At 49.0% G+C, this 71,939-nt stretch overlaps 1 long non-coding RNA gene across 3 annotated transcripts; it reads right to left on the reverse strand.

Moving 5' to 3' along the window:
* Positions 1-10,621: 10,621 nt before the first annotated feature.
* Positions 10,622-52,858, reverse strand: LOC147340167 (uncharacterized). 3 transcript variants are annotated; one of them, XR_015159555.1, is made up of 5 exons: positions 50,519-52,858; positions 31,198-31,345; positions 30,871-30,938; positions 11,915-12,096; positions 10,622-10,871 (listed from the first exon to the last, which is right to left on the reverse strand). It is a non-coding gene; the product is annotated as an uncharacterized LOC147340167 (long non-coding RNA). The 3 variants fall into 3 exon arrangements; XR_015159554.1 differs by having other exon boundaries at positions 11,911-12,096; XR_015159556.1 differs by lacking the exons at positions 30,871-30,938; positions 31,198-31,345 and having other exon boundaries at positions 11,911-12,096.
* Between the last annotated feature and the right edge of the window lie 19,081 nt (positions 52,859-71,939).

The raw sequence follows: 71,939 nt of genomic DNA on the forward strand, positions 1-71,939 counted from the left end.
TTGCCATAGTACCCAGACTTCTAAATCCTATTGTATGACTTCAATTTAGTTTTCTGTTGCTGTGAAACAAGCCACCCCATTAGCATAAAACTGCAACAATCAGTTGGGGATTGCCTGGACTTTGGCAGGTGATTCGTTGTAGTTTCTGTCACATGGTGGCCAATGCTGGAGTCATCTCAAAAGCGTGCTCATTGCTTGTCTAGCTATTGATGCTGGCTGTTAGCTGGGGGCTGTTGTCAGGATCCTTTCCATGTGGCCTCTCCATGGAGCGTGCCCTTTCTTACAACATGGCGGCTAGGTTTTGAGAGTTGTGTCCCAAGAGAGAAGCAAGCTGAAACTGTACTGCCTTTTCTGACCCAGCCTCGGAAGTCACATAACCTGACTTCCGCCCTACTATATTCTTAAAGGCCACCATAAGGCCTTGCCCAAGTTCTAGGGGAAGGGACATAGATTCCTCCTTTGCATGTGAGTGAGAGAACATTTCCGGAGAGTGTGTAGGGCAGAAACTATTGTTTTAGCCATTTGTGCAAAATACAATCTGCCACAGGAAATAAATTCTCAGTGGTCAACCCCATTATGACCTTGCTCACTCTGGCAGGTAAGCTCCAGCCCACCTCTAATTACCCATGACCAGGCTGATTTGTCATTCCAGTGACCTTCCTTCAGAGGAGGGGTGTGAACAGTTAGAAGACAAATCCTCAGAAGGTCTCCATGGCCAGAAATACTGCCTGCCCTGGGTCCAGGCTGGAGGCTCTGGAAAACCCCCACAGAGAGTCCCTTCCTCCTTTAGGAGTTAAGCACAGGGAGGGTGTGGTTGCCCGAGGGACAAAAGGAATTGATCAACAGCTGGAATTACATCACCCCCTCTCTTTGTTCATTTTTCTTTACTGTTGTTCTTTTTTCCTGTGTTTAATTTCTCTCCTTCCTCACTCTCCCCTAGGACCTCCCCCTGAGAGATGGGGTTGGGGGGTTTGATTGATTGGTGCTGAAAGCAGGGAGGTTGGAAGTAGAGAGAGATCACCTTACCCCAGATAGTTTCCATGGCAACAGGGACAGGTTGGTGGGAGGGGTGGGCAGATAAGGGCCCCACTTTGGGGTTCAGTGTGCAGTGGAGGTGAAGGCTGGAGTGTTTACAGTGGAGAGAGAAAAAAACAGCCTGTTCAGCTGTGTCAGGGAGTGGAAACCTAATTCGAGACAGCTTGGAGGCTGGCCTTTGCTGGCCTCACGCTCTTCCCTCTCCCCTCGTTCATTACCCACCAACCTTAGCAGTGGCATCTGCATGGCCGCCACCCCGTATCCGGACTTGTAGCCCTTCCAGTCATTATTGCCTCCAGGAGAGGCTCTCTCTTTCTCTTCTTTTCCTCCTTCCTCTCTCTGCTCTCACTTCTCTTGTTCTGTCTTGGCTGCTTAACTGGGGAAAGCAACAAAGCCCAATTCACATGCCGCCAGGGTCTTGGGTGAGTGAAACAGTCCAGCTTGCTCCGTGCTGCAGCCTGGGGTAGGAGGTTTCTCCTGGTCCACCCTCCCACCTCCCACAACACCCTTCACCTGCCATTGTGGGAGTGAGGCAGGGTGGAGGTCACAGGGAAAGAATCTGGAAAATCACCAAAGGCTGTTAATTAGCTCAGAATACATAGGAAGCCCCTGAATGCTGACCACCTAGGCACTGAGTACCCTCCCATGCCTAGCAGTTCAGTTCTGCCACCAGACCTGGCCTCCTTGGCTCAGGTGCAGCCCAGCAGCTCCACTTGAGGGCAAACAGGGATTTTACCCTTTTACTTCGAGGTTACTCCTCCTTTCCCAAGGATGGGTCCAGAAATTGACTCTCCCTCCCTCCCCTCACCCCATGTCTTCCTCTCTCCATCTCTTGACTCTCTGTCTCTGGCGCCAGCTCTCCACTCAGTTTCTTTAGCCCTTGTAGGCTCCTTCGGTACAACTGAGCAACACAAATCTCTGGAATTGGCTCATCCTACAGTAAATATGCCCCTAGTTCCCCCAAAGGAGACTAGAGAGCAGGAGAATGCAAAATGATGCTATCCAGCCTGGGCCAGCAACCAAAGGGACTGAGGGGCACTTGGGCAGGCAATGACTCACTATGGAAGGATGCTGGCAAGGGCAGAGTCCAGGTGATGTTCATCTCTGGATCCAAAGGGTCTTCTCAGTGCCCATCACACAGGGGGACTTAATGTGTGTTGTTTTCTCAGCAAGTTAAACACAGAACTCCCACATGAGCCAGCAATTCTGCTCCTGGGCACAGACCCTGAAGAACTAAATGCAGGGACTTGAACAGATACTTGTACAGCAATGTTCATAGCAGTATTATTCACAATAGCCAAAGGTGAAAGAGCCAAAATGTCCATCAAAGGTTGAATGAATAAGCAAAATGTCTCTGCATACAATGGAATATTATTCAATCATAAAAAGGAGTGAAATTCCAACACATGCTACAATGTGTTAAAAACACTTTGTGAAGTGAAACAAGCCAGATACAAAAGACCACATACTGTCCGTTCTATTATTTGAAATGTCCAGGATAGACAAATCTATAGACAGAAAGTAAGTTAGTAGTTGCCAAGGGCTAGGGAGGAGAGGAGAATGAGAATGATGGCTAATGGGTATGGGGCTTCCATTCAGGGGCATGGGAAACATCTGGAACTAGAAAGTGGTGATGGTTGCAGGACATTATGAATCTACTTAATGCCACTGAATCATGCACTTTAAGTGGTACATTTTCTAATATTTGTATTTGTAACCACGATTTTTAAAAAATGCTTATTGTGATGATGCTCTGCCCCAGAGACTGGGAGTTATCTGCACCTATGATGTGAATTGAACACGCACTGGTTTTCCTGAGGCCATGTTGCTTTTAGCACTGAAAGCCCCACAGTTCTGGTCGCAGAGGGCTGGGAGCTGGGGCAGCATATCTACCTTGTCTGAGTCTCGGTTTCCTGCCCTATGGATATGCTGCAAGAGTAGACAGATAAAGAATGGTAACACTCATCACAGTCAACTCTTAAAGCACTTACTCCACTCCAGGTGCTGTTTCCAGCCAGTGTTTATAGCATCCATGTGAACCCCCTGGGGATCTTGGAAATATGCAGATTTGGATTCAGCAGGCCTGGGACAGGGCTGGAGACTCTGCATACCTAATGATGGACGCAGATGCACGGCTCCACAGACTGCACTTGAAGTGCGTGCGTACGTGTGAAGTTGCTTCAGTCGTGTTCAACTCTGTGTGACCCTATGGACTGTAGCCTGCCAGGCTCCTCTGTCCATGGGATTCTCCAGGCAAGAATACTGGAGTGGGTTGCCATGCCCTCCTCCAAAGGATCTTTCCTACTGAGGGATCTAACCCAAATCTCTTACGCCTCCTGCATTGGCAAGCGGTTCTTTACCACTAGTGCCACCTGGGGAGTCCACACTCTGAGTACAGGGGTTCTAAAATATAAGAGAAGAACAATTATATCCCCTTCCTTCAGACAGTCAGAGAAGGTTCCATGACTCAGCCAAGGTCACACAGCTGGGATATGGTGATAGAGTCAGGATTGAAACCTAGGGCAGCGTGGCAGCAACAGGTCACGGTGGTTATCAGCGCCCTTTTCTGCTGCAGAGATAACGTGGGAAAGGATGCAGCGCCAGGCCTGCCACAGGGTGAGCTTTCAAAAACTGGTAGCTATTGTCATGAATTAGCGACTTAACTACAACAATTGTCACGAATTACATTAGAAGCCACATTGTCCTCGAGAAATCAGTCATCTTCGATCCCTCACCAGACCACATAATGGTCCTCCAGTTCTCATCTAATCTACAGGCAAGGGACAGCCCTTCCAGCCACGAGTTCAGAGCAGTCTTCCTTCTCTGGTCTTTGCTTTTCACTCAGTTGTATGGGATGTGCCCCAGGGATGGACTTCTCTGCAACTCTGTCATCTACAGGTCACAAAGCAAAGAGACGGAGCCTCCCACCCTCTCAGTGAGCAATAAGCCCTTCACCCTCCCAGAGCCAAGATTGATGACATCCTCATATTCGTTATCCCCTGTGCCAAATCCTGGGGCTTCCCAGGTAGCACTAGTGGTAAAGAACCTGCCTGTCAGTGCGGGAGACTTAAAAGATGCAGGTTTGATCCTTGGGTCAGGAAGATCCCCTGGAGGAGGGCATGGCAACCCACTCCAGTATTCTTGCCTGGAGAATCCCATGGACAGAGGAGCCTGGCAGGCTACAGTCCATGGGGTTGCAAAGAGTTAGACATGACTGAAGCAACTTAGCATGCACACATGCACACCCATGCCTAACCTGAGCCTGGCATGAGTACGCAGTAGACACCCAAGTACTGTGAGCTAACTCTGTGCTCCCTCTCCAGTCTCAATTTCCCAATCTGTAAAATGGAGCCATCAGTACCTACCTCAAATTCCATCCCATGAAATCGGATGTCCAGTTAGAACTGGACATGGAACAACAGACTGGTTCCAAATAGGAAAAGGAGTATGCCAAGGCTGTATATTGTCACCCTGCTTATTTAACTTATATGCAGAGTACATCATGAGAAACGCTGGGCTGGAAGAAGCACAAGCTGGAATCAAGATTGCTGGGAGAAATATCAATAACCTCAGATACGCAGATGACATCACCCTTATGGCAGAAAGTGAAGAACTAAAGAGCCTGTTGATGAAAGTGAAAGAGGAGAGTGAAAAAGTTGGCTTAAAGCTCAACATTCAGAAAACGAAGATCATGGCATCCGGTCCCATCACTTCATGGGAAATAGATGGGGAAACAGTGGAAACAGTGGCTGACTTTATTTTTCTGGGCTCCAAAATCATTCCAGATGGTGAGTGCAACCATGAAATTAAAAGACGCTTACTCCTTGGAAGGAAAGTTATAACCAACCTAGACAGTATATTAAAAAGCAGAGACATTATTTTGTCAACAAAGGTCCATCTAGTCAAGGCTATGGTTTTTCCAGTGGTCATGTACGGATGTGAGAGTTGGACTGTGAAGAAAGCTGAGCACCGAAGAATTGATGCTTTTGAACTGTGATGTTGGAGAAAACTCTTGAGAGTCCCTTGGACTGCAAGGAGATCCAACCAGTCCATTCTAAAGGCGATCAGTCCTGGGTGTTCATTGGAAGGACCGATGTTGAAGCTGAAACTCCAGTACTTTAGCCACCTGATGGGAAGAACTGACTCATTGGGAAAGACCCTGATGCTGGGAAAGATTGAGGGCAGGAGGAGAAGGGGACGACAGAGGATGAGATGGTTGGATGGCATCACCGACTCGATGGACATGGGTTTGGGTGGACTCTGACAAATCAAAAAAAGTTAGTGATGGACAGGGAGGCCTGGCGTGCTGCGGTTCATGGGGTCACAAAGAGTCGGACACGACTGAGTGAACTGAACTGAAACCGGGTGGTTGGAGAACAGCCCTTTGGCAGGGTCCTGTGGGTGTATGATGAAACACGTACTGTGTGCCTAGAACTATGGTGCAGCCAGAGAAGGAGAGAGACAGATATCTGAAACAGAAACCCTAGCCCTCATCTGGCAGTTCTGTGATTGCTCCCAGCAGATGGTTCTAAAGGAGCCAGGAATCAAGAGAGGGACTGCAGAGCACAGTGGCGTGTTTTTCGGTTTTCTGACCGGGCTGTGGGAGCCCGGGATGGCTCCATGAGAAAAGGAGGAGGACAGACTTGATCTGAGTTTTGATCAAAGTCCAAGACAATATTTGGATTTACAGGATGGAGGAGGTTTCCCAAGCCAGACAAATACCAGGAGCTGACAGCTGTCACCCCGTTCCCTGGAGGCCCGGTTCGGAGTCTCCCGGACAGCTCTGGTCTGGGAGGGAGCATGGGGCCGGAAGGCTTGCAGAGAAGGCAGCCAGGAGGACCTCTGCAGGCTGGGGCTCAGGTTTGTGCCAGAGAGGGTGGTCCCGAGGTGGTCCCCTCCTGCCCCGCCAGAACCGGAGCCCCTGCAGCCTTTCCAGCTCTGGCTCCCCCTCCCCCAGCCCGGGCCCTCCGCAGGGACCTCTTCCAGAGGTCTCCCTGGCTCCATATGTGGGTTTTGGCTCTTCCTGTTTTTGGCTCTGCTTGGCGGCAGGGGATTTGAGGGGTAGTTGTGTGATTTGTACAGCTGTCATTAGGGTAATTGCACGATATTTTCCCAAATTTCTCCTGCAGCTTCAGACTGGGTTTCCAAACTTCCTGCCCTAACAGGGGCTCCGGTGAGAGGGGGGCTGGCTCCCAGCCTACCCAGCAGCTGTCGATGGCACCCCAGGGGCAGCCCCCCCAGCCCCGCCCCGCCACTTTCCCCAGTGGATCAGGCACCAGGGCGCCAAGAAAGAGATGGACTGGAGCCCCTGGATCAGAGGCCTGGTGGCTTCAGATAAAAGACACAACTGTGGCCATAGCTATTGGTACCCAGTGTCCCTTCCCCCTCTCAACATGGAAACAGATACAAATCAACTCGTGTCTTTTCTGACAAAGCAAAGACCCCTTCCTGTGACACTGGGATTTGGAAAGTTCTTTAGTGTCCCTGAAAGAAGGATGACAGGCCAAAACCCTGCACCCTCTTGCTCAGCAGCTTATCAACCTAGAGCCTTAATGATACACAGAGTGAGGGTCTCAAGCTGGCTTAGGTTAGTGCCAGACAGTTGGCGTTGAAACGAAGTAGGGAGCTGCATGGGCCTGGCCCAGGTGGGGTCTGGGAGCCTTTCAGCAGGTAAATTGATGGACAGCAGGATGAATGGATGCCGGGGACAACTTTGGATCTGACTGATGAAGGATTACCTCCCTCCCTTCTCAAGTACGTTTGCTCACTGGCTTCCCACTCAGCCTGACAGGTTAATACCCCAGACTAGCCTTCACACACACAGAGTGAAAAAGAAAGCAGCCACTTTTTTCTGCTTGTGTCTAGTAACTGGGGATGATGCTCTTCGGGTCTGGCTACCTGGACTGCCCTGGAAAGGTTCTCCTCTACCCAGGGTCCTCTGAGGCTGGAACAGCCAGGAAGATCACGGGGCAGATCTGCTGGCTTTAGGCCTCGGGGCTCATGTTCCTTTTGACCTGCTGACTAGGGAGTGGGATGCACGATGGAGAGCCTCGTCACTTAGCATCGCGTCTGCTCCGACATGATGCCTCCGAGTAATGTAATTTATATTTCATGCACAATTGAAGCAGCTAATGGTGTAATTCTCCAAGGGGGAAACAAGTTGTTATAGTGTTAATTACATTGCAGGCGTGTTCCTTCTCCTTTGCCCCCCAAGTGCTCTAGGGGAAGTTACCAGGTAGCAAGTGAGAGTGGGTGTCGGAGACACTGGCTTTGGTGGGCTTCACTGATGTCAGGGCTAAGGATGACTGCTTCTTCCCTGCCGGAGGCAGGGTGGAGAAAGGGACAGGATGGGGGAATGGCTTAAATTGCCAGGTGGTCTGGGTTTCCTTGTCCACCCTGGTGTTGGAATCCAACTGGGTTGGGATGCTTCTTTCTATTCACTGGGACACTGCTGGCAAGGGGAAAGTAGAGATGATACATTTAGAAAAGGAGGAAAAACACAATCAAAACAAACCAAACACAGCCTACAGATCTGCCAAGGCTACCATAGAAGGTGATGGTTGAGCGTGTGGCCTCTCAGGAGAAGCTGCTGGGATTTGAATCCCAGTTCTGCCACCAGTAAGCTGGGAACCACTCCCATTCCAGGGAGATTGCTTCACCTCTCTGTGCCTCAGTGTTCACAGCTGAAGAATGGGAATAATAAATCACCAGCTTCATAGGGTTGCAGTGAGGATTAAATGAGTCAGTACAAATGCAGTACTTAGAACATTGACACATAGCAGGCACTCAGTAAGTGTAAGTTATTCTGGCAGGAGGGAGTAAATGGAGTTAAACTGTTACAAGGTTCTGGCATTTTCTGTGAAGTGGTCAAAGTACATATTTTTCTACATTCATGGAAGCTGAAATCTAGTGAAAAAGAATAAATGTCTTGCTTTTCCAAAAAAAAGAAAGAGAGAGAGAGAACTGTAGATTTTTGAGGAATTATAGAACCATGAAATTGAGAATGATTCCTAGGAAAAAATTTTTCAACCATTTGAGGTGTGTTTTTTTTTTAATTCCTGGCAAAAAAATGAAAGAAAAGGAGGCAGAGGAAGGAAGGGAGGGAAGGAGGAAAGATCATTGAGAACCCACGAAGATTCATTATACACAAGTCAGGCCAAACTTATGGTATATCTTTTTATAGATAAATCAGAGAAAATCACTCAGTAGTACAGGGAAAAATAATACACATAATGATTCTTGATGTAAGAAGGCATTTTACAAAATCTCACAGATTATTCTTATGGACATTTTGCTAAATTATAGCTGATTAATTAGCTTTATGCCTATGTGGGTTTAAACTCCACTCCTGGTCCCCATTTTGGTATCAGTCAAGGTAGATTACATCCCCCAACTCTCAGTAACTCAAGCAACAAAATTGCCTGCTTGCATCACTTGCATGCATGTGTGCCAAGTCATTTCGGTTGTGTTTGACTCTTTGTGACCCTGTGGACTGCAGCATGCCAGGCTCCTCTGTCCATGGGATTCTCCAAGCAAGAATACTGGAGTGGGTTGCCATTTCCTTCTCCAGGGGGTCTGCCCGACCCAAGGATAGAACTTGCATCTCTTATGTCTTCCTGCATTGGCGAGTGGGTTCTTTACCACTAGCGCCAGCACAATGTAATCAGCAAGATGGGCTTTGGCCCCACATAGTCATTGGGACACATGGGTTCTTCCATCTTATGATGCTGCCATCTGTAATTTCTGGCCTTCAAGACTTTCAGAGAAGGGAAAGATAAGAGAATCTTGCAGGGGAGATAGTTGCTAGCCAGGACTAGAAATGGTGTACAGCATCTCCACCCACATTCCACCAGCCAGGGTTCAGTCACATGGGACCATCTGGCAACAAGGCTCTGGGAGATGAGATTTAGCCGTGGGACTGGCAAGAAGAAAACAATCAGGATGTCGGTGAGCACTAGCTGTCCGCTAGTATGGATATCCATTGACGTGAGTCTTCAGGGAGGTCTCCAGTGGCAAGCCAAACTCCATTACTTGCCTTCTACTAAGCAATATTATTTTTTTTCAGTGACTCAGATGAAGACATAAGATGTGCCATACTTCCTGTTTTGTGTTTAACTCATTCGGGCAATCTTATGTAAAGGCAGCTCACTCGGGGTGTCCAGCAAGAGAGAGATATACAGCAAGATCTCACAGTGACTGGATTACTACAGAAACGGAAGAATCCAACACATCCGTAGGGACTGGGTTATCACATAGACCATCCCCTCTCCCAGAGGCAGCAGAAGTTCATGCATCTGCACTTGCTGTCTTATACGTGACTTAGTCACTCTCTCGACTCACCTTGCTCTCTCTTGGTCCTCTCGCCTTCCTCTCTCTTGGTCCTCTCGCCTTCCTCTCCGCCTGCCAGGCCACCAGCTCTCCAGCATGTCCTGAATGAGAGAGGAGGGGCACATTTCATCTCTTCATTGTTCAGGGGGCGGGAGGTGGTGATCCCTGCTTAGGCATGGGGCCGGGGAAAGCTTTTCACACCAGATCCCATTGGAGGCACTTGGGAGTTGTAGGACTTGTCTGACTTTGGACAGGAAACGCGGCTCGTTTGGCAAATTTCCAGGTAGAACAAAGCTGGAAACAAAAATTTCATTGGAGCAGAGGCTCCTGCTGCTGTTCTCAGGAACTCGCTATGAGAACCACTGAACTGGCTCAAAGAGGATTGGAGGAGCATATTCTGAAGAGAGAGAATGGCATGTGCAAAGACCCTGGGGTCTCCGGAAGGAGAGTCTGAGGTTCAGGGAGGCCAGCATGGCTGGAGTTTGCTGGGCACAGGGGAGTGCCAGAGGTGGAAGATGAGTCTGAAAATGTGCACAGGGTCTAGACTGTACAGCGCAACCACCCCAAGTTTTTAGCCTGAGAGTTAACCAAAGCTACCGGGGTCAGTGCTAACAAAGTTTTACTATATAGCATAGGGAACTACAGTCAATACCTATAATGGAAAATAATCTCAAAAATAATATGTATGTATATGTATGACTGAATCACCTTGCTATGCATATTGTAAGTTAACTATACATATATATATGCATATATATATATACATATATATGTGTGTGTGTATATATGTATGTATGTATATGCATATATATATATATGTATATATATAAAGAAAAACAACAACAGCAAAAAACAGGTCAGTGCTATGACCATATTTGCATGGTTCTGACTGCTTTGCAAAGAAAGAATGTGGACGGACAGCATTTGGCCAGTTAGGCAGCCTCAAGCTTACAAATGCTCCAGTGAAATTTTTGTCCACAGCCTGGTTACTGCTACCAAGAAAACTGACCACAACCTGCGTTCCTACCCTTTGCCCATTGAAGCAGAAGCTTTTGTTGCTGTTGTTAGCTACAAGGTAAAGGTTTTTCTCAGGGGCTGGGCTTACAGAGAAGGTATGGCCTCTCTCCTTTAGGGTTCTCTCTCTCTTTTTTTTTTTTTGCTGTGCCATTTGGCATTTGTCCCAAAAAGTAGTAAATTTAAGACCAGAGCTGTAAAATGTGGGCTTTTAAAAACATCAAAACCACTGCAAGAATCAGTATGAGTTGACATTCAGAGTTTATTTCTTAAAAATGGAGTGTTTGGGAAGGGATGAAAGTCAGTGTTTCGGATTCTGGGGGATGGGGATCACGTCCATGTATTTCCCACCATGTGTCGGAGGAGACTGGGCATAGCATGATGGTTATGTATTGAACTCTGGAGTGAATCTTCCTGGGTACAAATCCCTGCTCTGCCATCTATTCACCGTGTCTCCTGGGGAGACAATCTCTCTGTGCCTCAGTTTTCCCCATCTATAAAGTGAGAATAATAATAGTAATTAATTCACAGGGTTGTTGTGGTGATCTGATGAGTAAATAAGCATAATGTATGAGTTTCATACCATCCAAACCTGGATCAAGGGGGTTGTATTTGCCTCCCATGGATAGACATGAATGCTCTCAAGTCAAATAATTAAAGAACCCAGGAGGAAAGAACAAGGTTCCTGGGAAGGGGAATGGCCTTGCTTCTGGGATGCACTCATGTGTGCACATGTCTCCACCCTGCTCGGAGAGCTAAAGCACCCAGCCAGCAGACCTGGAGCTAAATGCGATAAACATAGCTTGTGTGCCCCGGAGGCGGGGCCGCCACATCTGACTGTAGCCCTTGCTCACTGCTAGGCTGGAAGGACTGGGCAGGCAGGGAGGCGGACAGGGCTGAGGGAGGTGCAGGGTGAAGAAAAGAAATGCTGTGCTGGGCTCACTGGCTCCATAGTCTGCTCTTGCTTGCCACAGGATGCAGGAGAGAAACTGAAAAAAACGGAGAGAAATTGGGGTGGAGGGAGAGGTAAAGAGAGACAGCAAGACAGAGATAGGTGGAAATAGAAACAGAGAGAGACAGGGAGAAGGAGTGAGAGAAAGAAAGTAAGAGACACAAAAGCAGAGAGGCTGAGATATTTGGGGACACAGGTTGAAGTCGAGACACGGAGAGACAGAAAGGAGAGAGACCCAGAGAGATGATGAAAGTAGGAGGCACAGAAACAGAAAAAGGAGATTCTGAGAAACAGAACAGAGGAGAGAGAGTGAGGGGGCATAGAAAGAGGCTGGACATGGTCTCAGGGGCTCAGGTGGAAGTGAGCAGCCCCAGAACTGAGGATGGTGACTGCCCCCCAACCCCTCCAGCCTAGGGACAAGGCTGCACCATGGTGACTCACCTGAATCAAAGGCAAGGGTCCCAACATCCTAAAAAGTCCTTAGGGTCCTGAGGACTAACCCCCACCTCAGCCCATCGCCCCCACCTCCAGCTTCCCCCCGCCCCCCAGCTCAGGGGCTCAAAGAGACCCAGCATCAGCACCTACACATGGAGTCAAAGCCCACAGAGCACACAGTCTCCATCTCAGAAATCTCCTCCTTAGCAGCAGGGTGAGCGGTGGAGAGAGTCCAGGGAGGCCAGCGTTGTCGGGGAGCTTGTTGGCCCGGGAGCCGGCACTGTTCAGATGTGCCATGAGCAATTGCCACTCCAGCGTTCAGAGCTGTGCTGCTGTAAATGCCAGAAATCATATACATTAAGCCCAGAGTGACGGCAGGCTTATGGATGGACTTACCTTCAACCAGAGGCCGCCGAGGTGCTCGGCGTGGGGGGCAGCACTTTATGGATGCGGCTCTCCGCTTGTCGAGGCCTTAAGCGGTCAAGTCGGCCGGGTAATCAATTTCTCATGTAGGCCTGGCTGGGGGCCATGTGCTCCCAGGCGGGGATTTGGGATGCAGCCCCTCAATCCACATCCCTGCCTCCCCCCCAACCTCTACCCTGAGACGGGTGTGTTTCTGTCTGCCTGGGGGTGCTGGTGGCAGGGGACCAGCCAGGGGAGACACCGTGCCAACTCAGGCAAACACAGAATTCCAGAGCCTGCTTGTCCTCCTCAAAGCCCTTTCCCCAGTGCCCCTTGCAAGGGGAGTGAGCATTCTCAATGCCAACTGGCCATTCTGGGTCTGACCCCCACTCTTAGCCCCTCCCCTTCTCCAAAGCAGAGTCTGAGCTCAGCTTCTCTTGGCCCACTGATTTGGGACGTCTGGGTCACTGGCTTTGCCATCTCCCCTGCACGGCTGCCACTCAGCCCCTCCTCCCATCCCTTGGGACTCCTTCCTTCAATGCCCTCCAGCCCTCACCACCCAGGCAAGTCTCCAGCTGACATTTCACTGAGCAGTCCTCTCAGGTCCCCAGGTACCCAAGCTCTATAGGGCTAACACACTCTCCTGGAACCCTTGCCATACCCCATCTGTGGCAGACTGCATTTTCCAAAGATGGCTCATTCTTCTTGGTGACTTGGCCACCGCTCCTTCCATGGAAAGGTGAGGTCTATGTTCCCTTGCCTTAAACTGAACTCTGGTGAAAGTGACCCCAGGTGATTTCCAAGAATAGGTCATTGAAGATGATATAGCTTCTGCCTGGGTCCATGGAACACCCAGGCTTGGGACCCTGACCTACCATGCCTCAATAGACTGAGGGCCACCATGCTGGAAGGAAGCCTGAAGTAAACCAGACTGAAAGACCATGTGGAGAGGTCCTCAGGTCATAGGCAAAGAGAGAAATGGCTGCATAACACCCCCACTCCCGCCATTCTAGTTCCAGCCCCTTTCCAACTGTGACCGTATCAGAGACCCTGAGCAGAAGGACCCGGCTGAGCCCTTCCTGAATTCCTGACCTGTAGAAATCATGAGAGATTACAAAATGGCTATCTGTTGTAGCCCAGCCAGCTTCTGTGTTGCATAACCACTTTTCCAAGGTCGATGAGCCTAAATACAATAAAAATAGAAGATGTATGTGCGTGCACGCATGCTCAGCTGCTTCAGTCACGTCCAACTCTGTGAGACCCCATGGACTGTAGCTTGCCAGGGTCCTCCGTCCATGGGATTCTCCAGGCAAGAATACTGGAGTGGGTTGCCATTCCTTCTCCAGGGGATCTTCCTTTCTTCCTAATCTGGGGACTGACCCTGAGTCTGCCTGCGCCTCCTGCACTACAGGCAATTCTTTATCCACTGAGCCACCTGGAAAGCCCCAGAAGATGTACAGTAATTACCAATCCAAGACGAAATAATTCAACCTTTCTCTGGTCATCAAAAGGCATCCAGGGAGGTGTCTATTGTCATAGCACAGGACCCAGGTCTCAGATGCAAGGGTCCAAGCCACAGTGACTCCCAGACCCGACCTAGGTTGATTCACAGTACGTACAGCAAACCAGAAAGCACGTGAGACCAGAACTGTTGGCTTCTTAACTCCTCAGAAGTAATGAACAAGCAAATGACCTAAAGGCAGGAATGGTTTCCAAAAGCAGTGCCTATGGGTCAAACATATTCAGTCCAACAATTCCAGATGTTCTCTTTGGTGCCAGAAACTGTGTCCTCTACTGACTAGAGGGGTTTTGGTAACTGGTCATCTGGGACCTGAGGGATCTTTTTTCTTTTTTTTAACATGAAGCATGGATTTTTCCCATGGCCTGGGCACTGCTCTGGGGCTCTGCAATGGGAGCTTTACAGACGTCCACTCAGGCCAAAGGCCATGCTGAAGCACCGAGAGGTGATGACAGACCCTGTTGTGGAATGGTTCCAAGTATTCATACTGCCACTTTAGCATGAACTGCCTGAACTGAGTTACTTAGCTTCTCTGTGCCTTGGTTTGGCCATCTGTAAACTGGGACGATAGTAGGACTTTCTCATGGGTGTTGTCTCATGGGTGTTTGTTTATTTGCTTGTTTTTTAAGTCATTCAGTTGTGTCCAACTCTTTGTGACCCCATGAACTGTAGTCTCCCAGGCTCCTCTGTCCATGGAATTCTCCAGCCAAGAATAGTGGAGTGGGTGGTCATTCCCTTCTCCAGGGGATCTTCCCAACCTAAGGATCAAATCCAGGTCTCCCGCATCGCAGGAGGATTCTTTACCATCTGAGCCACCAGGAAAGCCCAAGAATACTAGAATGGGTAGCCTAAATGATTTTAAATACAAAAAGAGATCAGAACAGGACCTGTGCATAGCAAGTGCTATTTAAGTGCTACATATTATTATTATTGAGGCTTCCCTGGTGGCTCATTGGTAATGAATCTGCTTGCAATGCAGAAGACCCAGGTTCAATCCCTGGGTCGGGAACATCCTCTGGAGAAGGGAATGGCAACCCACTCCAGTATCCTTGCCTGGGAAATCTCATGGACAGAGGAGCATGGTGGGCTACAGTCCATGGGGTCTCAAGAGTCAGACACAACTTGGTGACTAAATCACCACCAATTTTTATTATTGCTGTTGCTTTCAGATTCTAGGGTATTAGTGCTAAGAGATCTTGTTCATTCTTGATAAATGTAGCATTCCTGATACTATCCCGTCCTCAGCATCAACTTCTCTCCCTAATGTGCCTGCCTGCACACACGTGCACGCAGACACACACACACACATACACATCTACATTCAATAACTGGTGCTGTTTGCCACAGGCCACACCACGGTCATGTATCAGTGCAGGAGGAACAAGCTGCTTTATCTTCCTCTCCAGGCAAAAGCACGTGTGTGGAAGATGGATGCATAGCATCTGCCTGCATCGACAGAGGAAAACAAATCCCAGCCGACTCCACAGCCCCTAGAGAAGCAGAGCAGAGGCTGCCCTTTGGGTCAGACCTCGTGAGTCCTAGGCGATTTGGAGGCCAGGGCCCATGGGTTGCTCCCACTTCTAACAGCAAGCCCAGTCTCTTGGCAACTGCTCAGTTCCAAAGCCCCCCTCCCTTTTCTGGCTGCTGTGTCTGCCCCTGGCTTTCTGCTGTGGACACAGTCTCCGAGGGGACAATATGCGGGCGGCAGGGCAGAAGTGGGAGTGAGCCACAGAGATCAAAGGCTTCCAAGGCCTTTCCCTCCAGAAACAAGGGAGCCTCTGCTTAGATCCCTGACTCGTGGCAGATCTGACCCCAAGGTGGCTCTGCTGGACCAAGGCCCTTGCCCAGTGAGAGAACGCATCAGGGCCATGCTGTCCACAGACAGCAGAAAAGGCCCCTGGCCTCTCACCCTGTGAGACTTTTCCCAGCAGGCTACACCAGGCCCTAGCAATTTTTGCACACGCAGATTAATGTCACAAAAGGGAAAAACCTTCAGAAAGGAAGGAATCAATCTCATTGGGAGGGCTGATTGAGCAAAAGGAAAGCACACACTTCAGTACGGATTCACTCTGCAACTCTGTAGTCACTTAACAAATATTTATGGAGTGACAACTACAGGCAAGGTACTGCCATTGGCTTGGGGCCCCCATCCCGACTGAATTCCCAGGCTTTCCCCGTCTGGTAGGCACATGATTGGAAAGCGACTGTACTGGAAACTGTACCTCCCGGCCCTCCAACTTCAGGGAGTGTCACTGCACCAGGTTTCCTGCTGCCCAGCGCTGAAAAGCCTTCCAGGATTTGGGTTTGAGGACAGCATGCCAGCCTCGTGGAACCTTCCAGAGACTGCAGGATAGTCTAAGATGTTCCCACCCACCTCCCTGTCCTCCCGCCTTCACTGGGGTCAGACCACATCACAGCCTCTGCGCTCTCCCAGGTTGGCCAGCTCCCTCCCGAGTTCTCTCACAGCCATCTCTGCTAATAAAATCCTGGCACATCCCCTGCTGACAGCTGCTTCTTGGAGCACCCGGACTACCCCAGAAGCCCTACTATGTCCTCCTCTTCCATCCTCCACACAACCTTCCCGGAGAGACCACCCTGCCTCTAGCCTGTACGAACTTCTTGCAGACACCAGAACTGGCTCATTCCTTAGGAGTCTCTTGATAACTTGGCATCTCCCCAGTAGATTCTCAGCTCTGCAAGAAGTCACAACATCCGGAAGGCTCCTTGTTCAGCTGCCTCTCAGAGGCGTTGCTGACCCACTGCAGGGAGTTCTTAGCCACCAAGCTCTTATGTCAGATTTCAAGGCAGCTCTGTGATTTATTAATATAATCACAATTACTATTGCATGAGGAATCCAGAGCCCAGTGCTAAGCTGTTCATGTGCACCACCTCACTTGCTGTTTAACCCTCTCGGCACACACCCCTATCACCCACCTCACCCCCCATCCATCCAGACGATGCCCTTCTTCCCAACACACTTTGGTGGATTTACTCTCACTTGGTAGCCCCTCCTCCTCTGCGACTCTAAATCAAGACAGAACACCAAGATCTGATCTTACCCAGCATGAGCATTTTCTAAGAAACAACTGATACACGAGTTGAGCAACTCCAGGCACGTGACTTAGTAACAAAGTTCAGCTTTGCCGAGGCTTACAGATGATACAGTCAACTCCTCTATTTAATCCTATCCTGTTTTACGCTGCCTCTCCCCCCGCCCCACACCCACCAGCCATTTCTCGCCTCCGTGTGTCTCAGCTTCTCGGTCCTTGAAAACCCACATCCCAGGCATCCTCCAACCCTCCGAACTTGATCCATCACTACCCCTGCCCTGGCCCCCACATTCAGAAAAGTTCTCTGGCTCACTTTGGGACACAGCTCTACATACTAAACAGAGAGCTGAGGGCTGGCCAGCCGTGAGACCTCACATAAGGTACTTGGCATCTCTGAGCCTCAATTTCCTCATCAGTGAAACAGGGTCATTATGAGAATTAAAGGAGAACATGCATTTGGAAGTTCCTGGAGATCCTTGCTACTCAAAGTGCGGTCCAGGGACCACCAGCAGCAGCCTCCGCAAGCATGTTAGAAAGGCAGACCAAGGCCCCAGCCAGACTCACTCAATCAAAACCCCTGGGTTCGCAGCAGCTTTTTTCTTCCAGGTGATTCAGGTACACACCGACAAGACTTGTGACAAGCCTTGCTCTTTAAGCTGTGGATCTTCACCATTATTCTCTTTCCCTGGGAGACACCCGAGGGAAGGGCTCCAGAGCCCATTCTACCTTTGCTATTTCTCCTGTTCCTCCCAGTTACCCCTCGTCTTTCCCCACTCCCCTCCACTTCCTCTCCCCCACCCCTTCCCGGCTGAGATCTCCTCTCTACCCTCTTCCATCACTTCCTCTCCTTGGGTCAATTACAGTCAGCACTCCCCAAACCCAGCATTTCTACTGCCTCAGCAAAAAGGGGAAAGCAGGGGGAGACTTGACAATGGATGTACACTCGGAGGGGGCCGCTCATCACAGCTTCGCAGCCTGCAAGGCATGGAGAGAGGGCTGGAAAGGCACAGAGGGGCCCAGGCAGGGAAAACAACCTGGGGCCAGCCCGAGGCGTCCATTCACCTCTGATTCTAGGCAGTGCTGGGCGGTGAATTGCTCCCATCCCATGTGCCTGATGTGTAATATATTTTCTGTAATTATGATGATGCCGTCTGTGTATATGTTAAATGACTATAGCAGTTAATTATTTGTGGGTAAACAAGGGATGCCTCTTTGCCCCAGGAGAGACTGAAAGACACTCAGTTAAACAGCCACAAGATCATAGAGAAAGGGAAGAGGGGGAAAGAGGAAAGGGCTTTCTTCTCCTGGGAGCTCCTGAGAAGGAGGAGTGAACCAGTCTGACTTTCGAGAAGACCTCAAGGGATCCAAGCCAAGGTATGGGGATGGTTTCCAAAGACAGGCAGAAGAGTCCCCAAGGCCTGGCAGTCCACACACAGCCTCCACCCCCCCCCCAGAGGTCTGCACTGCCCAGAGGAACTTTGTGGTTGGCACACATCCAGAGCCTACTAGTTGTTGCAAATATCCATCTTATTCTCTCTTAGACATAAAATCCCCAGTATGTAACTGAACACGAGCCCCTCTCCCCAAATAAAGACCACACATACCCCAGCCTCAGGTGTGGCCATGTGACCAAATCTGGCTAATGGGATATAAGCAGAAGCAAGTTCTGGAATGTGTTCTAGAGGAGAAGTGAGTGCATGCCTCTTCACCCTCTCCTTTTTGCCCACTAGAATAGGGAGGTGATGGAGGGAGCTCAAGCGGCCATCTTGCTGCTACTGTTGCTAAGTCACTTCAGTCGTGTCTGACTCTGTGTGATCCCATAGACGTCAGCCCACCAGGCTCTCCTGCCCCTGGGATTCTCCAGGCAAGAACACTGGAGTGGGTTGCCATTTTCTTCTCCAATGCATGAAAGTGAAAAGTGAAAGTGAAAAGTGAAAGTGAAGTCGCTCAGTCGTGTCTGACTCTTAGCGACCCCCATGGACTGCAGCCTACCAGGCTCCTCCGTCCACGGGATTTTCCAGGCAAGAGTACTGGAGTGGGGTGCCATTGCCTTCTCCGGGCCATCATGAACCATGAGGTAATTTTGGCGCTGGAAGCCAAGCTGAGTAAATCAACATGATCAGAGGCCCCTGAGTCACTTATCTTCTGACCTCTGGGCTTTTATGTGAGAAATCCATCTCTGGCATGTTTAAGTCACTGTTATATTGGAGGGCTTGTTATTCACAGATGACCAAAATCAAAATGAAAAAGCTAAGCAACATGGCATCTTAGATCAGGCTTTCCAGGACATACACAGACTTTGAGATGGAAATTTACAAGGAGTAGGTTTACTGGAGTGTGGTCTCAAGGTCAACACTTGAGTTGGAGTGACAGAAGATCGGGCAGAGAAGTCAAATGGTAATGAGATCACAATAGTGGCCTTGGTGGACCCCACTGGAACCTCCAGAGTACAGATGGCCCTTCTAAGCTCTTCTGGATCGAAACAAGAGAGCTAAGGCTTTGGGCTTCTCTGGGCTTTGGTTTTCTCACCTATAAAATGGGTATGTTTCTGATCTTGCATTTGGAGCGGGGATAAGACAGTGCGTGTGCAAGGTCCAGCTCACAAGTGAACAACCACAAAGACCAGCCTGAGAAGGACTTAAGAACTCTGTCCATGTCCTCTAGGGCCTGTGTCTATGTCACAACTAAGCGACCTCTTGGTGCATTATCGAAGAAAAAGCAGATGACTGTCCTTCTCTGGAACCTTCTCTAACACTGTCACTTTCCCCAAATGGGAGGATTCCCCAAATGGAAGAATTCTCCTCCTGCATGTTCCCATCGTACTCCAGTCTTAATACCGAGACTCTTAGCTCATTGCACAGGGCTGTTTTCCTGGGGCTTTGAGCTCTGCCATCATCTCTGTATCTCCAACTCCCAGCTCTGTGCAAGGCAGGCAGAAAATGTCTGATGCACGATTGTTAAGATAATGAGTGTCGCTGAAGGGGCCAAATCCCCCTGATGTCAAGAAGACAAAGATTGTTTCCCTAAAGCCAGGAGACACGGCTTAGAGTCTCTATCTTACAGTCTCCCCAAGCGTCAGTGGGGATCATGACAACACATGGAACCGTTGTGATGATGAACTATTAGTTTAAAAACTGCAGAACACGATGAAGATGTTATCCTAGTGGTGGGGGATGGGGTGGGAGAGGTTTTCATCAGTTGAATCTAAATATGTGATTCTGAGGGATTGTTTTCAGCCCATACACCCTGACTACACAGTTCTGCAAAATTAGGCAGCCACCAAAGTGAAGGTCCAGGGATAATTGGCAGCATCCCAAGGGTAGCCCTAACTCCAGCCTCTGCTGCCTGGAAATGCAAACTGTTTGGTTACACAGAGCACCAGGTAAAGGCCTTCCAGTGGGCCCAGCCCTGGAACGACAGATGGAGAGGGTCAGCTAAGAGGCAGCAGTTCGATGGGGAATTGGAGCAGCTTCACCAACCGCCCGCAATGATGAGGGGGTCCTTGCATAATGCACACAGCACTCAGGGACAGGCCAGGCTCCCTCAGAGCACGGCTGCGAGGGACCATAAATAACCCAGGCTCTCTAGTTGTTCCAAAGCAGGCACAGGTGAGGTGCCACCATAAATCTCAAGGGAAGTCATGATGCAGCTATACCCATCTGGCAGGAAGAGCTGGAAGCACTGGGGGCCCTAGAAGGAACACAAAGCACCCTGAACCAAGAACACAAGTGGTATATCAGCCAAACTTGTAAAAGGCTCTGTTGGTCAGTGTCTAGGAGCAAACTGGCCTGGAGTCAAAGCTTGCCTCCACAACCAATGAACTTAGGTCGAGTGTATAATGTTCCTGCGCCTGTTTTCTGATCGGGAGAATGGGAACCATCATAATTCCCACCTCAGGTACTTGTAAGGACGGGGCCAGCATAGGCCAAGCTCTCAGTGCCTGGCACCTAGTAACTGTGCCCGGGGGCCGGAAACTGCGAGGAGGCCGTAAAGGGGGACCATCTGCAATCCTGCCAGTAATGAACACCCGCAGGCTGCTGGCGCATAGCACAGAGGCCCCCTCAGGAGGGGCTCAGGCCAGTTAGCCATAGTTCTCTCCACCAGCAAAAAACAAATAATCAGTGCAAAGTCAGAACCCAGTAAGGGGTAGGGGAGGTGACGACCTAGAGTTGCAAATTGAGAGATATCTCTGATGGCTGAGGCAGGCAGGACTCTTCTGGTTGTAAGGCAGAGAAATGCTACTCAAACTGGCTAAGTTGGGGGAAAAAAAAGGTCTTTGGCTTCTGGCATGGCTGACTCCAGGCATGTATCCCAAGTGGTGACAAGATGGCCACCAGCAGCCTCAGACTCACATTTCATCAGGAGAGCAACTTTGTCAGGGAAAACACAGTTTCCCAACAGTTCCAGAAAAATCCCCACACCTGCCAGCTTGGGTCATGACCCACCCCAGGGTCCTGGGCACATGGCTGACTTCATCTGATCCCTAGAGACTGGGAGGATGATGGGGAAATGGATACTGACTGGTCAGGCAGAACGACAGCTCTCCCTTTCTGGAAGGCTTCTCTAAGGAGGTGAGACTTGAGCCCACCCCACCCCATCACTCTTGTTTAAATAGTAACCAGTATTTGTTCAAAGCCACAAATTGCAAGGGGCTGGCACCTACATCATTTCATCTCTTAGCTTGCTGGAATCAGTTCTAGGCTGGGGGATGCCTGAGCATGTGAAGGCCCAGAACAAAGTTTAATCTAGCAGCTGCATGTAGGAGGGACCAAGGGTCCAGACCCTGCTGGGTTTAGTGGGGATGGTGGGGTATTCATTTCAGCCGGAGGGCAAGGGGCTCATTCCTATCTCTTTCCAGTTCATCAGTAAGGTCCCAGGGTGGCGGGGCAGGAGGGGCAAGGAGAAGGAGCGGGTGTAGGGTTAGGGTGACAACCAGCTCGCATTTGGAAGCTGGCTTCAAAGGAGGGGGCGGGTGAATCAAATAGGATTCTCAAGTGTGAGCGGAGGGAATAGTGACAGACACCTCTTAGAGAAACAGAGAACTCTGTTGGGAAAGAACGCGGTGGGGGAGGTGATTTGATTCATTTGAATTGAAGGTGCCATGAGAGCATCTAGGTGAAAGCGACGACAAGGGGAGCTGAGGGCAGAGCTGTGGATTTCAAGGTCCTGAAGTCACCACTGAGCCCTGGGGGATGGTTTGACTTCAGGGGAGGTGTGAGAGAGAGGGAAGCAGGACATGGGAAGTGGGCCTTGGGAGATGACCACATTGAGGGGATCAGACAAGGAACACAGCCACTAAGAAGCCAGTGAATGCTCAGTTGTTGTTTAGTCGCTCAGTTGTGTCCGACTCTTTGCGATCCCATGGACTGTAACCCGCCAGGCTCCTCTGGCCACAGAATTCTCCAGACAAGAATAGTGCAGTGGGTTGCCATTCCCTCCTCCAAGGGATCTTCCCGAACTAGGGATCAAACCCACATCTCTTGCATTGCAGGCAGATTCTTTACCACTGAGCCCCTGGGAAAGCCATGAATGCTCAGTAGAAGTACTGAAAGATGAATGGAAGGGGGCGGATGCTTGGCGGGGCTGGGGGCAGAGACGTGGGTGGGAAGGGCTGCTGACGATGAATGAACAGTATCCTAACTCCAGTGGTCCCAGGTCATTGCAATGAGGCAGCTGGTGGCCTTACTGCTCTAACAAGGGCTGGTGGACTAGGGCTCATGTCCCTCCAATGGGTACATCCTCAACAGAATTTGTCTCAGCCTGGAGATGGGGGCAGAAGGGTGTTTAATGCTCTCATGCTAGTGACTAGAGAGGAAGAAAAAGAAAGGGACAGAACGCAGAGGCGAAATAGGAGGAAGGAAATAACTTTGGCACCCCTAAACACACACACACACATACACACACAGGGGCTTGAAAAGGGCAGAGAAATCATTTCTGTCCCCAAAGAATTCCTTGGAGAATTCTCCCCAGAAGCCATCTTCTCCTGAAACATAAGGTTTTCACAGGCGGGCACGCATGCACACACCCACAGGGACCAGGCTGCTTGGCGCTCACTTGGGTGGCTGTAGAATGACACAGCAGTGAAGGGGAAGGAAGTGAGGTGGGGCAGGGGGGTGGGTGGTGCCCACAGACTCCCGTCCGTGCCCAGCCTTGGTCGAGATGGCAAGGGCTGGGGCCATCAGTGGGTGGACGGATGCTCAATCCTCCCCGCTGGCAGGCCCGGGCAGGCGCTGTCCCCAGATGTCAGCGCTAATGCCTTGATAAACAGGGAGCTGGCTGGAATGTGGCTGTTAATTGGGGATAGCGCCGCAGCCTTTAGCTCTGGGAGCAACGGTTAATGACAGGCCCACTGGGGGAAGCCACAGACGGTTGCCACTGTTCGGGTTCTGTCCTCTCTGCTTCTTAAACAGCAGTTTATCTAAAACTTGAAAACACTTTCCTGGGAATAATTATTTCTTGGAAGCTTCCGGACCACTATCAGATTTCACAGGCTGCTGGCAGGCTGACCTTCTACAGCCCAAGGGGCCGGCTGCCTTTGGGGGCACAGCTTTGTGGCTGTTCTTCCCTGCATCCATCTCTTTCCTGGGTCCCCAGCGCACAGCCACTGTGGGTGGGTTGGAAGGGGCTTTGCCGCTCATTTTAGTGCTGAGCGGGAGGGTCATGAGGTGCATGTGGGCGGTAGAAGGAGGAACCCGAGGAAGGCAGGAGAGTCTTCAGCCTTCCAGGGGAAGATGTCCTCAAGGAATTGAGGGGAGGATTCTCCAAAGAATTCTGTGAGGACAGAAATGATTTCTCTCCCCCTCTTTTAGCATTGCCAAAACCGCTCTGGTGCCTCACAGGGTCAGCACTGGCTCCAGGCTGAGGTCAAGCTCCAGGTCTCCCTGTGGGATACTGTCAGGGAAAAGGGCCTGTGGTCACCATGTGACCCTCTGTGGGCCCCACTGGCTCCTCAGAGGTTCTTCTAGAGTGCCAGCTCGCAGCAGCAGGCCTTTCCTTCCACACTTGGGTCTGAGTGCAGCTGCCCAGGCTGTTAAAGGAGACAGGGGGGACCCATGCCAAAAGCTGACCCCACATGTGTCCTCCTAGGGTCAGCGCAGGCCAGACCACGACAGGGCACTCAGCCTGGAAACATGGCCACAGGCAGTATCCTCCTTGGATGTGGAGGGCAGTGACACAGGCGGTTAAACTCAATGTGCTGGCCACAGGCCAGCCTTCCGGCTTGGCAATTACACACTGTCTACCTCCGCCTCTCCCAGCTGCCCCATCACCTCCCTGTCAGACAGCTTTAATGCCGCTCGCCTCTTCCTGTCAGCAAATGTTTGTGTGTGGCGTTGCTGGGCGACAGTTGAACAGGGCCTGCATTCTCCTGGCCCCTGGGCCCCTGGCGGAGCCTTCCCTCCAAGGGCTTTGCAGGCCTTACATGTCAACACCACAGGAGCCACAGCATGAGGAGGCACTGGGCAGGCTCCTGCAGGAAGGGTTGCTCCAGCCAGATGGCCCGAGGATAACTGCAAGGTGAAGTAGGCCCTTTCTCAGGCTCCCAGCTCCCCAGGGAACTGTTCTGTTTGTCCCCTTCACAGATACATCCGGGGAGACTGGAATTCATTTTGCCAAATGTTGATAAAGACAAAAACCATGGCTGTGCCTCCAAGGGAGGTCCCACGTGGCTTCCTGCCCCTAGGCATCTAGACAGCAGGGTGGACAACAGGGCATTTGGTAACACGTGTGTGTATGGAGACAACCCGAGATTGAAGAGGCAAACCTGGATTTCAAGTCAGGCTCTGCCAACCCACCAACTGTGTGGCCTCAGCCTTTCACACCTCCTGTGTGGCTCTCTGTTTTCCTATCTGTGGTTCAGTGTGGTAATAAGAAACCCTACCTTGTTCAAAACCAACGGGGCTTCTTTCTTGCTGTAAGTGCCAATGGCGAGGCCAGGATGAGGAAAATGCAGGAGAATCGGTGAGCCAGGAATTGGGAAAGGAAGAGACAGGGCCAGGGGAGAGGAAACCAAGTAATCACCTGGTCTTTTTTGGTTTTGGAAGGGGTGGGACCTGAAAAACCGGCATCTGATGGGACAAGATGCCAACGCGTTAAAATAGCTGACGAGCTTTGCTGAAGATGCGGCAGGCCTGGCTCAAGAAAGGCAGTAAAAAATTCAGGTCTTCAGGTCACACAGACCCAAACACAAATTGGACTGCATCCCCTCCTAGCTGTGTGACCTTGGGCAAGTTGCTTAATCTCTCTGAACCTCATTGATCAAAGGCACTTCGAGTCCTCACCTCATAGGGTTGCAGTGACGTCACAGCCTGAGGGATAATTGTGCAACTGCAGGTGTGCCTGTGTTTAGTAATGAAGCTGGCTCCTGGGAGCAGAAGGTGCACCGCTCGCCCCCGACGCCGCTCCACCGTGAGCTGGGAAGGCAGACCCAGAGGCAGCTAGGATGGGAGATCCTGGGTGTGGAGGCTGAGGGATCTAAAGCTCTGGAAACTGAGAGCCCGGCTGAAGGAGCAGAAATTAGGGTGACCAACCATTTTGGTTTGCCAGGGACTGTCTTAGTAATAGCACTGAGAGTCTCGTGTCCTGAGGAAACCCTCCAGCCCAGGAAAACAAGGGACAGGTGGTCACCTTGGCCGAGCCAGTCTGGCACCAGCTTCCAGGGGAACGCAGATTCTGAGCAGAGAAAGCAGAACAGAACCTGCCTAGACGGAGCAGACACACTAAAAGAGAAGATGGCTCAACATCCAAAATATCTTAAAAGAAATGCTTGCCTCCAAAAATACACACACCAAGAGGTCTAGCCGCCTCATTTGTCATGTTGAAAAATTAGCAGCACCGTAATTATCTAATAATAGAAGAGTAATAAGGAACGGTTAAAGGAATGGTGTATCCAGACTGTGGCATCCTTGGCAGTTAATAACAAGCAAAAAGTACCTCTCAATTGTCATAGTTTGGGTTTCTGCAGAAACAGACCCTAAGACAAGAATTAGAGTGCAAATTATTTATTCAAGAGGTGGAGGAAACACAGGAGAAGCGTGGGTGGGAGGTGGAGGGAGAGGGAAAGGGAGGCAGGGAATGGAAGGCAGGTTTGAAGAGGTGTGTTCTCAAGCTAGTTATCAGGGGAGTTCAAGGAAATGCCCCAGAGTTACCACGCCCAAGAAATAGTGCAGGAGCTGGTAAAATTAAACAGCAACTCCTGAGATTCCTAGGTTGAGGGCTGCTGTCTGGATAGTTAATTCCCTGGCACTTCCAGCCAGCCCTCTCTGCTTTTGGCAGAGCATTGGGAAAGCGTTCAAGCCCAGAGATGCAGACCCTGGCAGTTAGAAGGCACACCGGGAAGTGGGAAGACTCCAGGGATACAGCCGGTCGGGTACCAACAGCATCTGCCAAACATAAACTTCTTCTGATGCATTAAGTGCGTGTGTGGTGGCGGCGGGGGATGAGGTGAGGTGGGAGGGTTGGTGCAGATGGCTATGCAAGGTACGATTGCATTTTATTATTAAAATGTACATATACACATGGGTGTTTCTGGGTGCACCTGTACGCATGCGTAGAAAAGAAAAATACAGATACCATTCTGTGATCAAGAGCTGAGGCAGGATCCTCTGTTTTCATAATCTGAATTTTTCTAAACAAGAATTAATCTTGTAATCAATAATGATTATTTTTGTTATTGTTTAAAACAAAAGGGAAAATTAAAGAAATTGACTGCATCATCTATGAGGAAGAAAAGGAGATAAAGATATAGAACCCATTCAACCCTTTTGGGTCAGATAAGTTTCCGAATTGAGAAGTTTTACTATATTAGAAAAGCAAGATCTGTAGAAACCATATCTTATGAAGCATCCCCTGGCGGGTAATCAGACATGTTAATATTGCTGTGTTCAAACATATGAACAGTCACACAAAGTAGGATAAATAATGACTATAAAAAGCCTCACATCAGCTCAAACCAGGTTCTGCTGCCAAACACATTTGTGCAAAACTTACCTAAAACCTTTGCCTTTCTGTTGCAGATAAGGGCTTGTAGATCGGTAGTAAGGAAAGAGAGTTTCCAAAAGTAGAGCCGATGTGACAGAGTCAAGAAGGTGAAGTGGGCTTCCCTGGTGGCTCAGTGGTATAGAATCCGCCTGCCAGTGCAGGAGACATGGGTTTGATCCCTGGTCAGGAAGATCCCACATGCTGTGGAGCAACTAAGCCCGTGAGCCACAACTACTAAGCCTGTGCCCTAGAGCCCGTGCTCCTCGACAAGAGAAGCCACTGCAACGAGAAGCCTGTGCACTGCAACTAGAGAAGAGCCCGCGCGGCAGCAAAGACCCAGCACAGCCAAATAAACACAGAAGAGCCATTTAAAAACAACAAGAAGAAGGTGGAGCAACTAAGCCCTCATGGAATAATACAGCAGCAGCAGCAGGACATTTCTGCCCAGCTCCTACCTGGGGCACAGAGGCTAGAAGGCGGCCACCTGGGCCCAGGTGCTCCTTGGGATGCCTACTTCCTGAGAAAGTACCCGTGCCACCTTAGAGCCCCTCTTGGTGTTATGACCTACACATTATGGGCAGTTGAATCCCCTGGGGATCTTGTGAAAATGCAGATTCTTATGCAGAGGGTCTGGGATGGGGCCCAATTATCTGAGATCGAAGCTGTTGATCTGGGGACAGTGCTTTGAAGAGTGATGCCATAAAGTCCATGCAATTGAACCAAAGTGAGTCTCCATAAACTTGCATGCATCATTCATGGCAGTCACAAAGAATGTGTCCACTTATCCTATAAACCATTAAGGTTTTTTTGATAGGGTGCCAGCAGGGAGAGCATGACCAGGCAGGAAAGACCATCTTACTTCAGGAGCATGAAGAATTGAGATGGTGAGACCAGGACCAGAGAACTAATAAAAGCTTCATGAGAGGAAAGTGGAGGAGCAGATTCCTGGGCATGACTACTTTAGTGTTCTTTTATAATCTGGTTTTCTGAAGGTCCTACCCGAGCGCAGTAAACAGGGTACTCATATGTGAAACTGTAACTCTAGTCAACCTCAGCAGAAAGGGTTTATATTCACTCACTCCTCCACCTTACCCTGGGTGCTGCAACCTTGCTTCTTAATTCTCGTCCTGCTTGGCTGCAATAGACAGGGAGAGAGGAAGGTTGCCTGAAAAAACACAGGTAGAGAGCAGAGGCCAACAAAAACAGGTCCCCTTTGGAAGAATCTGCACAGCCTGAAAAGAACCTATTATCTCAATGGTGATAAAACTCATGGTTACTTCTGAGATTTGGCATTGATGCAATAGAGGCAGGAGGGAACCTTCTGGTTGGGGGTAGTCCTAAAAATGTTCTATAACTTGATCTAGGTAGTGGTTACATGGATACATACATCTGTAAGAAGTCATCAAGCTGTATGCTTAAGCTTTGTGATCTTTACTGTGTGGTTGTCATATCACAACTAAAATTGGGAGAAAATGAAAAAGAACCACATCCTTGGGATAAAGTAGGTGTGCCAGTCCTGGGCCCACTCAGAGCATTGCCCAAGGGGCTGTTGGACCGCAGGGGAGTGACATTTGCCTAGGGGATTTTGTGCCTTTACCTGAGCTGAACTAACTAGATGACATGAATCCACCCTAGGTGTGACAATTAAGCTAATGAGACTTATACAAAGATACCTCACGATTTCACAGTCACATAACACATGCTAGTAAAGTAATGCTCAAAATTCTCCAAGCCAGGCTTCAGCAATACATGAACTGTGAACTTCCAGATGTTCAAGCTGGTTTTAGAAAAGGCAGAGGAATCAGAGATCAAATTGCCAACATCCGCTGGATCATGGAAAAAGCAAGGGAGTTCCAGAAAAACATCTATTTCTGCTTTATTGACTATGCCAAAGCCTTTGACTGTGTGAATCACAATAAACTGTGGGAAATTCTGAAAGAGATGGGAATACCAGATCACCTGACCTGCCTCTTGAGAAACCTATATGCAGGTCAGGAAGCAACAGTTAGAACTGGACATGGAACAACAGACTGGTTCCAAATAGGAAAAGGAGTACGTCAAGGCTGTATATTGTCACCCTGCTTATTTAACTTATATGCAGAGTACATCATGAGAAACGCTGGGCTGGAAGAAGCACAAGCTGGAATCAAGATTGCTGGGAGAAATATCAATAACCTCAGATATGTAGATGACACCACCCTTATGGCAGAAAGTGAAGAGGAACTCAAAAGCCTCTTGATGAAAGTGAAAGTGGAGAGTGAAAAAGTTGGCTTAAAGCTCAACATTCAGAAAACGAAGATCATGGCATCTGGTCCCATCACTTCATGGGAAATAGATGGGGAAACAGTGGAAACAGTGTCAGACTTTATTTTTCTGGGCTCCAAAATCACTGAAGATGGTGACTGCAGCCATGAAATTAAAAGACGCTTACTCCTTGGAAGGAAAGTTATGACCAACCTAGATGGCATATTCAAAAGCAGAGACATTACTTTGCCAACAAAGGTCCATCTAGTCAAGGCTATGGTTTTTCCTGTGGTCATGTATGGATGTGAGAGTTGGACTGTGAAGAAGGCTGAGCGCTGAAGAACTGATGCTTTTGAACTGTGGTGTTGGGGAAGACTCTTGAGAGTCCCTTGGACTGCAAGGAGATCCAACCAGTCCATTCTGAAGGAGATCAGCCCTGGGATTTCTTTGGAAGGAATGATGCTAAAGCTGAAACTCTAGTACTTTGGCCACCTCATGTAAAGAGTTGACTCATTGGAAAAGACTCTGATGCTGGGAGGGATTGGGGGCAGGAGGAGAAGGGGATGACAGAAGATGAGATGGCTCGATGGAATCACCAACTCGATGGACGTGAGTTTGAGTGAACTCTGGGAGTTGGTGATGGACAGGATGGCCTGGCGTGCTGCAATTCATGGGGTCACAAAGAGTCAGACACGACTGAGCAATTGAACTGAACTGAACTGAACTGAACTAACATGTTTGTGAAATACCTTGTTTGGCAAAGATCCCCCACATCCATTCTGCTCATTCTCCTTAGTCACAGGAAATGTATTAGAAGTATCAATGTGCCCCAGCTTTTTCTGGGCCTCCCTTGCAGGTAGGTGTGTCCTGTACCCATGAGGATCACTAATTTCAGACCAGTGAAGAAGCAAGAGTGGATGAGACTTAAGAAGCTCTCCTTTAAGAGAGGGTATGTCCTTCTTCTACCTTTCTTCCATATTACTGCCTACAGATGTGGTAGCTGGAGCTCTGGCAGCCTTTTTAACCACGAGGACAAGGGAAGTTGTCCAGGGAGTAGTAAATCAGTGAGCTGGAAGAAGCCTTGGTCTCAAGCTGTTTAACCTCAGAGAGAGAACTTCCTATTTTATTTAAACCCACAGTCATTTGGATTCATTTTTGCTGTCATATATTCCCAGAGATGGTCCCTTTGCCTATGTGTAACGGCATCTGAAATTTCTCATCAGTTCAGGTCAGTTGCTCAGTCGTGTCTGACTCTTTGCAACCCCATGGACTGCAGCACACCAGGCCTCCCTGTCCATCACCAACTCTCAGAGATTGCTCAAACTCATATGCATTGAGTCGGTGATGCCATCCAACCATCTCATCCTCTGTGGTCCCCTTCTCCTCTTGCCTTCAGTCTTTCCCAGCATCAGGGTCTTTTCCAATGAGTCAGCTCTTTGCATCAAGTGGCCAAAGTATTGGAGCTTCAGCATTAGTCCTTCCAATGAATATTTCTCATACTGTAGTACAAGTTGGCCCCATACTGACGGTGTGCCCTGGATCGTGGGGTGGCGGGGAGGTGCACTGGGGAGATGCTATGCCAGAGAAGAAGTGGAAGAGAAAGGCTAGGATTCAGGAGTGGTGGGGTGCACAAGTGACTCCAAACTATTCCCCTCCCTGTATCCCCGTCCTTACAATGTGACTTTATAGCTCTTCCCATCAAGGAATAAAGCCTATTTCCCTACCCCTTAATCTGTATTGGCCATGTGACCCACTTTGGCCAATGAGATAGGATGAAAGTGACCCAATCAGAGTCTGAAAGGCACTTGAGCATTGGGACTTGTTCTCCTGTTGCTCTTGGAACCCTACGATGGCCTTATGAACAGCCCCAGAGCTAGTCTGGCAGAGGGAGAGAGATGCCCCAGCCAACTTACCAGCTGGATAGACCCATGAATGAGCCCAGTGAAGATCTATAGAGCCCAGCCCAGACTGGAAGAAGCACCTGGCCAAGACACAGACAAGCAAAAAATTATAAACAGTCATGTTTTGGACCACTAAGTCTTGGGGTAGTTGGTTAAACGGTAGCAGTTCACTGAGGCAGGGGTCGCAGCTCTTGAGTGTTCTCACCATCTTAGTTTAGGGTGATAGCACTGAAGAAGGAACCAAAGCTGATCTGGAAAATACAAGATGCCCCAGTCCTGTGTCCCTCAAGGTGCCACCCTTGACCCCCGATTCTTCCCATCTCTGAGTGACATACATACCTCCTTTAGGGGCACAGAGAGAAGTCCTGGGGGAACCTCTCTGTTCTTCAGCAGTGGGCCTTGGGGTAGGGGGATAGCAGATGGTCACAGGGGCATGGCCTCACACGCATCGTTTTCCTTGGGAAAAATGCAGGCTCAGCTCCAGGAGCTAAAAGAAGGGTGTGGGTGGAGGAAGACACAGACCTTGGGGCTAGTTGATGCCTTTAAAACATGCAGACGTACAGAGAGAGTGAAGAAGTCTGTTTTATTATAAAATATGTGCTTAGCATATTTATGTAATAGTTTGACCATGTGCAGTAAATTGAGTTCCTGCAATAGGAAAGGTTTGCTTCACTGTTTTGACACACTTTGGTGGGTCCCTAGCCTTTGTGCAGTGGTCCTCACACACTGAAAGAACTCTTGGTGGCTGAAAGTGATGGGGTGGGGGGGTGGCCTGAGGTAGGAAACTGGACCCTGGGCCATGCCTGGCTTTTAGCTTCACTTTGATGGCCTTTTGTATACTGCCTCCATGAAACACACATGTGAAGGTGCTTCCTGCAAAAAGCCCCATTCAGGGTACTGTGGGGGGGGGGTGCTGCTGTTTCCTGGGAGCACCTCCCAGAAAGATGGGGTGCTGAGAAAGTTGGAAGACTGCCAGGATCCTGAGGCTCTGGCCTCCTGGGGCCTCAGGTTGGGGTGAAACGGTATGAGATGTGGGGCTCAGCTGGCAGAAAAGACCCACCTTGCCATGGTGGGTCTTTGTCCTGTCCTACCTTCTCCCCATAACAGCCCCTCATATTTTCTTCCCAATTCTTTCCCCTCTTACTTTCTTTCCCTCCCTCTCTTCTAATCTCTTTCTCCTTAACTTTTTCTATCTTAATTGGCCATAACGTGGACGTGAAATTCTTTTTATTATCTGCTATATTTATTGAATACAGTTTTATGTTCCTTGCTCTTAATTTTTAAAGTGGATGAGCTGAACATTTTATGGTTTTCTTTCAAAAAAATTTTATATCTCAGCGGGAGTCATTAGGGCTGTTCACAAATATTCTGCATCTCCATTTGGGCACATGGCTGGATGGGACATCCCCCTCCTGTTGGGGAGTTAGCTCTCTGTGTGTGGCTTGTTTGGGCCATTTAAAATCGAGTCCTCCTGGGTGGAGCCTTGACAGCCCTCAAGCTTAGAGGCCAACTTGCTCTCTGCTGCTGTAATGATAGGGGAAGCTTATGTAGGAGGTGAAAACTTTCTCAGCCTGGGTGTGTGAGTGACTATGGTGGGCATACTCTCCTGGCCCACCCACATCAGGCATGGAGAGTAAGGAATAAGCTTTTTTATGTTAAGCCACTGAGTTTGTTACTGCAGCCTAGTTTTACTTATTCTGTCTGATGCAACTGTTTTACTAGGTATCTTTTTCATTTGACTATCTCCTCTAACATGAAATCATTAGCTGTGATGCTTGTATCAAAATGTAGTGACAAGGCACTTGACCATGACCCTTCAGCTGGTTCACCTGGATTTCTTTGTGCTGAGAGCGCTTCCTTGATCTCTGGCATGCAATTCTTTAATCTTTGGTGGTGGCAGGGGGAATGATCAGGACTCCTATGACAATTGGAAAACTATGAGCTCCCGTCCCTCCAAAATGTTACACGGGACAGTTTGCATACAATTGTAGGTGTTTGCACTCCAAAGTGCAAACGTCTTTTCTCATATGGTAGATGCTAAGTCACCACCACTCCTGCTGGGTTTCACCAGTTCAAAGTGTTGGGATGGGTCAGGTCCTCTTTCGTCCATGTCCTGGCTCCTGCCTACACATCGCAGGGACAGGATCCTGACCATTCTAGTGGCATCCTGATGACAAGAAGCTGGGCATCATCTCAATTGCTGGAGCAGTGGCAATCATTGCAATATGGATAATTTGGTTTCCATGGAGGTTTCTCAGGGCAAGAATGAACTTCTTACAGAGATGCCCTTGGCAGCAGACAGGGATTCGGACACTTCCGAGGCAACCCTGCAGAAAGCCCTTGTCAAGGTAGAACTCAAAATAAAGGCTAGCAGAGAGTGGAGGAGTTGGGCAGAATGCAATGACAAAGCACTTGACCATGACACCGCAGGCTTGTCCTCGTGGATTTCTTTGTGCTGAAAGCACTTCCTTGATCTCTGGCATGCACCCTACATCTGGAGGAATGCCTTTTTTCACTCTGACACATGTGACACCTTTTGGCCTTTCTGAATGTCAGTTTCATCATTTGCCCAGCCTAAATTAGTGACTGAAAAAATTCTCTTGCAAGCTGGTTATTCAGAACTGGGAACAAATGTCCCCCATGGAAACAGTGGTTGGTCTCCTTAGACAAATCACCAAAGTCTGTCACATGCAGCTGAATGCTAGAAAATGGCAAAGCCAAAAGTCTGTGTAATGTGACAGAAGAGGCAGAATTTGCCTTCCTCACTCATTTTCCATCTCATCCCCCTCCCTTCATCCAAGGCCTCAGACCCTGTAAGTCTCTTCACCTCTCCAAAGCACATTGTTCCTAAAGTCACCTCCTCTTTCTCCAAATCTCACTTTCTCACTATGCTGCTGCTGCTGCTAAGTCGCTTCAGTCGTGTCCGACTCTGTGCGACCCCATCGACGGCAGCCCACCAGGCCCCGCCGTCCCTGGGATTCTCCAGGCAAGAACACTGGAGTGGGTTGCCATTTCCTCCTCCAATGCATGAAAGTGAAAAGTGAAAGTGAAGTCGCTCAGTCGTGTCCGACTCTTAGAGACCCCATGGACTGCAGCCTACCAGGCTCCTCCGTCCACGGGATTTTCCGGGCAAGAGTACTGGAGTGGGGTGCCATTGCCTTCTCCCTTTCTCACTATAGCTGAACTCAAAAAGGTGTTCAGAGGAAAGCAATTTTATGGACTAATTCTCACTAAAATGTGACTGACTTGGTGTGGGGGGTGGGGCAGGGGTAGAGGCAAGGGGTGGTGGGGCTGGAATGCCTTCATCCTCTCAGAAGAATTCCTATTTTTTAAGACAAATCTCAGAAATCCAATTGGATGCCAAATCGGTAGGCCAGGTAGCAAAGGAAAAAAAACCTGTCAAGAGCAGTGAAGGAACGTGTTCTGAGAGTTTGTCCCCTGGGATCAGATCCCCAAAGCACAGCTCTTAATTATTAGAGCTACTTTCCACCAGCCCACACAGTTTCTAAAACAAAAGTATTTTTCAAACTCACTCTTAAGGTCACCATATTCAAGTTTCATGTATACGTGTCTGTATGCACGTGCGTGTGTGTGTGTGTGTGTGTATGTACACACATGCATGCACAGGTGTAACTGAGGGGCCCTGCAGACAGAAGCAGCAGCTGCTACCAGCCACCCTGGATAAATCTAATGTCCATTAAATCAGAGGACAGCCTAGGACAGGAGTAATGATGCCCTCTCCATGCCAACTTCACACAGAATCTCCCGTAACAAGTGAATGGCATTGTCTGCAAAGCAATCTGGCATCTTGGGAAAGGGAAACCCTTTTCTGAGGGAGTGGGTGGTTGGGGGTAGGAAGGATAGATTTTTTCATTCCTCAAAAACCACTTGCACAAAATAAAATTAGTCACAGCCCCTTGATAGTGGGAACAGCGATCAAATTCATGAGGTGGCTAATTTTGCCTAAAAACACAGTTCTCTGTGCCGTGGGGCTATGTCTAGAGTCCTGACAGAGCACACAGAGCTCTGGTCCCTTCCACAGGGGTTCGGAGAGACACCTCCCAGAAAGAGGCTGGAGGCACAGGGGACCATTTTACCCCTTCATTCAGCAGCTTTATCTGCAAGATTGGGGAAAGGCTAGTTGGTATATTTCAAGGGAGCAAATAATTAGCTCTCTTGGAATCTCATTTTAGATTTTAATTCTTAGTCTCGGAGCCAAACTCTAGGAGCAGAAATTTCTATCCACGGCTGCAGGGACTCAGTTCCGGCGCACTAAAAAAAGGCCATGCTTCAGAGGCATTTTTCCATGCATGAATCAAATTATTCCAGCTGGGTTTTACCAACACGTAGGCAATCAAAACCTACTTTAACTTGCTATTTTATTCTTTATTTACTAGTTCTATAAATACGATGATGGGTGTGCTTTTATATTGGGCCTGGGGGTGGGGGTGTGAGCAGGAAGAGCGGCAGCTGTTTGCAGCAATGGGTCACATGGATGTCCAGGGTTTGTGGGCAGTCAGGCCTGTTGCCATTGCCATATCTGCGGCCATGACTCCTCCACTTGCCCAGATAGTGATCTTCAAAGAACTATAGGGGGAAGAAGGCTTTTGCTTCTGAATCTGGTTTTTCAAAGATCCGTAAAGAGCGTCTTTGCCACCCTCCCTCCTTCCTGGGATGACAAGGCCAAGGTGATTTTGCCGAAAGGGCATCCAAGCTTGGCAAGGTAATAAGAATCACATTCTATTCAAATCCAGGGGAGAAACAGACGCATACAAGTGGCAGACAATTCGGGCCAAGGCAGGAGAAGGACCTTAAGATGAGGGGTTGGCCTTTGGTGGCCCTCTGCTCTGATAGCCGACGATTTGATGAATTATACTTGTGTGCCAGGCCCCAGTGGATAAACCAGGATTAAGGGGTGAAGTGCCAAGGAGGCAGATTCTGACTCAGCCTCAGGATGAATTTGATAAAGATTAGAGTTGTCTAAAATGAATTGGGCTGCCTTGGGGGCAGCAAGTGCCCTGTCTCTGCGATTTTTTTCAAGGATGGGGTGACCCTGAGAAGAGACCGTGGAGAGAAGACTCAAAGCTCTGAGGAACCTTAGATTTGATGGCAGTTAATGTCATCTCTGCCTCGGGGAGGCAAACTTCCAGAGGAGGTGGTGCACATGCTCCTTGGGCTCCCTGCCCCCTTTCCTATATGGGCATGGTTCCTTCTGCCCTTGGGGACCAGAGCCCCTCCTGTTAGAGCCAGCATGGGGGGAGGCACAGAAGCAGGGAGGAGGCCACCAAGTCTCAAATGCAAGTTTCCCACAGCAGCAAAGGAGGGTGGACAGGTGGAAGGCCACATGTATATGCAGCACTGGACAGTGATATCTGAGGCACAGGCTCCTGAGGGCCCCTGGGGCGTTAGCTCAGAACAATCAGAGCTTCATCAGGCAGATTATTTATTTGCTCCCGCTTCTCCTCCCAGAGTTTCGTTCTCAAGCCATATAGCTCGTGGTTTCTTTGTTACAGCAGCCTTAGGAACCGAATCCAGTCAGCCTGGCTGCCCTCCAGCTTCAGTGGGTTCTCGCTAGGCAACTGTCTGCCCCCTCAAAGACTACCACCACCCATGCACTTTTGACTGCTCTAGATTTCACTGTATTACACATTATTGAAAGGGGAGCAGGCAGCATCATCTGGTGGAAGTAGTCCCAGGAAAAGGGAAGAACCAGATCCAGAAGCAAAAGCCTTCTTCCCTCTATAGTTCTTTGAGAATCACCATCTGGGCCCCCATGCCTTTCCCAGTCCTCTGGCCCTTTGATACAGCCCTGTCATCTGGATCATATCTGTCTCGAAAATGTCACTCTTGGGGGAAGATGACAATCCTGCATTGAAGGGGACTATCCCCAGTGGAGATCTAGGGGCACAGGTGCAAACTGGGATCCACACCCCCATCTGGCCTCTATATATAGCATTGTAAAAAAAAAATGTGAATTAGAGCCAATTTTTCAAAATTGAAAGACTTTATGTTAAAATAATTTCCCTGTTTCATTTGCAAAATTAGAAAATCTGATCTCAAAAAAGAAGAAAAATGAAAATCTGATCTCAGCAGCTAAAGCAGAGAAGCCGTGGCCCCGTGTCTGTCTGGTGTTTCACAGTCCCCAGCACCCTCTTTTACTCCTTGACATTGAGGCCAGGTATCAGTTGCCATAAATCATTTCTCCTCATTTGGTGGGTCTGGTATGGCGTTACTAAGAGGAGAGTGAAATATTCCTTATATACCCATGTCTCTCTCAAAAATTCAGAAAAGAGACAGCCAAGTCTTAAAGGAAAGTGGAAATGAATGTATATCTTGGTGGAAATGGAGATTCTTCTCCCATGATCAGTATGCAAAATGTATCTGCATCTCACACACAAAGCCTATCACACCATTTGGGAAAAAGAAAATTCCAGCCTGCTCCCTCCGTTACATCACCCTCTCCATCCCTCTAGGAGGTTGACTTTGAAATTTCTGCTGAAAAGACTAAAGGTTGGACCTCATTTTCTCTTCCCCAGCTCCAGCGACGTGACCCAAACCAGTCCAAGTGAAAGTGTTAGTCACTCAGTTGTGTCTGACTCTTTGCAACCCCATGTACTGCAGCCTGCCAGGCTCATCTGTCCATGGGATTCTCCAGGCAAGAGTACTGGAGTGGGTTGCTGTGCCCTTCTCCAGGGGATCTTCCTGACCCAGTGATCAAACCCGTGTCTCTTATGTCTCCTGCATTACAGGCGGATCCATTAGCATCTGAGTCACCAGGGAAATCCTAACCAGGGTTCCCTCTCATATCTCTCCAGTCTCCTCCATCTTCCTCAAGACTTTCAGCAGAAACTAGATGAAGTTTGGAGGATGCCACTTCCCCTTTTGAACAGCTTTTCTGGTTCCCACCTTTTACAAGGACAAGCCCAACCCTCTTAGCCACTGTCTGTCCCCTCCACCAGTGTCATTCTCCAGCCCTGACCATTTCCACTGGCCCAGACCCACTGAGCATGTTCTCCCAACACCTCCGCCATGCATACCCCTTCATGTCTTTGAGCAAGTTTTCACTTCCGTCTAAAATGCCTTTCTTTATGGAGTTGTCCTGCTGGCCTCATCAGTTCATCCAATTCAGAAGCTTAAGGATGTTATGGCAGACTCCCCAGAAATCGCATTTTCACGAGCACCTTTAGATCCCTTAAAAGATGACTTTAAGACCTTGGAGTGTTTAATCATGCCACCCTGAGGGATTTATTATGCTTCTCTAAAAATAGAAGCTCTCACCAGAAGTTGACCCAGTCTCTGGGAGGAGAGCAAGGACTCCCAGGAGGCAGGGATCTCCCCCACCCACACAGGGAGGGTAGTTGAAGGGAAGGCATCTTGGCTGATCATGTATTTGAGCCCAGCGCTAGGGATGTCAGTTCTGGGCCCCAGTTCCTGGAAAAGTCAGTCTAAGTTACACTGTTTGGGAGTCTCAGAGTTTTATAATCACTCAGAGATCAAACCACATAATTTCAGCAGTAATTACTCAAAGAGGAAAAATCCTGGAACCTCAGAGGCAATAAAACCTCAGTGACCTGCAAAATAGAGAGACAGCTGTGGACAGCAGGGTAGCCTGGAGCATCAAACGGAATGCTGGGGGCGTGAACAAGTCAAAGGTAACAACTGCAGAAATTTTATAGGGAAAGGAGGGGTCTATGTGCCCTGGAATTATCACCCAAACCCCTGTAACTCCTCTTCCCACCATCTAACCTCCACGTACTAACAAACTCCTACTCACTAGCCATGCCCCAGTTGGAATGCCCTCTTTTCTGGGAATGTTCCCCAGATTCACGTCCCTTTTCCTGTCCTCCAACTTGATGACTTTCGTAGAGCCTCCCCTGCCTCCAACTCAGTGCAATAGAACCCCCATCAAGCAGCCTTTACCCTCCAACCTCAGGCTTCCAAAAACCACCATAGGTTTTGCTTCCCCAAAGTCTCACTCATGTTTCTGGTTTTATGTGCCAGCCCTTTGATAAAAGGCCAGTTCTCCTTCTCCACTGTTCTCTGCTTTGGACTAGGTACTTTCTTTCTGGAACAAACTTGCCCCAGCCCAGGCACAGATTCAATTCCTTTTGCTCTATGTCTTGCAGCTGTGGGCCAGCTCGGCTGCTCCCACACACAGTCCTGGCCCCCAGAAATGAAGCCTGGGCACAGTTCCAAGGGCCTTGGTCGCACCATGTGGGAGGGTAGACATCCCAGCAATGGGAGCCATTCCCACCTCCATGCTCCTGCTTCTCATTTGCCCTCCACTCATCCATATCACCCTCTTGTATCTTTGTCTGCCTGTCTTGTCAGTCTGTGTGTCTCAGAGGCTAGGACCCTGTTTTATCTTCCTGCATCTTTGCAGGACTTCATGTGTAGCCTGAAACCTAACAGGTTGGGATAGATCGATAGATGGAATGATATGTGTCCATTGTTCTTTCTTTACTCCTTGTCTCTGACACCGTTTACTGTGGACAGAATGTATCTCCCCATCCTCTGACCTTGAGCTTGGCCATGTGAATTGCTTTGGCTGGTACAATGTGGGTGAAAGTGACAGCGTGTCAATTGAAAGCTAAGGTTTACATTTCCACCAGCCCTCTCGAATCTCCGGTCCTCCTTTTTGAAAAGAGCATGTCCCAGGTAGCCCTTGCTTCAGCCTGGGTCTCCAAATGAATCCGTGTAGGACAAACATGAACCCAAACTGAAGCCTGGACTCAAATCTAGCCCAGGCAACCTCCAGATCTGCAACCGTGAAATAAACATTAGTACTTGTAAGTCATTAAGATTTGGGGGGACTGTTTGTTACAGACTGTGATAACACAAAATAAAAAAACTAATACACAATCCTTAAGGATACTTTTGAGGGATAAACCAAGAGGGAATGAATGAGTGAAAGCAAAACGTATTCACAAGTGTGTCAGCTCAGCCCCAAATATAGTTCATAGTAACTCAGTGTTTCTCCAGCTGAGCTCCACAGACCAGCAGCATCTGCATCACCTGGGAACTTTTCAGAATTGCCAACGCTGGGCCTTTCCCTGGACCTACAGAAATAGAAATTCTAGGGGCGGGGCCCAACAGCCTGTGATTTCACAAGCCCTGCAGGTGATTCTGATGTACACTTAAGTTTGAGAACCACTTTAGTAACTGCTGAAATAGAAAAGCTGTTTTCAATCTAAGAACCATTTATTTCCTTAAATGCAGACACTCTAGAATTTTAAATAATGGAGCCCAATTAACCAAACGCCTTGACTGTCTCCAACACCGTCATCCCATTTAATCTAAGGTATTCGGAGGCATTCCATCCAGGCACGGAATTTTTTAGTCTAGTGGCTCTCAACTCTAGGTGCAAAATAGATTCTCCCGGAAGCTTTTAAAAAATTCTGTTGTCCAGATCACACCCTGACCCAGGGAAACAGAATCTGTGGAGGTTGAGACCCAAGCATCAGGATTTTTTTTCAAGCTTCCCCAGGCTATTTTAATGAGTGGTCAAGGTTGAGAATGATCTTTCCTTTTTAAGGGATCCGAGCTAGCCCAGCATTGTATGTATTCTCCATGCCCCAGCTCTTAAGAATCTAAAGGTTTGTTGTTACATATGGGATGGATAAACAATAAGGTCTGACTGCATGACACAGGGAACTATAGCCAACATCCCAGGATAAATCATAATGAAAAGAATATTTTTAAAATGTATATATACAACTGAGTCACTTTGCTATATAGCAGTAATTCACACAACGTTGTCAATCAACTATACTTCATTTAAAAAAAATAAAAAGAAGAGTCTAAAGACTTGTTAAACGTCCTATGTCTTGGGCACATTTGCAGTGTTTTTAAGAGACTGGATCCTACCAGGTAGGCCTTGGGGAAGCATGGTGCATGGGCTGTAAGGATGTGGAGTCACTCCATTTATTCATTCATTCTTCCTGCATATCCAGGGTACCTTCTACCTGCCAGGTAGCACGCTAAGCACTTCCTAAGTCTTACCAGTGGCCAGACTCAGCCAAGCAGCCTCCGAGAGTGACGGCTGGTATCTGGCTAATAGGCCTTCAACACAAACTTGCACTTTGGAGCATCACTGATAGCAGTGGGTTCTCTGGAAAGATGTAGGTGCCTAGTCCCCTCTCAGGAGGCCAACTGGCTGTCAACCCTTCGGTTCTGGTGTAGCCAGGAAGGAATCAGGAATCAGAGTGGCTTAATTTCACCAGCTCCCTCTCCCACATATAACTTTTCTCCCTGGAAGCTTTCCCCATTGCCTTTCCCTTCCCTCTTCAAAACTCCATCAGCTCACCCACCCCCTGAAGACCCCTCCCTTGCTTAGCTATCTTGGGCAGAGTTCCCCCCGAAGCAGACCTTGAGCTGAGGATTCCAGAGCAAACAACTGCTGAAAGAAGTGCTCCCTAGAGACACTGGGAAGTGGGTGGGGCAAGCAGGACAGGGAAGGGGAGGAAGCCAATTGCACGTGCACCCGTACTCTTAGGCCCACCAGCTCTGCAGAGGGGAGCTTCAGTCTGACCTTGCTGGACCCACGGCACCAGAGCTAGTCTTTCACACTCCTGTGCACCACAATCCTTGGCTCTTGGCTAAGGACCACCCTGGAGCAGGGTGGGGGGATGTGTAAACTCCCAGGCACTTCCACTCACCACATCTGCAGGCAAAGCAGCTCCAGCAGCCCAAGAGCAGGCCTGCCAAGAAGAATCAGAGATGCAGCCCACTGGGAGCAAAACCACTGGAAGCTGCGGGGATGGGTGTGCAGAAATGGCAATGGGGATCCAAGGTAAGGCTGCCAGATTTAGCAACTGAAAATACAGGATGGCCTTTCAGATACCTTTGCATTTCAGATAGGCAATCTTCTTTTTTAGTACAAGGATACCCCCAGTTCAGGCTTTCCAGGTGACACAATGGTAAAGAATCCACCTGCCAATGCAGGAGATGAACAAAATGCAGGTTCGATTCCTGGGTCAGGAAGATCCCCTGGAGGAGGAAATGGCAACCCAAACCCACTCCAGTATTCTTGCCTGGAGAACCCCATGGATGGAGCAGCCTGGCAGGCTATAGTCCATGGGATCTCGAAAGAGTTGGACACGGCTTAGCAACTAAACAATGACAACAACATGCACTATTTGGGGTATACTTATACTGACAAATATTGTTTATCTGAAATGCAAATGTACCTGGTTGTCCTGTAGTCTATCAGGCACCCCTACTTCAAAGGTGACACTGTAGGCCTTTGCTGCTGTGCACGTGTTCTGTAGAAACTCTGGTATTGTCCTGGGCCACTGCTTAGAGTATTGGAGGCCTAGCCACTGTGGTGTGGCTAGGGGCAAAGTTCTAGGCTAAAAAGACAGTGGCAAACCAGTACTATCTTGTTAGCCCCTGTGACACCTCTTTTGTATTAGACTATAGTAGTGAGGCTTACTCAGAGCCACCTATCCTAATGGCAGGGATAAAACCACGTCTGGATGCCCAATCTGTCCACCTGTCCTGTAATCAGAGATCAAGATGCTAATGGCCTTCTGACAGCCTGGGCCTCCAGTCCTAAGCCAGTATGTCACTTGGTCAGCTTGATCTTTTCATTAAGTATTTTGGTATCCTTTCACCAGTCTTTAAATAACAAAAATAAGGCTCCAAGAGTTCTGGGAGTCATCCTGATGGCTGGCGGGTCCTGAAAATAGGTTGGGATAGATTGATTGTGGTTATAACCAGCAGGACCCACCATAGGCACCCCCGGCCTGTGTATCATATGAAATATACAAACAGCAGACAGGGAACAAAGCCAAGACTGTAGCTTTTTACTTTGATTTGTGATCAGTTCTTTTGAAACCCCTGTATTTAGAAGACAGAATGAAAATGATCCATCTTCACATCCCTGGTCTTTCCCAGGGTCGCAAGAACTCTGGGGCTAAGGAGATAGATGCAAAATATAGGCAATGTTTAAGGCTTTCATGGGGGTAAAGCAGGGTAAAGGGAGTAGAAAGCAGTAGGCAGTTGGATGGTTTTGTGAAATAAAGGTGTGGATCCGCTTAGGTCATCACCTTCCAGGAAGTCTCACTCATATTTTTTTTTTTTTTTTTTAATGAATGAAGACATAGGAGGGATAGAAAATGCCTCCTGATGGAAAACCTGGGTCAATGGTGATAGGGCTGAATTACCCGACCCTGAGTACTGACTGAGCTTCTTAAAATGGAAGAGAATACATTTTTATTATTATTTTAAAACAAAAGAAAATGCCTCCTGAATGATTCTAAAGGCTCTTGAAGTCTTGGCGTTTTGTGAAAGGGTGTTTCCATGTAAAAACACTAGGCATTTCATCTCCTAAAGTATAAACGCTTGAAAAATCACAGAATGTCACTGGGTTCTAGAATAAATTGGACAGACCAGGAATCATTGTCTTAGGTTTGGTTCCCCCTCAAAGCAGACCCTGAGGCAAGAATTTATGTGAGGGGACTTCCCTGGTGATCCTGTGGTTAAGAATTTGCCTGTCAATGCAGGGGACACAAGTTCGATCCTTGGTCTGGGAAGATCCCACATGGCCATGGAACAACTAAGCCTGTGAGCCACAACTACTGAAGATCTCACACCCAGAGCCCATGCTCCACAGGAGTATCCACCACAATGAGACGCTTGTGCAGCGCAATTAGAGAGTAGCCCCCACTGGCCACGACTAGAGAAAGCTTACACACAGCAGCAAAGACCCAGAGCAGCCAAAAATAAGCCTATAAATAAAAATACTTTAAAAAGAATGTGGGCTTCCCTGGTGGCTCAGTGGTAAAGAATTCACGTGCCAATGCAGGAGATGCAGGTTTAACCCCTGGGTTGGGAGGATCCCTTGGAGGAGGAAATGGCAATCTACTCCAGTATTCTTGCCTGGGAAATCCCACGGACAGAGGAGTCTGGGAGGCCAGAGTCCATGCAGTCACAAAGAGTCAGACACGACTTAGCGACTAAACAACAAAGAATTTATGTGTAAATAGTTTATTTAGGGGACTATCTCAGGAAGCACTGTAGGTGATGAGGAAGCAAAACAGGGAAGGGAGATAAATGGCAGAGCATGCATTACTGAGCAATGGGACCCAGGACTGAATTTCACTGCTGGGAAACGGTGGACAACAGTTCTCAAACTACCTATGGTGAAGGACTAGGGTTTGTTTTTTGAATTTTCAGTGGACTAGTACTTGCCCGCCCCCCCCCCAGTACTTTTTTCTTTTTTTGGCAGCGCCACATGGCATGCACGGAGAAGGCAATGGCACCCCGCTCCAGTACTCTTGCCTGGAAAATCCCATGGACAAGGAGCCTGGTAGGTTGCAGTCCATGGGGTCGCAAAGAGTTGGACACGACTGAGCGATTTCACTTTCACTTTTCACTTTCATGCATTGGAGAAGGAAATGGCAACCCACTCCAGTGTTCTTGCCTGGAGAATCCCAGGGACAGAGGAGCCTGGTGGGCTGCCGTCTATGGGGTCGCACAGAGTCGGACACGACTGAAGCAACTTAGCAGCAGCAGCAGCATGGCATGCAGGATCTTAGTCCCCCCGCCCCCTACCCATTATACTTTTGAATAGACAATAAAACTGAATTACTCTAAAAATTTTAAAACATGCAATATACAAGCCCCAATTTAAAAAAAAAAAAAAATGCAGGACCCATGACTACTCTATGAAATTACTGCAGAAGTTTCCAAATGCTTACTCTCAATTTTGGTTCTTTTTGCAAACCACTGAAAGACAGTGCTCAGACTGGCACCAGTCCAAGGACCACACTTTGAAGCCGTGTCTCAGAGCTCACTCAGGTGAGGGGTGAGAGAGCAGTGGTATTTATGTACCCATGCATTGGTTGAGGCTTGGTCCCAGGCAAAGGTCGACACCAGTACTCTCTCACTTTGTGTGTGCTGCTGCTGCTAAGTCGCTTCAGTTGTGTCCAACTCTGTGCGACCCCATCGACGGCAGCCCACCAGGCTTCCCCGTCCCTGGGATTCTCCAGGCAAGAGTACTGGAGTGGGGTGCCATTGCCTTCTCCGCACTTTGTGTGTAGGCGCAGTAAAAGCTCTTGGACAAAGAGATGCAGAGGGGTTGGCAGCTGGAAGGGCAGAGCACATTACACCAAAGGGCTCTGGGTGGGGCAGCCACAGCATTCTGGATTCCTGTGGCAGGAAAGGACCATAAAACAGTTGGACCAGGCTCTTCTGCAGGGGATAGAAAAACTGGTCCCTGAACCACTCGTTGCCCCACTGCGGCACTCAGATATCATTGAGTAACACTGCTGCCAGGACTCGGGGAGAGAGATGGGCCCTCCCCACTTGCCTACCTTGGCATTCTTCTAGACCTCTGCTTGCCTAGTCCCTGGCATCAGAGAGACAACAGCCAACTGGGAGACAGATGGTGTCATCTGCAGCAGCACCATCTCCCACAGGGACGAGGCCTGGTTAAACTCTCGTCTGCCCACTAATCTGCTGGGGAGTGAAGGAAAGGTCGGGGGATTAGCACAAAGCCAGGGCAAGACCACAGATCTCCAAGCTTGAACCCATAGCGTGACCCTCTGAGGCTCTGTTTCCTCATCCATAAAATGGAGATACTAACCTATGCCCTACTTACCTCACAGGCCTGTTGTAAGGATCAAGTGAGATAAATAAGTGAAAGAAGTTTTTGAAAAGTTTAAAGCCCTCTCGAGCTGTCAATCCTGAGAAACACTCATTATTTGTAGATGAGTCGTCAGGCACCCTCAGCTCACAGAAAACAAACCCCAACTTAATAGTGATTTTACAAGGTCTCTGATGAAATTCGACACAGGACCTTGATTTGGATCCTGGATCAGAAAAACAATGCTATAAAGTACATTACTGGACAAATAGCACTATCTGGATAAGGCCTGAATAGTAAATAATAGTCTTCTCAATGTCAGGTTTCCTGTGGTGACATGTGAGAATGTCCATGTCCCTAAGAGGTACATACAGAAGTATTTAGGATTAAAATATCACGATGTCTGTGATTTACTCTCAAGTGATCAGCCATAACAATAGCAACAACAATAATATTAGTAGCAACAATAAAAATAACAATCATATATGTATATCTATGTTTACTGAGGGATAAGTGGGCTTCCCAGGTGGCGGCAATGTAGGAGATGCAAGAGACGTGGGGTTCAATCCCTGGGTGGGGAAGATCCCTTGGAGGAGGAAATGGGAACCCATTCCAGTATTCTTGCCTGGAGAATCCTATGGACTGTAGCCTGGTGGGCTACAGTCCATGGGGTCGCAAAGAGTTGCACATGACTGAAGCCACTGGGCACACACATCTTGTAATAAATCCCTTTCTGCTTAAACAATTTAGATTGAACCCTTTGTTTGCAAGGGAGAACCTTGAGCTACTGGAGAGCAATTAAAATATTCTGCCAAATTAAAAAGAGATAAAACTACTGTCTTTTAAAAAAAATTTTTTTTTCTCTCTCAGTAGTGTTTACTTTTTTTTACCATTTTTAAAGATTTATTGAATTTTTTACAATATTGCTTCTGTTTTATGTTGGGGGTTTTTTGGTCAAGAGGCAGGTGGGGTCTTAGTTCCCCAAGCAGGTATTGAACCCACACCCCCTGCATTGGAAGGCAAAGTCAACCACTAGACCACCAGGGAAGTCCCTAGTGTCTTTTTTTAAATGCAAACATTAAGACATACAACATTGCCAGGAGCCTGGAAAATATCCTTGTACCCATTCCCAATCAGTAACCCTCCAAAGGTAACCATTGCTATGATTTTTATCACCATGGATTATTTTGCCTGGTTTTGAACTTCATGGAATAAGTCATACATTCTAACTTTACTCTTGTGTCTGACTTCTTTGCTCAGTATTTTTATTTTTTACTGTGAAATTCATCCCTCCTCCTATTTCAATGCTGTGTACAGTTTATTTCTCCATCCTCATATTCACAGACATCTAAGTGGCTTCCAGTCTAGGGCCATTATGAATAAAGCTACTGTGAACATTCTAGGCATATACCTGAAAGTGGAATTGCTGGTCTGTCAGCTTAGGACTAACTTTAGCAGATATTGCTAAACAGCCATCCAAAGGGGTTGGAATTTACATCCCACTAGCAGTGTACAGGGCAAAGGTCTTTGTCTAATATTACAGTAACCTTGAAGAGTAAGGAAGTCCACATCTACCTGATCATAGTGGAAGTGATGCTGATTACCAGAAGTTTGAGGTGAAGACTTCAAAGAAGTCTATGCCTGATTCTACTGCAGAGAGCCTGGGCTACACAAGTCCAGGTGGAAAGTTCAGACTTCCAGTACCCAGACTCGTGGGACAGGCAAGATGCAATTGCATAGAGAGAGAACAGAGCCCTACAACAAAAATGATCTTAAAAGGTCAAGTTCTGGCACAATGGAGTACAAAGGGATTATTTTCCTCTCCTCTCCTTTTATCCCACCAATTTCAGGTTAGAGTTCTTGTTCCTTCGATCTTAACTCCCTATTCATTCCATCCAGTCAGTCCCCTACTAAAGAAAGAAAAATCCCTGGGCTTTCATCTAGGAATGTAGACTTGGAAAGCACACAGACATAGGCTTGAATCCTGATCAGGGCCAGGGTTAGGATGAGGCAAACAAGGTGACCGCGTGCAAAATTTAAGGATCAGCATTCTCTTGACCCTGAGAGTGAGGGTGTCCTTATATTTTACATCCCAAGTCCTCCCTTGCGTCAACCTAGTCCAGACCCCAGTCCTGATTGTTACTAGTTATATATCTTTGACAAGTGGCTTAAGTTCTCTAAGCCAGTTTCTCCAGTTGGAAAATGAGAATAACACCTACTACAGAGGTGCTCATCTTATAAAGTGGTAGCACAGCGCTCAGTTTAGTTCAGTTCAGTCGCTCAGCCGTGTCCAACTCTGCGACCCCATGAATCCCAGCACACCAGGCCTCCCTGTCCATCACCAACTCCCAGAGTTCACTTAGACTCACATCCATTGAGTCAGTGATGCCATCCAGCCATCTCATCCTCTGTCGTCCCCTTCTTCTCCTGCCCCCAATCCCTCCCAGCATCAGAGTCTTTTCCAATGAATCAACTCTTTACATGAGGTGGCCAAAGTACTGGAGTTTCAGCTTTAGCATCATTCCTTCCAAAGAACACCCAGGGCTGATCTCCTTCAGAATGGACTGGTTGGATCTCCTTGCAGTCCAAGGGACTCTCAAGAGTCTTCTCCAACACCACAGTTCAAAAGCATCAATTCTTCGGCGCTCAGCTTTCTTCACAGTCCAACTCTCGCATCCATACATGACCACTGGAAAAACCATAGCCTTGACTAGACGGACCTTTGTTGACAAAGTAACGTCTCTGCTTTTCAATATGCTATCTAGGTTGGTCATAACTTTCCTTCCAAGGAGTAAGCGTCTTTTAATTTCATGGCTGCAGTCACCATCTTCAGTGATTTTGGAGCCCAGAAAAATAAAGTCTGACACTGTTTCCACTGTTTCCCCATCTATTTCCCATGAAGTGATGGGACCAGATGCCATGATCTTCGTTTTCTGAATGTTGAGCTTTAAGCCAACTTTTTCACTCTCCTCTTTCACTTTCATCAAGAGGCTTTTTAGTTCCTCTTCACTTTCTGCCATAAGGGTGGTGTCATCTGCATATCTGAGGTTATTGATATTTCTCCCAGCAATCTTGATTCCAGCTTGTGCTTCTTCCAGCCCAGCGTTTCTCATAATGTACTCTGTATATAAGTTAAATAAGCAGGGTGACAATATACAGCCTTGACGTACTCCTTTTCCTATTTGGAACCAGTCTGTTGTTCCATGTCCAGTTCTAACTGTTGCCTCCTAACCTGCGTATAGGTTTCTCAAGAGGCAGATCAGTTGGTCTGGTTAGATTCACACAAATGCTCAATGACATTTACTTTTTGTTATACTTAAACCCAAACCAGGTTGACTTTTGCTAAGAATGAGATTGCTAGAAACTTAGTTGACCCTGAGCAAAAATGATTACAACCCATACCTCTTCCCCCCTCCTACTCCACCTAGTCTCATGATCATCCCATCTAGTCACATGATGGTCCTTTTCCTCAGCACTCCCTGGACAATTCAGTTTGAAACTAAATTAAAAATTTTATCTTGGATAGTTTTGGCCATGACAGACCCAGTGCAGCCCACCTTCCCAATTCAGAGACTCACCTCAGTCTGCTTGGGGAGATGGTCTACCAACCTTGGGTGGGGATAAGGGTCAAACAAATCAATAAGATGATTCCCTGTATTCTATTTATCTGGAAATTCAGGAGGAGGTCCACAGAGGGAGATGGATGAACTAATTGAGAGCTTTGGAGACAGAGTAAATATCTAAGCCCCCATACCATCTTCAAAAGTGAAGTCTCATTCATTTCCTTTGAAGTACATCACCGAGGTGTGTGTGAACTGGCTCATCACGTTCTGATGAATTTTCTCCCCCTTTCCAGCCCAGAGTGTAGGGAAGATGAGAGCAAACTCTTTTACACAATCTTGGGGATCTCCCCCACCCCCATCAAGTATTCGTGGCATTTATGTGGTATCAGCAAGATGCATGATGTGAGTTAGAATTTTTTTCACTTTCATATGGAAAACTTGAAACATCCAAAAATAGAAAGAATCATATAATAAACCCTCATGTAGCCATTGCACCATTCCAACCATTACTAATTCATGATCAATCTTCTTTCACACCCTCAGCCACTTCTCCTGTCCCTATATCATTTTAAAGCAAGTCCCAGACCTCATACCATTTCATCCATCAATATTTCAGTGCACATCACTAAATATAAGGACTCTCTGTTTAACATAGCCATCATTCAATTATCGCACCCCCAAATTAACAAAAATTCCTTAATGCCATCAAGTACACAGTGTCTGAGTTGTCTCAAAAATGTCATAGAAATGATCATGACACATTGTTTTGAATCCAGATCCAAATAGGCTTGGGACTTTTAATTCATCTTTACTGTTAGTCTTTTCTCCTCTCATGGGATGATTACATCATAGTTCTAAAATTCCTGCCCCAAATGTGCACATAGCTCACTTTGCTGATACCACATAAATTCCATGAATACATGATGGAGGAATCGGGAGGGGCTTAGCACACACTCCTAATTGTAGCCCATCAGACTGTTATGTGCTGGGTCTCAAACTGTCGACACATCATAAATTCTCAGCATTCTCAGCAGGGGGTGGGGGGGGCTGGGACCCTTTTGATTGCAACCTCTCAGGGAACATTGTGTTCCCCGGTTCTCTGCTTTGCTAATTCAGCATCCATTCTGCCAGCGCAGGGAGGGCTGGGGGACAGACTGGTTTCCAGAATGGACTGTCTCTGCCTCCAAAGTGGTTTGGCTGGCTCCATCAAGCCCCACAAAGTTCCCAACCTCCCTCAGACCCCTTTGATCAACCAGCCCATGGGCGTGATGGTCCGCCAAGGCGACAGGTGTTGGCTTGAGGGCTCAGGCAGCGACCGTGATAGGGAGCACACTGAGGGAGACCAGGACATGGGAGTGGGAATGTCTGGTGCCGCAGCAGCCCCAAGGAGATACTGTGGCTGTAGCAAAGACTCCCACATGTCTTCTCACGGGTGCCACTACACCTGCACTTTTTGTGACTTCATTTCAGGCAACTACCCCCCACCCTTCTAGATTCTGGAACCCACCTCCACTCCAAGAAACAGATACACCAGCCAAAGCCTTGCCTCTCAAAATATGTTCCGCGGGGCCCAGCAGCACTGGCAGGTTTGTTGAAAATGCAGCGTCTCAGGCTCTACTCCAAGCCAACTGAGTCAGAATCTGCGGGTGAACAAGATCCCCAGGGCCTTTGTGTGCGTGCTCAAGTTCCTGAGGAGAGGATGGCAGGGCGAGAACTTGAGGGCTGGGATCGGTTTTTCTCTCCACATCCTTGCATTTCACCTGCGCTTCCCCGTGAGGGGCCGCTGCTTCTTAAAATTGTGAAGGCGGGGCCGGTGAGAACTGGCAACCTGGTAATCAGGACTAATGGGTCTCAAAATGGAAAATGAGGTTCTCCTCTGCCTGTGCCCAAGGGCACAGTCCCTGGCCCCCTCTCCCGATGCCCAACAGCGCCCTTGGAGATCTCTGTTCTGGGAGAACTTGCTTTTAAATGAGAGTCAATGGACCAGGTCGCGAAGCTGTCAGAGGCAGGAATTTCTGGTGCTCGTGACTGTTGTAATTAAAATCATCCGAGTTGACTAAATTGGCCGAAAAGGAACCAGGCCCACATGACTGCTGTTCAAAGGGGAACAAAATAGCTCCTAATTTGTTAATTAAAAATATGAATGCACTCCACACGGAATGGCTGTGCGTTAAATTCTATTCAGATTCCATTAGAAAACAAATAAGCTCTGTGCCCTGATTAGAGGGACCCAGTTCCCCCAAATCTGTGTGGATTTGGCCGGGCTTTTTTCAGAGAACACATTTAGAGCTTGCAAAGACCTTGCAGTGAAGTCAAATTCCTGGGGAGACTTCTCTGGTAAATCAATCTGGTAATTAGAAAAACACGCCAATAGATTAGATCTGCTCTCTGTTTCTTCATCATACTGATGAGACGGGTTCAAAGAACATGTATTTCCAGAGAGATGGGGGAGGCATTCCCTACTTGCTCGGAAATTCATGCACTATGGAAACTGACAGCTTCGAGACAGGAGGGGGAAGACAGAAACAGAAAAAATAAAGCTGAGTTATTTTATAGAGAAGGACAAGGGAGAAGCCACACCTGCCTTCTGCTCAGCCTGCCCCTCTCCGGCCACAGATTTGAATTCCCAGCCCCACCACCAAGCAACCCTGGGTCGGGCAGTTGAGCCTTATGCTTCTGAGAGTCAACGCTGGCTTACGGGCCCTCCTGGGTCATGCCAGCATCGGCCAGGTCCTGCCGCTCCTCAGGCCTTGAGTGTCCCTGAGGCTGCCTCACTCAAGCTCTCCACCGCTGAACACCGATTCCCCATCTCAAGCCCGGCCCACTGGGGCCCAGTGCTCCCAGGCAGTTTCGGGATCACTTATAGCCTGAGGCTGGATTTGCAAGGCTCTCTCCAGAGGAGCAGGGTTAATCTCTGCCTCCATGGGGTTCATGCTTTCCTGAGGCCCAAGGTTTTCCCCAGAAAAACACCAGAGCCCTGCCGGCATACCCGCCTTGCCATCACTGCCCTGCCCCCTTCTCCTCCTTCAGTGGCTGGATTCTGCTTTTCCCCTGCTGCCAACCTCCCTGCCCCTTTTGCTGCCTTGGGGCCATGGCGACCATGCTGCGGCCCCAGCCCGCAATGGAAATCTGGGCTGACCAGAGGCCATGTGTCCTAGGCAGCCTGGATGGACGAACCTCGCTGTGTTCACACCTTCGGCCTCCTGTAGCCTCTATAGGCATTTATAATGGCCCAACTCCCCCAGCCCTCAAAAGTGAGGCCTTTGATCTCAATCCCCGCCTCTGGATGGGTGCCAATCACACCCTCTCAGGACACATGCAGCCAACCCGAGGCCGTGCTGGTCTCTGAGGGCCTCCCTGAAATGGCAGGTCTGCATCTGCTGGGAGCATTTTTCTTAAACAGCTACAGCTCAGGGATGTGTCATGATGTATTTATTTTCCAGACTCACTGGGGTTCTTGCAAGGTGTGGAAGCTGTGGCTTTTGCCCTGATTGGAATGAATTATTTTAACACCCTTTAAAATGGGTTGTCAGGAAAAGGTGCACACACTTAGAGTCAGGCCCACTGGGTTCAAGTGGCCGCTCCCGCTTCCTCTGGCTGTGACCCTGGGCAAGTACTTAACGTGGCAGATGCTGCCAATGGCCTGCTCACGTGCACCCGTTGCTCGCTATTCCCAGGCAAGCTGGCAGCTGCTTACTGCAAGAACCTGTGAGAAGCCTGAGGGCTTTCTCTCGTGGTAGGAGCAAATGCCACTTTCTACAGGGCAGGACTGAGGTGCCAAAAAAGTTGAGGCTCCCAGGAGCCATCTTCAGCCAATGAGGGTGGGAGTTAGAGAATGAATCCCGCGGTGCCCTTGCACTTGGGGGAAACAGCTCTGAGGCGTGTTCCACAGTCTCCCGGAGTTCCCTGGGAGGACAGGGTCCCAGTTGCCCACAGCAGTCACCTGCCCATGGCTACTCTGGCTCCCCACCTCTGCTTCCTTCTGATGCCTACTGGAAGCACCACTTTTTATTTGCCAATGATCCTCAAATCTCAGCTTAGGGTCTGATTCAGGGAGGGAGAGTGAACGTCACCTAAATCACTTAACTGTCAAGCTTGCGTGCATGCTAAGTTGCTCAGTCGTGTCTGACTCTTTGCGACCCCATGGACTGTAGCCCACAAGGCTCCTCTGTCCATGGAATTCTCCAGGCAACAATACTGGAGTGGGTTGCCATGCCCTCCTCCAGGGGAATCTTCCCGATCCAGGGATCGAACTCGTGTCTCCTGCATTACAGGTGGACTTTTTACCACTGAGCCACTGCAGAAACCCCTCATATGATTATGGAGGCTGACAAATTCCAAATCTGCAAGGTGGGCCAGCAGGCTGGAGACCCACAAAGAGCTAATGGTACAGTTCAAGTCCAAAGGCCATCTGCTGGGAGAATTCTCTCTTGCTCGGGAGAAGCCAGTCTTTTGTTCTACTCAGGCCTTCACTGATAGGATGAGTCCCACTTACACGAGGGAGGTTGATCCGCTTTATTCAAAGTCCACCAATTTAAATGTTAATCTTATTCCAAAGCACCCTCACAGAAACATCCAGAATAATGTTTGACCATACATCCGGGCATACTGTGGCCCCACCAAGTTGACACCTATAATTAACCCACACAGTTAATTTCTCAAATGACAGCCAAGATTCTATGACTAGATCAAAGGGAGGCAAAAACACTAACATCGACTAGAATTACAAAATAAATAGTGAAGCCCAGCAAAACCATCTTTCAAGTGTCTGGGGGATGGTTACCTGGGTCTCCCCTCGGCTCTCCCTCTAGGCACTCGCTCCAGCTGCATGTTTTCAACCATTTCAGTGTTTGGAAGGAGTCTTCTTAGAGGGGAAGATACAAGAAGCAAAGCTCAAGTCAGTAAATTTTCTTACTTGCTGATAAACTGGTTCCAAGTTCCATAAAAAGGAAGGTAAACAACTCTGTAAAATAGTGCAGAATGTTTTGTTGTAATTATTATTATTATCGGCATCATCTGGTGATTCTAAGTGTATTATCTAGTCATTTCTGAGACTGTAAGTTATCAAGAATTATTTCTAGCATGACACAGACCTTCTTTCTAATGATGGAGAACGGAATGTATCCATATGAAAGGATAGTTGCTAAGAAGTAAGGGGAATTCCCCACTGACAACTGAAAACTGGTTACCACAAGTTCTATGCACAGCTGTTGCAAATGCTGCGTAGGACTGCTGTGCATCGGTAGCCAGCAGGCAGTCCCAGGAAGCCGAGGACAGGGCAGCAGCGTCACGGACCAATAGCCCCTTGGAGCAGGCTAGGAGAAGGAGAAACAGAAGCAAAGAGAATTCGAGTCCATCTCAAAGTCATCAAAAGGTGAGGGGTCCAGGGCACCGTAACCTTGGCTTCACAGGGGCCTCTGAAACTGGAATGACCTTCTGAGTTGCCCTCCTCCCGCCCCCAATCTGGTCAGTATCCTACTGATTAGTCATTGGACATGAGCTGCCCCAGGAAGGGTTGTGACTGAGGGTCCCTCTCTCTGAGGCCGTCCCTGAAGATGCAGAAGACTCAGTACCACCACCACCACATCCTTTACTAAAGAAGGGACGCCGGGACTGGCATCACAGTGCCCACCCCAAGTGCTGTCATTTGCACCAAACTTCATGGAAGATATTAGATATGTAATGAAAATAGCCCTTGTTACTGCATCTTACATGCCACCGATGTCTCCAGTAACACCTTAACATTTAGGAAAGGAGGTTGTAGCAGAATGTTCTGTTGGAGATTCAACTTGAATTTTCACCTTTATTATGTTTAGAGAAGGACCAGGGAAACTCTTGGGCTGCCTATGGGAGCGTGAGTCAGCACTGGGGCATGACGTCCCACCAGGCTGGATAAGAATTGGCTTTTTATGTTTAAGGATCAAAAATAGGGAGCCACCAGGCCCATGTGGGCCTCCCTGAAGCCAGTGTATAAAGGGCTTTTTGTGACTTAAAGGTCTGGACCCAGTTGTAGATAATCAAGATCAACTGCCTGAAAAAGAGGGAAGATCAGCTCACTGGGGTCAGAGGCTGTAAAGGAGGGGTCTCTGGCCCCGAGGAGCAAAATGGGGGCAAGAGAATGGCCAGGGAGGGAACTTTGGGGTTCCAAACCTAGTGGAGGAGACTGCCCTAGATTGTCAGGATTGGTTTCTGGTCCAGGAGATTGGGAGGCCTGTGGACGTGGGAAGCAGACACCACATTAACTGACCATTCAGAACAGTGGCTATATTTTCCCTAACATTCAGGAGACTCAGGCAGGCAGGCCATCAACCCAGATAGATCCCACCCATTTCTGTGCATTGGAAACAAGTTCAATATAGCTGCTATGCCTCTGTCTTGGTTCCTGACCCCTGCTTGCAGCCCACCGGTTTCTGCTCCAGGAGAAAGTCCAAATTCCTGGTGTGGGAGGGATTTGGGATAACTTGCTTGTTCCTCTAAAACTCTTCTGTTCTTCTGCCTAGTTTTACCCACAGATCTTTTTACAGGAGATAATTCCGTTATTCCACAAAACAGGGATGAAGTTTCAATTGCAAATAATCCCAGGGGAAGCAGCTCCTTTATCTGAATTCACACTAAGGTATAAAGGACAGTGAAAAGAAGAGCATCTAAAGGAAAAAAGAGGTTACATGGATGGAGTGGGGAGGGGAACAATAGTAAAAAGACAGAAGGAGCACTAAAACAAGAGGTTGTATACTAAAAACTTCATAATTTTGCTTACGCCACCCCTGATTAATACATGTAGGTCTGGGCTGCTATGACTTTGGTAGTCTAGATACATTGTTCTCAACCCTGGCTGCACCTTGGAAACCTCTCCCCCTATGGTAGCTTTGAAAAACTACCAATGCCTGCTCCCCACCCCAGACCAGTTCAATTAGAATCTCTGAGAAGGGTAATGCCTGAGGATAGGGATATTTTGAAACTCCCCAATCATCCTAAAGAACAGTGTTAATGTATTAGTTAGCTATCACCATGATACTCCTGCATAACAACAAACCCCCAAAGCCAAATCACTTATAACAGGACACATCTGTTTTTCTCACTCATGGATCTGCAGGTCAGCTTCAATGTAGCTGATTTCAGCTGGACTCAGTTGGATTCAACATCAGATTATAAATTGGATTCGGGTCTGCTGTGCTTGTCTCATCCTGAGACAAATGGCTCTGCAGGATAAATTTCCCCCACAGGATAGTTGGAACTAAGAAACCAAATCACACAAGCATGTGTAAAGCAGCTCACATCACAGTCATTATCGTTCCATTGGCCAACACAAGTCTCATGGCCAAGCCTAGCATTGATGGGGTGCAGAGATACAGCTGACTCTAGTGGTAGGAAGTACCACAAAGTTACATGGCAAAGGCTATGGCTCATTTCCTAACAAGGAGGGAGTAAAGAATTGGAAATAGTAATCTAATCTGTCTCAGGAAAATCGTTAGCCTATGGAATAAGAACAATTATCCTAGAATTTTTATACATTTATTTAGTTCCTTTGGGCTGCCTGGGTCTTCATTGCTGCATGGGCTTCTCTCTAGTTGCAGTGACTGGGGGTACTCTCTAGTTGTGGTGCCTGGGTTTCTCATTGAAGTGGCTTTCCTTGTGGTGAAGCATGGGCTCTACAGTACGCAGGCTTTAGCAGTTGCAGCTCCTGGGTTCTAGAGCACAGGCTCAATAGTTGTGGCACACGAGATGGCTGGATGGCATCACCAATGCAATGACCATGAACTTGGGCACACTTCTGGAGATGGTGAGGGACAGGGAGGCCTGGTGTCCTGCAGTCCATGGGCTCACAAAGAGTTGGACATGACTGGGCGACTGAAAAACAACAATGGGCTTATTTGCTCTGCAGCATGTGGCATCTTCCTTGATCAGGGATTGAACCTGTGTCTCCTGCATTAGCAGGCAGATTCTTTACCACTGAGCCACCAAGCTGCCTTCTTGCTCCAATTTCAGAACAACTCTGCAGGGCTCTCTTGCTTCCAGAGCTCCCTGTGGGATCAGTGGAGCCTCTGGTGCAATCATGTTGCATGCAATTCAATTTCTCCTCTGCCCATCCTGCCGCCTGTACCCCCTTACAGATGCTGTTCTGAGACTATTCCTCCATCAGCTCTGTACGTGCAAATCTCTGAGCAGAGCCCAATTCCCAGGGGAACTCCACCTGGACAGCACCCCGGAAGGAACAGTCACCAGGTTCTTACAAGACCAGAGGGCGCCTTTACCTATGTCAGAGACCGTGGAAGCCCTGAGAACTGTCCACCATATGTCACTGGTCTGTGTGGTGTGGGAGGATACTGTGTGGCATCAGATGCAAGACTCAGTCGGAAAAGGCAGAGTATTCGGTAGAAAGGCTCCAGCTGTAGCTAAAGGTAGACCCCCTAGCACGCTGCCTCCCTGCTGTTTGTGCTGAGTACGTGTGCGCACGTGCATATCTGTGTGGTTGGAGTGAATAAATGTTTAAATCAGTGTATCCGTTATAATTAGAGTGACTCTTCCTTCTCCCCTGAGAAATACAATTCCCCCACCCACATGCAACTCCCCATCCCCTAGACAGGATCTGACACTTGAGCCCCAGCCTTTTGAGTTGTACTCACCATCCTTAGCATCCATTCCTCCATCCTGAGCTTTTCAAGGACATCCGCTCTGTGCTGGTTACACAAGGAGTGATCAAAAACAGGATGGATGAATGAAAAACAAGGCTGGGAGAGAAGCAGTTAATTCTGGCTCTGCCACCAGAGAAAGCACCCTAACTGTGACTCAGGGGTTCCTGTCCCATAGAGCTTTTCCTGGAGCGATAAGATTCCCAGCATTCAGAAAGAAAACAGACCCACCTGCACATGTCCTCCCAGACCCCACCCCCACCCCACCCCACTCGGTTAGCGACCCTCCAGGCAAAATATTAATACCTGACTTCCCCATGTTAAGTTGCTTCAGTCATGTCCGACCCTTTCCGACCCCATGGACTGTAGCTCATCAGGGTGCTCTGTCCATGGGATTTCCCAGGCAAGAATACCGGAGTGGGTTGCCATGCCCTCCTCCAGGGCATCTTTTGACCCAGGGATCAAACCCACATCTCCTGCATCTCCTGCATCTCCTGCATTGCAGGTAGAGTCTTTACCGCTGTGCCCCTGGGAAAGCCCCTGACTTACCCAGCACCTGGGAAAAGGCTGGAGCACAGCTGCCCGCATCCCACCTGAGCACAAAGGAGGGCCACCCTAGACCTTCCTCCTCACCACCTCATCTTTCTTGACCCAGGAACTGCCACCTGCAGGGCCAGCCACGGAGCACTCAGGGCGCGGCTGCTTTGGGCTAACAGAGCGATGCGTTATTTCAACTGATCAGCTTATCAACGCACAGTCTGATGTGTGTTTGGGTCTGGTGTTAACCCAGGAGAAAAGCCATGGATTTTCACTTGAAATAAATCCAAGCAGAAAGGCTCACCTTGCTGAAGGCGCCTTCCCTTACCCCACGGCAGCATGCCCCACTCCCATGCCCAGCCTCAATGAGGATCTCCTTAGGTGAGGAGATGAGGCAAGACCAGATCTTACCTAATCCTCTCTCTCAAAACCACAGCCGAAGCAGCCAAACGTGCCTGCCCTTTGGAAGGGCCTTTCAGACAGCAGCTTGTGTCTGGGGGACCTTGTGTTTGGTAATGTTCTCCAGTGACTTCCCATGGGGAATCAAAGAACCATGGACTCTGAGCCTAGGCTCAGCATGCACAGGACTAGGGAGACCTCACTGGAAGGTGGGCTCCCGGCTAGAGCAATATTCCTCCTGCACAAAGCTGCACAGGAGAGCCTGGGTGGGGGCTCAGGCCCCCATCCTTCTGGGGCCTGCATTCCTCAGGGGAGAAATAATTGGCCTGTCTATAGAGCATCAGGATTCAAATAAAGCTTAAAAACACATGCAGCCCTGCGAATTCTATAAATGTGGAATTATAAATGATGGCCCGCCACCACATACACACGTGCGCACACGGCGCTGAAGGCTGCCTCTGCTTTTCTGTCTGATTGTTTCCCAGATCTACCTGATTCAAATAAGCCCACTCTCATTTGAACTGGAGGCAATCAGGGTGGAAAATACCCTGTTCCATTGGTGCGGGTCCAAACTATCACCATTTGGCATCCTGACATGCCGATGTCCCCATCAGCTGTTCAACATCAGCCCAAGGGGGCCTCCCCCAGCCAGCAAATCAGAGATTTCATTAAGCAGCAAAGCCTCCCTCCCGGAAGGATGGGTGACCTCACGTGGGCCTCCCCCGTCCCCTCCCCCGCCCCTCCCCCCTCACTTCTGCTGCACAAACAGGCTCGCAGCCACTAGATTGGATTCAGATCTTGTAGATGAAGAAATTCAGAAACGACAGGGGCGCCTCGCCAGACCCTGAGCGAGGGCCGAGCCCTGCACGGCAGCTGGGCTGCCTCGGTAATAACCACTCGTAATATCTGACAGAAAGAACCCACGCTGGTCACATCCGATCCTGCCACATGAAAAGAAGTATTACATCGGCCTCTCGGGGGCCGGGGCTAGGGGAGAGCCTCCGCACAAATCAGAAACATTTTCCACGAAGCTGCTATTCAAGAGCTGGAAAATCAACAGGGGCTGTTTTCCTGACATCCTGGGAGCTGCTATTATTCTCTGGGCAGCGCGGCTCACAGAACGCAGCAAGGCCAGCTTAACCCAAATTCACTGAGCATTTGGCATTTCTGAGCTCAGAGGCCTTGGCTGGGTGGGACTGAAAACCCATGCTGACCGCAGGAGCAAGCTGCAGGGCTCCATGGGGGGTGACAGCAAAATATTTAACAACTAGGACAACCTGGGTCCCGGCCTCAGAGCCCCAGGGTGGATGGGGCACTTGGGACAATGGATGCAGGTACATTTCAATTCTATGACAACTAGTAGGGCAGATAGGTGAGCTCCGGTTCTGAAGCCCCTTCCTGAGCCAGGCTTGGGGGCACCATAGTACCTCATCATTTGGTGCCCAGGACAGCTGTGAGTGAACCCCCTGAGCCAAAAGCTTACAGATACAGGGTCGTGCCCTTGTAGACAGGATTAGATGACTGGCTCTTCCAAGGTCCCTGCCCATCTAAAGCAGAAACTTATAACTGGCAGTTCCCAGCATGTTTCTCCAAGGCTGGATTTTACATTCTGAGCAATTCTAGACACTTCCAACCACCTATGACAGCTACCCAAAGGGATGGCCCTGCCAATACTCCCCAACTCCCCAATTTTTGTCCTTCCCATCTTCTCATTGCCATAAACATGATCCTAACCAGGAAGAGGGGCTTCCATGGTGGCTCAGATGGTAAAGAATCTGCCTGCAATGCAGGAGATCCAGATTTGATCCCTGGGTTGGGAAGATCCCCTGGAGAAGGGAATGGCAGCCCACTCCAGTATTCTTGCCTGGAGAATCCCATGGACAGAGGAGCCTGGTGGGCTACAGTCCATGGGGTCACAAACATGACTGAGCGACTAGCACACACACTAACCAGGAAGAAAGATCCCTCCAGTCCCGTTTCTGTCTTTATAACCCCATGCTCCCAGTCACTATCTACTTCTGGCTTCATCTCAAACACCTATGTTAGTCTTAGGGGCCACAGTTACTTGGGGACACTGGGTCCACAAGACATTGCCTTTTTTATATGAAGCAGCTTCGGTGTCAGGGACCTTGTAACATGTCTGCGAGGTGAGGTCACCTTGATTTTAAAGCAACAGATGTTGAGCTGGTTGATAGCTAGTAGATGATGTATCCTTAAAACTCATGGGTTGGGATGGAAACAAATGAGGTGTAGGCAATTTACTTCACTTTGCTCTTATGCAATTTCTCTGCGGCTGACATCAGGCCCCTTCTCCTTGCCTCAGTTTACTCATCCAGGAATTGGGATGGATCTACATCCTGTACCACAGGGTTATTGGGAGGATCAAAGGAGGTTGCGTATGAAAGTGAGCCCCAGAAGCTATAAGAATGGACACCCCAAAGGAGCCCCCAAATAGCCCGAGCCCCTGCACAGCTAAAATGCCCTCTCTGCCAAGCCTGTTTCCTTGGGGAAGCAGAGTCTGCCCGAGCTTCCTCGGCCAGCATTGCTGAAGTGCAATTTTCCGAGGACAAAACAGCCCAGGCACTCAGGCAAGGACCCGCCACAAGACAGTCGCGTTACCTCAGCGTTTCTATAAAAAGATTGCTCGGGCTCCGGAGCCCGGCTGACAGGCAGGGCTGGGAGGGTGTGTGCGTGTATGTGCAACGAAATGCTCTTGGAACAGCTGCCCTCGGCCAAGAATCCACGCTCGCCCCAAAGCCCCCAGCCCCACTGGCAGGAGAGGGATGAATGCAAGGAGAAGAGAGGCAGAGAAAGAGAGAGCTAGAGAGAGGATGCTGTGCCCTGAAGAATGGGGCTGAGCAAAGAAATTTCTGCGGTGTGGATCTGTAGCTCCATGCAGCCAACACAATGGACCTCTGGGTGGGCTCAGAGACCCCACCCCCACCCCCAGCCTCCTGCCCGTGACAGAGATAAGGACCTGGTGGACGGCTCCAAGCCGCTGCGTGTGCCCTGGGCCAGCCAGCAGCGAGGCCAGCCTGGTGTGAGTGGCAGCAAAGATAAACGGCGGCCGCGCGGGCATTGACTGGCCCCACACAAAGGCCGTCTCTCCCTGAGTCCCTCTGAGGCCCAGATGGTCAGGGAAGCCCTTTCCCGCCTCACAAAGAGGATCGCTGCGTGTCTTTTTCTTTTAAAATGGCATAAAGAAAAAAAAAGCCATTGCTCACAAAGGACCTGGATGAAAAATAAACCCTTAAAAAAAAACCCAGCCTCTCCTCGCTCAGCAGCCCGGCATTTCTTCCGACTGTCAGACTTAGCAGATTGCTTTCTGGAAAGAATCCAATTGGCAAGACCTGCCGCTGTGCAAATGAAATTTTAAAACCCCGCTCCTTGTTGCACTCAAAGAGCTTTTCTCTCTCTGCTTGTTCGACACGGCCTCGTCGAATTATTCTCTTGTCTCTCGTTGTATCGGGAACTAATATTCCCCTGCTTTCCCGCCCCATGTGAGGGGTCCTCACCCCAGCTGGGGATTTGGGTAATCAGGGGGCGCCTAGAGCACCACTCCAGACCCCCATCTTCATTCCCCACCTGGGCTTCATCTCACAGAATCACCTACTAATTAGGAGAGAATCTCGCTCCTGAAGAGAATAAACACTTCCAGGCTGCCTCCCTCCCTCCCCGACCCCTCTATCACCTCCCACCCCACCACCGGCCCCTCCGAAATGAGATAAGTGTTTGGGGGAAGAAGGAGGAAGGGTAATGTGCCCGGACGTTCTTCACACGCCAGCCTTGACACCCGTCAGGCCCTGACACCCGCTCTGTTTGGCTGGCATCCCCCTGGTGAAAAGTCAGCAGAAAAAAATAGCCACAGGACTTGTCTGGGTTTGACAAGCTGCCTCAGCGTGTGATGAACTTGTACTGAGCGGGCAGTGTGATGTGTCGGAAGAGTCCCAGGCCGGGGAACCGGGCCACCTGGCTTCCAAGTGCTAAGGCTGCTCCTCATAACAGCGTCCCGGGCACCGTGCAAGGCTCCCTTCGTGGGTTCTGTCCCGCTCTCTTCTGTGCTCGTGCCATTCGGGGACAGGTGCCAGTACTGTGAGGTAGGCAGTAGTTGGCCACAATATTGCTTTGTGGACCCCGTTATTGAACCCCATTGCTCACCTCTGCTGTAGCCGTACCCTCCAGTGTGACTTTTCACAGCTCCTCCCACTAAAGGAGCAAAAATATCAGGTTGGCCAAGAAATCCATTTGGGTTTTTGTATGCCGATATAGAAAAACCCGAATGACCTTTTTGGGCCAATCCAATACATTCCCCACCCTTTGACTCTGGATTCGCTCCTGTAATCTACTTTGGCCCCTTGAATGAGACAAAGCAGACAGCATGGCCAGGTTCCCCTTGGCCTCTTGGGTCTTTGCATCCCCCGAGAAGAAATTCCTCCAGTGGCTGCGGCCTCCTGAGCCTGACACCCCTCAAGTGAGTACATGTGAAGTGCATCCGACTTACAAATGCCCTTTGGGGCAGTAGCACCCTCTCCTCCCACTGGTGGCTGCCTGCCTTCCGCTTTTGCAAAAGAAGGTACCCCTTCTGCAATCCCGAGGATGTCTGTTAAATTCTACCCTTGCCCTATTTGCAGGGGGAGCACTAACACCTAATTATTCATTCATTCATCACTCACATATTCACTGAGTACCTATTGTGTGCCAAACACCCCCAGGAAGGAATATGGGCTGCCAGGCGGTGACCATGCCATCCCCCAGGAAAGGAGGTCCATGATAAGTTGATCCATCAATCTGTGAATCCTGATATTTTCAATCATAAGGTATTAAGAAAAGAAAGGGGCTAAATGGGCTTCCCCTGTGGCTCAGATGGTAAAGAATCTGCCTGTAATACAGGAGACCTGGGTTCGATCCCTGGGTCAGGAAGATCCCCTGGAGAAGGGTATGGCAACCCACTCCAGTATTCTTGCCTGGAGAATCCCATGGACAGAGGAGCCTGGTGGGTTACTGTCCATGGGGTCACAAAGAGTCAAACATGACTGAACAACTAACACTTTAATTTTTCAAAGAAGGCAAGGCAGGCAGGCAAGCCTACATCCTGATTTTGGAAACAGTAAAATGCAAAGTGGAAGTAGGAACAGGGGAGCCCATTCCCTATTGGGCTGCAGTGTTCAGGACACTGTCCACTGAGACTGCAAAGATGTTGAACCCGAGTTTGGGGTTCAGAGCTCAGAATATTGGAAAGAGTCCCCAGAATCATTTTGTTTTCAATGATTCACAAGACCTGGCTCACCTCTCCAGGTGATGTGACATACCCCATGTGGGTCACCAGAAGATCCCCCAATATGTTCACCACCCAAGTGCCTTCCCACAAGTGAGGTCCGTGCTGTCATTTGGGATGCAGGGCTGGCTGCTTGAACCATCAAGCCAGGGCTTCAAAACACATCAACCTGACAGTTCAAATGGCCGGTGGAAAGTTCAAACGACTGGCCACAGGGTTCCCTGGAGAAGGAGGGACAAGACTGGGGAAATGTCAGGCACATGTAACAACTGTTCCCCACCAAGGGACAAACCCTTCCCCGGCTACTAATACGAACAGGATGGTGTCTCCTCCATCGCAGCCTTTCTAAAGGAACCAAGCACGCCCCGCCTCACCAGCCTCCCCGCCCCATCCTGGCTCCTTGGATCTATGACTCAGGATTTCATTTACTAATTTGAACCTCAACATTCCCGAAAGACAGTGGCGAGCATTGTGCAGCTTGCCCAGGTTTTCCTATGGTCCCTGATCTAAATCACAGGCAGGGCACTAAAAGTATGAACAAATATCAATTCCCTTTATTCACCTGCAAGCAGCGGGGTGCCTTGCCCAAAGTGAATGATGCCACCCAGGACAGTTGTCATCACTTGGCCCAGCTTTGCCTGCTGCCCTCCCTCCCTGGGGGTTTCCAGAGAATCTGTCCTACTCTGTTAGGAGGGGAGGACCCTTGAGTTCACGCCAATTAAAGTACTTCCCCCACTTCATGCCCGAAGGCATCTATTTGATGGTTCTGGCCATTTGGGCATAGCAAGATGGTGAGAGGAATGCACCCAGGGAAGGTAGCTCAGTTCAAGGCCAGCTCAGCATCTGGGTCTCCATGGGTGGGTTACAGCTAGGGCAAGTTCACAGACAGGGGCAGAGCCTCTCAATTTAGTGCCTTCTCACATCCTCAGCAGAGAAGGCAATGGCATCCCACTCCAGTACTCTTGCCTGGAAAATCCCATGGACAGAGGAGCCTGGTAGGCTGCAGTCTATGGGGTCGCTGAGGGTCAGACACGACTGAGCGACCTCACTTTCACTTTTCACTTTCATGCATTGGAGAAGGAAATGGCAACCCACTCCAGTATTCTTGCCTGGAGAATCCCAGGGATGGGGGAGCCTGGTGGGCTGCCATCTATGGGGTCACACAGAGTCGGACACGACTGAAGTGACTTAGCAGTAGCACATCCTCAGTTGCCACTCTCACTCTCGCCTGACCAGAGCTGGCTTCCTGAACAAAGACTCTGGGTGGAGGATGCTGGAGCTGGGGGTGCATGTTCTTGGAGGAAAATGACTGGTTCCACTGCAGCTCCAGAGGCTGAGATCCAGGTGCAGTCTAGCCAAGTCCCTCTTGGGGTAGAGTTGGGCAAGTTCTTCAGCCACACAAAGGTCCAGGTGGAGACCAGATACCTGGCAGACCGCATCCTCCTCCTGATGAAGTCAGCTATGTGGTCAGTTAGGAGGGAGATGTGGGAAGCGTCATCAGTAATACCTGGCAAGCATGCAAATTACACCCTCAATGTCACTGGCTGAGTCAGGGGCATCACCCTCTGGAATCGCTGACACTGTGTCCACTTCTGAGCCCTTAAGCATCTCAGGAGGTTAAAGATAGATGCTTCCACAGCCAATTTAGGGCTGCAAGGACCAGGGGTTCTGACTGATTCAACTTGAGGAAACAAATCAAGGTGCCATTCAGGTAAATGCTGACTCTTCTGTCATGGGGAGAGGAAAACAGAGGAGCTGAAGGGTGCAGGGGCTTTCCAATGGATTTGAACTTTCTGAAGTACATGTAGAGGACAGTCTTCAGATTGCAAGGTAGAGTTCTTGATTCCTTCAACCAGTCATTTAATCCTACTGAGCACCAACTAATACCAGGCACCATCTAAGATCCAGAGGTGTGATTCTGCAGAGAACAGAATCCACTTTTGCTAATTTGAGTAGAAAAAGAATTATTGCAGATTGTTTGGCAGGGCTATAGCAGCAAGTTCTAGATGGAGCTTTCAGGAGCAACTAACTCTCCAAACCACACCGCAGGAGCAGGCTGCCAAGGCTCTGTTGTGATGAGGATCAGAACACCACTGCCTTGGCTGTTGGACCGCATGAGCCACCCCACAGAACGGATGCCTGTCATCACGTGCACGTGAGTCAGCGCAAGACTTGCTGAGTTCCCTCGTTGATGAAAACCAAAAACATCTCCAGAACCCGAGCTGCATGTCGCACAAGCCAGTCCTCTCTGTATTTGCCACAAACGGTGAACAAGACAGACCCAGTCCCTCTTCCAGGCAGCTCACATTCTAGCTGAGGAAATGGATAGTAAACATCCAGTTACCTAATTAGTCATCTGAGGAGAACTGGGAGAAGTTCCAAGTAGGGAAAGTATCTGGGAATATGACAGGGAATGTTATTGACAGTCTAGGGACGGTCAGGGAAGGTTTGCCTGAGGAAATGGCTGAAGGCTGAGGAGTTAGTCTGGTGAAGAGGGTGGGAGAGAACCTTGCCAATGGAGGGAATAGCATGTACCTGGGCTCAGGGGAAGGAAGAAGCCCAGCACGTCTGATCCAAGAGCTGAAGCATTGAAAGATGGATAGAAGATTTTGTATACTGCAGGGAAGACATTCTCAGCATCCATGGGTTCTATTGAGAAACAGGCAAACCCAGACTTAAGAGTAACAGCTACTCCTTACCTCATACCTCTTGTGTGCCAGGCGCTAGCTAAAACACATTTCACCCAGCAACTCATTTCATCCTGGCATCACCACATTATTAGTATCCTTATGTTTGGATGAAGAAACTGAAGCCTGGAGAAGTAAGACAAGTCAAGACTGACTTGTCCACAGCCACACAGCTAGTAAGTGGTAGCGCCACTTCAAACCCAGTCTCCAACCCAGATTCAAACCTAGACAGTCCACACTGTGGGATATTGCCGTCTCCAGCCCTCTGTTACATGATCCCTGACATAAAGGGAGGTGGGGGGAGTGGGCTTTGGATGTCAGAGGGAGGAGGAGCTTCTGGAAGTGTTGTTAAATGTTAAAATATAATGAACACTGTAAGACAGAGTTCAGTAAATAGAAAATGAACAGAGCACTGGCAATATGCTGAAGGGGTCTGTAGCAGATGCTGTGAGTACCCCGCCTCTGTCCCCTCCATCTCACCATGACATTGGCATGTGCTCTCAACTCCCAGCTGCCAGCACCTGCATCTCTGCCTGAGGGTGTCTCTAGCCACCAAAACCTACTCTGCCCACCCAATCAGCTGGCCAGAAATGCCAGGGAATTACCACCACTGCAGGGGCAGCCCTCAGCTAATGCCTGATGGGAACCACAGGACAGATACCCCCATTGCCTAGCCCCTAGCGTGGAACAGCTATGAGGCTCGTACTCCACAATCACCCCCAGAGTTTCCTGCCGGGATTCAGCCTCAGTCACTCACAATGCTAACTGGTTCGCGCTAAACCCTATCTTGTCTTTCCTGGCCCATGACTCCAGCCTGACCAGTGCTTCCTGGGGTCACCTTTCACATAAATTACTTCCATTCAAATCTTTTTTTTTAAGATTTTTTTTTATGTGGACCATTTTTTATAATCTTTATTGAATTTGTTACAATACTGCTTTGGTGTGTTTTCTTTTGGGGGGAATGGTTGGCTGCGAGGTACGTGGGATCTCAGCTCCCCGATCAGGGATCGAACCCACATCCCCTGCCTGGACATCATTCACACAGGCCTTGATGTGTGTTTTTCCCCAGCTGAGGGGCTGTCCGGAGACATGGTACTGTCCTAGGTCCCCCTGCCCCTGGCAGGGTCCCACTTACTCCCACACCAAGCCTTGGCCAGACCCAAGGGCCAAGCATTTGCAGGCAGCCAGGATGCCTCTGCAAAGGTCACACTCTGATTCCTTTTCAGGACTCTGTTCGAAGTTGGGACTTCACCTCACTCTCTCTAACAAAGGAAACTGGAAAATGTCGCATAAACTGGCTACTGCCAGCTTCCTGGCCCTCCTCCTATCACTGCCGTCACAGTTGAGTGGGGGAGGGGAGGCACCCTCACCTCTTCTCTCCCAGGCACAGACCTCCAGGGGACCACGTGAGACTCATAGTGTGGCAGATGGATTTTTTAAAGGTAGCCACAAAAATGTATGTATCCCATCTCCCACACTCGCTAACGCTGACTGTCACTCTTCCCACTAGGAGATGGGGAACTGTTCCCTCCCCTGGAATCTGAGTGGGGCTGGTGAGTGTTCTGACCAATAGATTATGGGAAAGGTGAAGCCACATGACTCCCTAGGCCAGGTCAAAAAGGATCCAGCTTCTACTTGCTTGTCAGTTCCCCAGAAGCACACTTTGGGCACCCATAGTGAGGGAGCTCAAATCAGCCCCAGGAAGGCATTCACACAAAGTGGAGAGAAAGGCTGCAGGACCCCAGCCACCAGCCAGCATCAGCCGTCAGACATGCTCGTGCACAAGCCTTCAGATGGTCCCAGCCACCAGTCTTCAGGGCTTCCAGCTGAGCCCCCCAGACACCTGCCCTGTCCAAACGTCTGATCCACAGAATCTGCAAGTGTACAATACGATGATTGTTTTAATCCTCTAGGTAGGTTGTGGAAGAGGAGGGTGTGATTGGTCATGCAATCATAGGAACAAAAACACCAGGTTTCCAAGAGCCTGCCACACAGATGAACCTAGAGGACATCACGCTAAGTGAAATAAACCAGACACAGAAAGACAAATACAGCCCGATCTCACTTACAGATGGAACGTCAAAAAGTCAAATACATAGAAACAGAGAGATGAATGGTGGTTACCGGGGCGGGGAGGTGGAGGGTATGGGGAGATGTTGGTCAAAGAGCACAAAGGTACAGTTCTGCAGGAGGAGTAAGTTCCAGAGATCCAACATGCAGCATGATGACTGTAGCTAATAATACTCTATCGTATACTGGAAATGTGCCAAAAGAGTAGATCTCAGGTGCTCTCATCACACACACACAGACCCAAAAGGTAGCTATGTGCAGAGATCGATAAATAAATTCACGGCTGATGCTGGCTGGCAGCTGGGATCCCGCCGCCCTTCTCTCCACTTTGTGTGAATGCCTTCCTGGGGCTGATTTGAGCTCCCTCACTATGGGTGCCCAAAGTGCACTTCTGAGGAAGTGACAAGCAAGTAGAAGCTGGATCCTTTTTGACCTGGCCTAGGGAGTCATGTGGCTTCACCTTTCCCATAATCTATTGGTCAGAACACTCACCAGCCCCCCAGATTCCAGGGGAGGGGACAGCTCCCCATCGCCTAGTGGGAAGAGTGACAGTCAGCGTTAGTGAGTGTGGGAGATGGGATACATACATTTTTGTGGCTACGTTTGAAAAATCCATTTTAGTAACCATTTCCCTGTGTATGTGTGTAGCAAATTGTCATGTTGTACACCTTAAACACACGCAATTTTAACAATCAAATTAAACTAAATTAATGTTTAAAGTAAAATAAAAATAAAATAAGCTTCCCGAATTCCCAGGTTTGGTTTGCCTTTTACAGGATTTGTCTAACATTGGTCCAGCCCTGTGGGGACAACAGTAAGGGGACAACCTCTATGTAGGGGTTTCGGGCCCCATCCGCCCTTCCCTAACACCATCCCCTGACTCACAGGTCCGAAGTGAGCATGCCTGGTGTTTCTGTAGGGATGTCCTTTGTAAGAACTGGGGACAGCAGTTTGTCGGATGATAATGGGACGAACTGCGGTGACTTACAGCCCTGCCTTGTGTCTTGATTAGTTCTGACAATAACCTCATGACAACACTGTCCACGGGAGGACACCTGCCTTTTCCTTCCGGGTCCCTGAAGCCCCATCAGCAACTCGGCAAGTTCAGAAAACCCTCTGCATCTTCAGAAACAAAGCCACATGGTCGAGGGGAGCAAGTGTCTCCGGAATTTGTTAGTTTTTCAGTTGTGAAAGTCAGGCCCCTCTAGGGCTCGCTCAGATGTTTTTCATCTCCCTTTTGGCTGTTCCCATCTGCATGGCCCACTCACGCTGGAAAGACTCTCAAAGCGGCAATGCTCAGCCCAGGGTCTAGCCCAGCCCCGAGGACAGATGGCGTTTTAATGGTGACCCTGGCAGTGACACTGATGTTGAGCAGTCTAACTCACCCATTATCCCCTCCCCACATACACCTGGCTCAGTAAGGGGCCGCCACTGTAAAGCTGCTCTCCTAGGCTCTTCCAGCAACTAATGCCAGGAGCTAAAAGCGCCGTGATCATGCACTAGGAAGCAAAATCACTAACTCCTTTTGAAATGGCTTTTTGCTTGGGGGCCGGGACGCCACTAACTAGCTGTGTGACTTCAGGCTAATTATGTAAACTCTCAAAGCCTCATGCTCCTTATGTGTAAAAGATGGCTGGCACCCACCTCAAAGGGTTCATGAGTGAATTCAAGGAGATAATAACATGTGTTTGCTGAGTGCTCACTATGTTCCGGAAAGAACACCACGTGTGGGTAGCCTTAGTTACTTCTGTCCAGGAGCCAGTGATAAATTTCTGCCACCATAAGCCTAGTTGGGCTCCAAGAAACTACACAAATTATTTGCTCATGATCAACACCAACTCTGTGAAAAGGACTTGAATCTAGTGAACAATCAATGGTGAAAGGAACATATCTTGAAAACAGACTTTTTTCTGTGTAATATCAATTGCACCTGACATCAGGAAGTCCACCTTAGGGCACTGCCCCGGCGGTCCAGTGGTTAGGACCCTGCACTTCCACTGCAGGGGGCACGGGTTCGATCCTTGGTCAGGGAACTAGAACCCCACATGCCATGCAGCATGGCAAAAAAAAAAAAGAATATTTGACCTTGGTTGTGGCTGTCAAGGTGGCAGTGTGGAGGGAGCACTAACCAGAGTGTGACAACAAGGCCTCTCCTTCCACATAGGCTACACAGCAGCCACAGGGATGGGATTCTCCAGTGGTTCTCATGATCTGAGGAACACAATCCAAAGCCCTCACCACAGCCACTAAGCCCTGTGGGAAGTGGCCCCAACTCTGCCCCCAACCTCATTTCACCTCTGTCCCCCTGGCTTCTTTGCTGTTCTTTGAACAGATCAAACCCACGCTTGCCTCAGGGCCTTTGCACTTGCTGTTTCCTCTGCCTGGAATGCTCTCCCACCCCAAACAGTCCCAGGCTCACTCTCACTTGTGCAGACCTCTGCTCAAATGCCATCTTCCATCATCTCTCCCCTTAACATGCTTTTTTCTTTCTGTAACTACTTATTCTGACATTATATTACCTCTTATGTGTTTATGGTCTACCTTTTCTCATTTGAGTATGGTGGTGGTGGTGGTTTAGTCACTCAGTCATGTGCTACTCTTATGACCCTATGGACTGTAGCCTGCCAGGCTCCTCTGTCTATAGGATTTTCCAGGCAAGAATACTGGAATGGATTGCCATTTCCTTCTCCATGGGATCTTCTCGGCCCGGGGATCAAACCCAGGTCTCCTGCACTGCACGCAGATTCTTTACTGACTGAATTACCAGGGAAGCCCTCATTTGAATATAAGCTCCCCAAAGACAGTGATTTTGTTCTTATTCACCATTTCATCCTTGGACTCTGGAATAGGCTATGACACATACTGCTACTGCTACTGCTGCTAAGTCACTTCAGTCGTGTCCAACTCTGTGTGACCCCATAGACGGCAGCCCACCAGGCTCCCCCGTCCCTGGGATTCTCCAGGCAAGAACACTAGAGTGGGTTGCCATTTCCTTCTCCAATGCAGGAAAGTGAAAGTGAAGTTGCTCAGTCGTATCCGACTCTTAGTGACCCCATGGACTGCAGCCTACCAGGCTCCTCCATCCATGGGATTTTCCAGGCAGGAGTACTGGAGTGGGGTGATGACACATACTAGGTGCTCAATAAAAATACATAGATGAGTGCATGGCTTTTCTAAAATGTCAACCTCACCCTTCAGTTCATTGATGACTCCCTTATGTCCTAAGGGTAAAGTTTTCCAGAGGCTACCATGATCTGGTCTCTGCATAGCTCTAGTCACCTCCTGACTCTGTCCATTCCCACCACACACACACACACACACTAAGGCATA

Source organism: Bos grunniens, chromosome X (assembly GCF_055505025.1).
Source record: "Bos grunniens cultivar Pamir isolate PY7600 chromosome X, Bosgru_T2T1.0, whole genome shotgun sequence".
Lineage (NCBI taxonomy): Eukaryota > Metazoa > Chordata > Mammalia > Artiodactyla > Bovidae > Bos > Bos grunniens.